Here is a 72,089-nt window from a genome sequence, read left to right on the forward strand (position 1 = left end):
CATAGAATGGGAATGGAATCATGAGCATGAGAAGTCATGGAGCGATCTAAAGAAACTGCTCACAGAGGAACCAGTTCTGAGGTTTTATGACCCAGCGAGACCCATCAAGATATCATCAGATGCATCACAGAGTGGGCTCGGTGCCGTTCTTCTGCAAAAATATGACTACTGGCAACCTATTGCATATGCATTGCGCTCACTGACAGACGCGGAGACGCGATATGCTCAAATAGAAAAGGAGCTGCTCAGCATCACATACGCCTGTGAAAGATTTCACCAGTTTGTGGCAGGACAAGCAATCAGTGTAGAGACTGACCATAAGCCCTTGATTGCATTGTTCCAAAAGCCACTAAATAGCTGTCCGCTTAGAATACAAAGAATGATGATCAGGCTGCAACGCTATACACTGAATGTTGCGTACACACCGGGTAAGCTGATGTATACAGCAGACACGTTGTCCAGAGCTGTTGACCCAAGTGAGCCCGCAAACACCACAATGGATGAAAAAGTGAACGCCTACGTGGACATGATCACAAGTGCACTGCCCATAGCAGATGCAAAAATGGAGCTCATAAAGACTGAGACAAACAAAGATGAAACAATGAGACGACTGAGGAAAAGCATCTTGGATGGATGGCCCAACATGAAGCAAGACTGCTCACCTGACATGGCAGAGTACTGGAACTGCAGGGCGGAACTATCAGTGGTCGAAGACATCATCTACAAAGGAAGTAAAATAGTTATCCCACAGAGTCTGAGAAAAGAGATGCTAAAAAGGATCCATGGAGGACATCTGGGAATCGAAAAGTGTAAGAAAAGAGCACGAGAGGTGATGTACTGGCCACGAATCAACCAAGATGTGACAAATGAGGTATCAAACTGCACAATATGCCTGAAATATCGAGCAAGCAATCCGGTAGAACCACTAAAGCCACACCCAGCGCCACACAGACCTTACCAGAAGGTAGGCGCTGACCTATTTGTATGTCAAGGGAAGGACTATCTTGTAGTCACAGACTATTACTCCCTGTATCCAGAGGTTTGTAGACTGTGCACCACCACTGCAGATGCTGTGATAACATGTATGAAAGCTATATTCTCCAGACATGGCGTGGCAAGCGAGGTCTTCACAGACAACGGACCCCAGTTTTACAATGCAAGTTTCCGACACTTTGCCAAAGAGTGGGACTTTGTCCACACAACGTCAAGTCCTCACTTTCCACAGTCCAATGGACTAGTGGAAAAATCGGTCCAGACAATGAAAAGACTGATGTACAAGGCAAAAGTCAGTGTAACTGACTTCTACCAGAGCATGCTTGTATACCACACAACGCCGCTTGAGTGTGGTATGTCACCAGCCCAACTCCTTATGTGACGTCGGCTAAGGTCAAACCTACCCATCCCGGGGAACCTCCTGAAAACAAAAGAGGGGGAGAAAGTGAGGAAGTTCAAAGAACAACAGAAAGAAAAGCAAAAGTACTACTATGACAGAGGAACACAAAACCTACCTGAACTCCACACTGGTGACCAAGTAAGGTTCAAAGACAAAACAAACATATGGACTCAGAAGGGAACTGTCCTGAGTGAAGTTCAACCAAGATCATACACCATTCAGACAGATGAGGGTGCTGTTCTGCGAAGAAATCGTCGAGATCTTCTCATGGGACCAGCCACAGCAAGTCAAAAGACTGATACTGTTGAACAACCTGATCACACAGCAGGTCAAGAGACTGATACTGTTGAACAACCTGATCACACAGCTGAGAAATCATCATCTAAGGCAACAACTCAGATTCAAGGACAATCAATCAGAAAATCCTCAAGACACGTGAAGCCTCCTGAGAGACTCATTGAGCAAATTTAAGGACTCTTGTTATAGAAGGAAGTAATGTTATCTTATTCTTTCTTCAAGTTCTAGTGTATTTACATATTTCATGTGAACACACAAAGCAAGGTTAAAAAACCTTGATAATGATAATGTTAATGTCATTAAGTGTTACAGTTAAAATGCAGATTAATACAAAGAAAACATGTTGTTAGTTAAAAGTAAAATACTTTTGTTTTAAGAAAGGGAGATGTAATGATATCAGCAAATAGTGATGGTATTTGCCTGTTTGATTATGATGCCTTACCAGCATGTTTGCATTTATTGATTACTTATGCCTGACCAGCAGAGGGCATGTGACAGAGACAAGGCGTTTGGTTTTGGTTTCACTTTAGAGTGATCACTAGCATGGTGTCTCCTGTAATGCTGTTAAAAAGAGTTGAACAGACTTTAGATTAAAAGACATTCTCTTTCATAAATGTCTCGTCATTGAACCCACACACAAATCGATACAGGGAGCTCCTAGGCTGGATGTTCCCCACCTCCCCTACCTGCCCCCTCCAGCCTGTCATGTGCCTTTTAAGGGGCGGATGGAAGTTCCAGCTCTTCAAAGTCAAATCGGAAATGCCAGAGACCCAGGCTGATTGGGCCTTTGCTGTTTCCATGGTGATTCCTCCAGTCTCCCGGTAGCCGAGCAGTGGAAGCCATCTGAGGACCTTCAGCACCGACTGTTCCTTAAGACCTTAAATTTTCTTTTTTTTTTAAGACAGTGAGTGGTGAAATGTAAAATTGAGGCTTGAAAATCTTTTGCTGCTTGGCAACACATAGAAACATAGAAACATAGAAGATAGGAGCAGGAGTCGGCCATTCGGCCCCTCGAGCCTGCTCCGCCATTCAATGAGATCATGGCTGATCATCCAAACTCAGTACCCTGTCCCTGCTTTCTCCCCATATCCCTTGATCCCTTTAGCCTTAAGAAATATACACCTCGCTTTTATATTGTGCCCGTAACATAGTGAAAACGTCACAAGGTGCTTAACAGCAGCGTAGTTGGGCAACATTTGACACATGAGGAGATATTTGGACCGGTGACCAAAGGCTTGGTCAAAGTGATAGGTTTTAAGGAGCATCTTAAAGGAGGAGAGCGAGGCGGAGTGGTTTAAGGAGGGGAATTCCAGAGCTTTGGGGCCCAGGCAGGTGAAGGCGCGGCCGCCAATGGTGGAGCGATGGAAATCGAGGGACGCGCAAGAGGCCCGAGTTGGAGGAGCGCAGTGTCTTCACTCTGACACACACCGCAATGACAAGGAATTGGGTCTGTGCTTGCTGAACACATGTGCTGTGACACGGCCTTTGATCAGATTAGGGGACAGCCTCTGCCGCTCGGCGGGGTGGCCGAGAGCTCCGACCACAGTCCAGCAGCAGACGCCGTCGCAAAAGACCGACAAACTTCACATAGCAGGGAGCCAAGACCTTCAGCTCACTCATTCTTACCAGCTTCCCTTCACAGCTAAAGAGCTAAACAGCCCCAGTGTTTTAATCAGCAGCCATGAAGCTGTGGAGGCGACCTTTCCATCTCCATTCACCCACTCCCCGTGTGAAGCCGTACTTTTGGTCACGAACCATTGACGCAGGAATTGGCTCCCTTTGTGCTGTATTGATTGCAGCTGTCATTCCTCGCGACCCGTGACCTCGGCAGACTGATGGCCTCCAGAAAGATGGAGTCTTTCACATATTAATTATATAAACGGCTGCCCACATCACTGCCTGTTTGGGTTGCAGCCACATTCCTTTCACTTAATTTCTTTTTGGATGTTGGAGCGCATTAATGACCCACTGAATCTTCCGCAGCGCCTCGATTTCAAAATTCTCATCCTTGTTTTCAAATCCCTCCATGGCCTCGCCCCTCCCTATCTCTGTAATTTCCTTCTGCCTCACCACCCCCGAAATATCTGCGCTCCTCCAATTCTGCCCTCTTGAGCACCTCTGATTATAATCGCTCAACCATTGGTACCCGTGGCCTCTGTTGCCCAGGCCCTAAGCTCTGGAATTCCCTGCCTAAACCTCTCCGCCTCGCCACCTCTCTTTCCTCCTTCAAGACGCTCCTTAAAACCTACCTCTTTGACCAAGCTTTTGGTCACCTGCCCTAACTTATCCTTATGTGGATCGGTGTCCAATTTTTTGTCTTAAAATACTCCTGTGCAGCGCCTTGGGACATTTTACTATGTAAAAGGCGTTATATGTTGTTCTAACATTTATCCGTAAACTAGATCCGAATGGAAATCTAATTTTGTAATCCTAAATAGAACAACACTTGCTGATTAACTTCAGTGATCCCAATTTTGTATTAATAATTCGAGAGCTCGATAGGAAAGTGGAGGTCAGAAATTTAAATTAGGCACACATGAATTTAAAAAATATCAAGTAGAGATTCTTTACTCACAGAGCGACCCATCTATTTCTCATCTGCACGCTGCCCCCTCGGTGACATCATCCAAAAACGCGTCCAGTTCCACACGTATGCCGACCACACCCAGCTCTACCTCACCACCACCTCTCTCGACCCCTCCACTGCACTGCCTCTGCATTGTCACTCCGCTCGTCCGGCATCCAGTACCGGGTGAGCAGAAATTTCCTCCAGTTAAATATTGGGAAGACCCAAGCCGTTGTCTTCGGTCCCCCCCCCGCCCCACAAATTCCGTTCCCCTGGCCACCGAATCCACCCCCCTCACTGGCCACTGGCTAAGGCTGGGCCAGACTGTTCACAACCCTGGCATCCTATTTGACCCTGAGCTGAGCTACCGACCCCACATCCACTCCATCGCCAAGACCGCTTACTTCCACCTCCAATATCGCCCGTCTCTTCACCTGCTGCTGAAATCCTAATCCGTGTCTTTGTTAACTCTACACACGACTAATCCAATGCACTCCAGGCCGGTCCCGCACCTTCCACCCTCTGTAAATTTAAGCTCATCCAAAACTCTGCTGCCCCGTGTCCTAACTCGCACCAAGTCCCGTTCACCCATCACCCCGCTGTGCTCGTTGACCTATACTGGCTCCCGGTCGAGCAACACCTCCATTTTAAAATTCTTATCCTTGTGTTCAAATCCCTCCATGGCCTCGCCCCTCGCTAACTCTTCAGCCCCACAACCCTCCGAGATCTCTGCGCACCTCCAATTCTGGCATCTTGCGCCTCCTCGATTTCCATCGCTCCACCACTGGCAGCCGTGCCTTCAGCTGCCCGGGCCCCAAGCTCTGGAATTCCCTCCCTAAACCTCTCCGCCTCTCTCTCCTCCTTTAAGATGCTCCTTAAAACCTACCTCTTTGACCAGCCAATCCTAATTTCTCTTTATATGGCTCGGTGTCAAACTTTGACCAATAGCGCTGCTGTGAAGCTCCGCAGGATGTTTTACTATGGAATCCCACAGCCATGGTGTGCCCATGCACTGAGAAATGGTGGTTTGCTGCAAAGTGAAGCTCCCTTTATGTTGTCCCATCAAGCATGTCCTGGTCAGGCAAAACATGGGTTAAATACTGAGTAAAGCTCCTGCTACAAGGGGGATTGACAGGGTAGATGCTGAGAGGTTGTTTCCCCTGGCTGGAGAGTCTAGAACTAGGGGTCATAGTCTCAGGATAAGGGGTCGGCCATTTAAGACTGAGATGAGGAGGAATTTCTTCACTCAGAGGGTTGTGAATCTTTGGAATTCTCTGCCCCAGAGGGCTGTGGATGCTTAGATGTTGAACATATTCAAGGCTGAGATCGATAGATTTTTGGACTCTAGGGGAATCAAGGGATATGGAGATCGGGCAGAAAGTGGAGTTGAGGTCAATTATCAGCCATGATCTTATTGAATGGTGGAGCAGGCCCGAGGGGCCGTGTGGCCTACTCCTGCTCCGAATTCTTATGTTCTTATATTCTACACGCTTTACGTTGAATAAGTAGTGATGAAGGAAAAGAACTAGCACAGATGAACTAAATTGAAATTAAATCATTCAAGGGTGAATATTGTAAGTTGGGCATTCAGATAACAATTCTGGAGATTCACTTTAACCTTGTGCAAAGCAGGAACATAGGAACAGGAGTCGGCCATTCAGCCCCGCGAGCCTGTTGCGCCATTCAATGAGATCATGGTTGATCTGTATCTTAAGAAAGAACGAAAGACTTGCATTTCTATAGCGCCTTTCACGACCACCAGACGTCTCAAAGCGCTTTACAGCCAATGAAGTACTTTTGGAGTGTAGTCACTGTTGTTAACGTGGGAAACGCGGCAGCCAATTTGTGCACAGCAAGCCCCCACAAGCAGCAATGTGATAATGACCAATCTGTTTTTTTTGTTATGTTGATTGAGGGATAAGTATTGGCCCCAGGACACCGGGGAGAACTCCCCCCTGCTCTTCTTCAAAATAGTGCCCTGGGATCTTTTACGTCCACCTGAGAGAGCAGATGGGGCCTCGGTTTAACGTCTCACCTGAAAGACTGCAGTGCTGAGGGAGTACTAACTCTATTTATCCGCCTTAGTTCCTTAACCCTTAATAGCCTTACCCAACAAAAATCTATCGATCTCAGTTTTGAAATTTTCAATTGACCCCCACCAGCATCCACAACTCTTTGGGGGAGAGAGTTCCAGATTTCCGTGTGAATCATAGAATGATACAGCGCAGAAGGAGGCCGCTCGGCCCATCGTGCCTGTGCCGGCTCTTTGAAAGAGCTCTCCAATCAGTCCCACTCCCCTCTGCTCTTTCCCCCGTAGCCCTGCAATGTTTCCTTTTTAAATAGAGATCCAATTCCCTTTTGAAAGTTAGTATTGAATCTGCTTCCATCATCCTTTCGCGCATTGCAATGAAGAAGTGTCTCCTGACATCACCCCTGAATGGCCTGGCTCTCATTTTAAGGTTACGCCCCCTTGTTCTGGACTCCCCCCACCAGAGGAAATAGTTTCTCTCTATCTCCCCTATAAAATCCTTCAATCATCTTAAACACCTCGATTAGATCGCTCCTTAATCTTCTATACTCCAGGGAATACAAGCCTAGTCTGTGCAACCTGTCCTCGTAATTTAACCCTTTTAGCCCTGGTATCAGTCTGGTGAATCTGCACTGCACCCACTCCAAGGCCAATACATCCTTCCTGAGGTGCGGAGCCCAGAACTGAACGCTATACTCCAGATGGGGTCTGGCCAGAGCTTTATACAACTGCATAAACTTCCGCAAGAGTTGAAATGGGCTTGGGCAGACGTCCATCATGGAGCAGGTTGTAGATGGCCTGTGGATGGTGCTGTCTTGATAGGACAGAGGGCTTTTATTCGTTCAAAGTTTTTGTTTGTTTTCTTTTTCTTCCCCTCCTCTTGTTTGTGTTTTGGTTCCGTGGACACCAATTACCCTCTGGTATCACCAGCTTCACCAATCTTATTGAATTCTTTGAAGCAGTGAACACAAAGAGTAGACAAGGGTACAGGAAACTTTGTGCTATCGGCACCGACGGGACCGAGCTGTTGCTGTTCCCTCAAAACTGCCGGACAAACCAGCGCTAATGTTGAAACATACGGAGATTTTGAGCTCCGTATCTGGCAACAAACCCTGTTGCTTACAGCTTCTAAACAGTCGGCCGTACCTTGCAAGCGTCTCTGTAGCTTAGCAACAGCTTCAGCGAGACCTTGCAGAGCCTGACTGGTGAAAAAAAAGCAACAAAAAGAAAAAAAACCTAACGCAACGGCTCCTGATTTTTGCCGGAGGCTCGAGCATTCTGGACAGTTAACCTCCGGATAAACCAAAGTTTCCTGTAACATGTTAGATGTAATATACTTGGATTTCCAAAAAGCCTTCGATAAGAAAAGAAAGAAAGACTTGCATTTCTATAGCGCCTTTCACGACCATCGGACGTCCCAAAGCGCTTTACGGCCAATGATGTACATTTTGGAGTGTAGTCACTGTTGTAATGTAGGGAACATGGCAGCCAATATGCGCACAGCAAGCTCCCACAGACAGCAATGTGATCATGACCAGATCCTCTGTTTTATGTGATGTTGATTGAGGGATAAATATTGGCCCCAGGACACCGGGGATAAATCCCCTGCTCTTCTTCAAAATAGTGCCCTGGGATCTTTCATATCCATCTGAGAGAGCAGACGGGGCCTTAGTTTAACGTCTCATCCGAAAGACGGCACCTCCGACAGCGCAGCACTCCACTGAGAGCGTCACAGCCTCAAATCTCTGGAGTGGGGCTATGAACCCACAATCTTCTGACTCAGAGGCGAGTGCGCTACCAACAGAGCCACAGCTGACACTAGGTACTGTATAGTAGACTCATGACTAAGGTCAGAACATGCGGAGTCAGTGGACCGGTAGTAGAATGGACAGCAAGCTGGCTACAAAACAGAAAACAGAGAGGAGGGGTTAAGGATAGTTACGCAGACTGGCAAATGGTGGGAAGTGGTGTCCCGCAAGGATTGGCGCTGGGACCACTGTTGTTCGCTATTTACATCAACGATTTGGACTCGGGAATCGGAAGTACTATTTCAAAATTTGCAGGCGACACCAAATTGGGAGGTGCAGTTAATACTGAAGAAGACTGTGACAAAATACAGGAAGACATTAATAAAATTGCAGAATGGGTGTGTAATTGGTAAGTGTGTTTCAATATAGATCAGTGTGAGATGGTACATTTTAGTGGCAAGAATATTGAGGCCGCACACCGCTTGAATAATATGGGCTGAATTTTTAGGGGAGCGTTTGGAGGCGGGACTCCCACTTGTCGGGTTTCAGTCCCGCCTCCATTGACTGCTGGCCAACCCGCGCTATTTTCCCTTGATTGACCTTGTGAAGCCCGCCCAGCGGGGCTTAGCAGGCCAATTAAGGTGTCAGGGTTGGGGAGCCACGGGGCCGTAGAAATAAGGGGCCGTGCTCTCCGGGCAAGGTAGGTTCTGGACCCAAGTGCAGAAACCAAACAAGAGACAAATATACCATACTTTGTTTGAACTTTACTAGATTAACACATAACTAAGTTAACACAAAGGACACAGCAATATACATAAGAACTAGAGACAATAGAACTCGAGACAGAAACACAACAAGCATACATAAGAACTAGAGACAAGTTACGAGACAGCTAGTCAAGATAGGAACTCCGGACAGCTTCCATGAGGAAGCCCACTTGTCTATACTGAGCTTGCGACAAGCTACCACAAGGGGCCAACGGCTTGCCGAGGCACAACTCCAGACAAGCTACCCCAAGGGTAATCGGCTTATCAATGCAAAGCTCAAGACAAGATCCCAACGGCTCCCACATAGCAACACGCTTGTCCAAACAGCACCTTACCAAGACAAGCAACTTAACAGAACAACAGACTTAAGAACATCTTAAATCCAGAGACAAGAACACAGACTTAGATACATAGCTCGAGAGAACTATGGCAGCCAGCTAGTGAAGGCAAGCTGCCACCTAGTCAAGACAGAGGACATTGTCAAGACTAACTCCCTGGTCCACCCTAGTGAGGACTGAGCACTGAGTGAAACAACCATAGAACTTATATACCAAGAAAACCAGGTGAAACCCATGAACAGCTAACAGGCCATTAAGAATTAACACAGGAAACTAGGAACAATTAACAAAGGACACAAACAAGGTGAAGGTGCCATCTAGAGGTTACCGACAAAACTGACTGGCACCCTCACATAAGGAGAAGCTGGTTACCGAGAACGTCAGCGTATGACGTTTCTACTGTCAAAATTTTTTGACAGATTAATTGTCATCGTTTGACAGATCTGTGAAGCTGTCAAACACTGACCTTCTCTGTAGTTTGATGAGTTCTTCAATTCAAGACCTCATCAAACCTCTTTCTTTTGCAGAAATTAGATGGCTGCTGCATTGGAGAATGCAACGGCCATCTGTCATCTGTGCCGCGGAGGTGCGAGACTCTCCGCATCCCCAACAAGTGAAGCCTGCAGGAAGAAACAAAGGTAAGTACACTTTTTCTAACACATTCTACTTTCCTCAGATACTCGCCTCTCCACACTTGCACCCATCACTCACCTCCACAGCGCACTTTTGGACCCCGCAGAGCCCCGCAGACACACTGCTCGCCTCGGTGACCTGGCGGGGTTCGGAGACTTCGGGAAAACCGCGCTTGTGTGGGTAAAATGGGGATAAGCCTCTTATCGGTTAAGTGGCTGTAATCCCCTTCCCACCTCCAGGAGACGGGACCCGGCGCGGGTCGGCTACCCGCCTCCTGGCAAGATGGCGCGGAGGCGGGATGGGCACCCGCTCCCAGTTTCTGCCATTTTCCCGGCAGCCCCGCCTCCAAACCCGCCTCCCCAAGGCTGGCAAAATCCAGCCCTAAGTGTCTAAATGGGGTAGAGGAGCAAAGGAATCTAGGGGTACACAAATCACTAAAAGTAGCAACGCAGGTTAATAAGGCCATAAAAAAGCGAACAAAACACTGGGGTTCATTTCCAGTGGGATATAACTGAAAAGCAGTGAAGTTATGTTAAACTTGTATCGAACCTTGGTTAGACCACACTTGGAGAACAATTCTGGTCTCCATATTACAAAAAGGATATTAAGGCACTGGAGAAGGTGCAAAAAAGAGTTGCTAGAATTATACCAGAACTGAGAGGTTATAACGATCAGGAAAGGTTGAACAGGCTCGGGCTCAGGCGCGTCTCTCTAGAAAAGGGAAGGCTGAGGGGTGACCTGATAGAGGTCTTTAAGATTATGAAAGGGTTGGAAAGGGTAGTGGGAGGGGGAAGGGGTGGACGAGGGGGCTGTGAGTTTCGTTATGATGGCGTTAAGTAAATTGTGGGAAAAAAGTGTAATTTTTTATTAAAGATGTGTTTAATTTTGTGTTCAAAATTATGAGGGGGTTTAATGGAATAAACTGTTCCCACTGGCAGGAGGATCGGTAACCAGCTTTAAGGTAATTGGCAAAAGAACCAGAAGAACATAAGAAATAGGAGCAGGAGTCGGCCATTCGGCCCCTCGAGCCTGCTCCGCCATTCAATGAGATCATGGCTGATCTTCTACCTCATTTCCACTTTCCCGCACTATCCCCATATTCCTTGATTCCCTTAATATTCAAAAATCTATCGATCTCTGTCTTGAATATACTCAACGACTGAGCCTCCACAGCCCTCTGGGGTAGAGAATTCCAAAGATTCACCACCCTCTGAGTGAAGAAATTTCTCCTCATCTCAGTCCTAAATGGTCGACCCCTTAGTAGAGTCATTGGCCTAGAAATTCGGTTGAGGTGCCAAAGTGGCGCCAAGTTCGCCTGCGTGCTGATTTTTGCGCAGCGTTCGGAGTAATACCGATCGCCAGAAATTCATTTTCAGCGCCCCTAGAGGGAGATGGGGCGAGGCTCGAGGCGCTCCGCGTCCCTCTTAGGGCGCTGAAACTGAATATCGCAGCGCAACGCGGCACGCTGCGGTACTGCAGGCCTTCCTCCCATTGTTAAGGGGGAGGGGCCTGCAACAGCATGATCCCCGATCGCGATTGCCGGCAAAAGAGCCCGGCACCGAGGAGAAGTGCCGGGCTCTCGGGAAACAGCCAGCAATGCCGCGGGGGCGCGGTCAGGAGGCCGGGGACGGAGGTGCTGGCAGGCGGCTGCCGAAAAAAGCAGCCGCCCCGCACCTCCACCTTAACTTGCGCCACTGCTGGCACAGCAAGGCCCCATGAACTGGGCGCGGGTAGCAAACGGCGCTACAGCGGTGTTCGCTACCAAATATCACGATCGGGGCGCTAATGGGGCGCTGCGCACACCGATGACACCATCGGTGGCAGCGCAGCGCAAAAAACTAACGCCAGCATTAGCGCCCCTGCTGAATATCGCGGGAGGCGCGGCCAGTAGCGCTGCAGCCACTGACTGCCCTCTTTAGGCGCTAACAGGTGGCGCTACATACCCAATTTCTCCCCCATAGAGTTATACAGCACAGAAAGAGGCCCTTCGGCCCATCGTGTCCACGCCAGCCATCAAGCCCTGTCTATTCTAATCCCATTTTCCAGCACTTGATCCGAAGCCTTGTATGCTATGGCATTTCAAGTGCTCATCTAAATGCTTCTTGAATGTTGTGAAGGTTCCTGCCTCGACCACCCTTTCAGGCAGTGAGTTCCAGATTCCAACCACCCTCTGGGTGAAAAAGTTTCTCCTCAAATCCCCTCTAAACCTCCTGCCACCTTACCTTGAAACTATGCCCCCTGGTTATTAATCCCTCTACTAAGGGGAAAAGTTCCTTTCTATCTACCCTATCTATGCCCCTCATAATTTTGTACACCTCAATCAGGTCCCCCCTCAGCCTTCTCTGCTCCAAGGAAAACAACCCCAGCCTGTCTAGTCTCTCTTCATAGCTGAAGCGCTCCAGCCCAGGTAACATCCTGGTGAATCTCCTCTGCACCCTCTCCAATGCAATCACATCCTTCCTATAGTGTGGCGACCAGAACTGCACACAGTATTCCAGCTGTGCGCAGTTATTCTGAGACTGTGACCCCTGGTTCTAGACTCTACCCTGTTAAGCCCTGTAAGAATTTTGTATGTTTCAATGAGATCACCTCTCATTCTTCTAAACTCTAGAGAATATAGGCCTAGTCTACTCAATCTGCCCTCTTAGGACAATCCCCCCATCCCAAGAATCAGTCTGGTGAACCTTCGCTGCACTCCCTCTATGGCAAGTATATCCTTCCTTAGGTAAGGAGACTAAAACTGTACACAATACTCCAGGTGTGGTCTCACCAGGGTTCTATATAATTGCAGTAAGACTTCTTTACTCTTATACTCAAATCGTCTTGTAATGAAGGCCAAAGAAGGGAGATGAGAGGAAATTGTTTTACCCAGCACGCTGTGATCTGAAATGCGCTGCCTGAAAGGGCGGTGGAAGCAGATTCAACAGTAACTTCCAAAAGGGAATTGGATAAATACTTGAAAAGGAAAAAATTGGAGCATTACGGGGAAAGAGCAGGGGGGAGTGGGACTAATTGGAGAGCTCGCTCAAAGAGGCACGATGGGCCGAATGGCCTCCTACTGTGCTGTGTGATTCTTTGATTCTATGATGTGGTGTCTCAGTGCAATCAGTTTTGATTGAGCTATGGACTGCTGGATTATAAAACTCTCATTAAAGTCAAGGGCTCTCCCACAGTTGAAAGTTTTTGCCGCTTACTAATGCTATCTGTGTTGATGAGGTTGTATATCACTGGTACAGTATTGTGTGGCAGCCGCAAGTCATTTATATAACTTAAACTATACAAGACGCAGGGGGAGAAATTTGGTGGGCTGCGCCACCAGTTAGCGACTAAAGAGGGCACTCAGTGGCTTTAGCGCCACGGACCGCGCCTCCCGCGATATTTAGCTGGGGCGCTAATGGCGGCATTAGCCTGTTGCGCTGCGCCACCACCGATGACGTCATTGGTGTGCGCAGCGCCCCGCTACCGCCCCGATCGCGATATTTGGCAGTGACCGCCTCTGTAGCGCCGCTCGCTAATCGCGCCCGGTTCACGGGGCCTACCTGTGGCTGCAGCGGCGCAAATTAAGGCGGAGGTGCGGGGCGGCCGTTTTTTTCGGCGGCCGCCTGCCAGCACCTCCGTCCCCGGCCTCCTGTTCTCCCCCCGTGGCATTGCCGGCTGTTTTCCGAGAGCCCGGCACTTCTCCTCGGTGCCGGGCTCTTTTGCCGGCACTCGCGATCGCTCATCGCGCTGGTGCAGGCCCCTCCCCCTTAAGAATGGGTGGAAGGCCTGCAGTGCCGCAGCGCGCCGTGCCGCAGCGTGTGGCGCTGTGGCACGTTGCGCTGCGATATTCAGTTTCAGCGCCCTAAGAGGGACGCGGAGCGCCTCGAGCCTCGCCCCGTCTCCCTCTTGGGGCGCTCAAGCTGAATTTCCAACGATCGCTGCTGCTCTGATCGCTGCGCTAAATCTGGCGCCCAGGCGAGCTTGGCGCCCTGTTTGCGGCTCCACCCAATTTCTCCCCCGCGGTCTTTATAATGGGATGCAATTGAAAAGCAGGCAGGCTATGTTAAACTTGTACAGAACCTTGGCTAGACCACACTTGGAGCACTGCGCACAGTCCTGGTCTCCACATTATCAACAGGATATAGAGACACTGGAGAGGGTGCAAAACAAGATTCACAAGGATGATACCAGAACTGAGAGGTTATTCCTTATCAGGAAAGATTGAACAGGCTGGGGCTCTTTTCTTGCTAGGAGAGAGAAGGCTGAGGGGGTGACCTGATAGAAGACTTTATAATTATGAAGGGGTTCGAGAGGGTCGACGTAGAGAGGATGTTTCCATTTGTGGGGGAGGCCAGAACTAGGGGCTATAAATATAAAACAGAAAATGCTGAAAATCCGCAGCAGGTCAGGCAGCATCTGTGGAGAGAGAAACAGAGTTAACGTTTCAGGTCGATGGCCCTTCGTCAGCACTGGAAAAAGTTAGAGATGTAACAGATTGTAAGCAAGTGTGGGGGCAGGGAAAGGGGGGAGGGGAGGAAAGAACAAAAGGGAAGGTCTGTGATAGGGTGGAAGGCAGGAGAGATTGAAAGACAGAAGGGATGATGGTGCAAGGCCAAAGGAGATGGTAATGGGACAAGTTAAGAAACAAAAGATGGGTGTAGAGGAGGTGTAAATGGGAATGGCAGAATCATCAACAGCTGCCATCTGGAAAAATAACAGCAGTGGTTCTGATCTGAAATTGTTGAACTCGATGTTGAGTCCAGGAGGCTGTAAAGTGCCTAATCGAAAGATGAGGTGCTGTTCCTCGAGCTTACGTTGAGCTTCGTTGGAACAGTGTAAGAGCCCGAGGACAGAGAGATCAAAGTGGGAGTGGGGCGGAGAATTAAAGTGACAGGCGACCGGAAGCTCGGGATCACCCTTACGGATTGAACGGAAGTGTTCCGCAAAGCGGTCGCCCAATCTGCCTTTGGTCTCCCCAGTGTAGAGGAGACCGCATCGTGAGCAGCGAATACAGTATACTAGATTGCAAGAAGTACAAGTAAATCGCTGTTTCACCTGGAAGGAGTGTTTGGGGCCCTGGACAGTGGGAAGGGAGGAGGTGAAAGTGCAGCTGTTGCATCTCCTGCGCTTGCACGGGAAGGTGCTGGGCAAAGGGGAGCGGGTGTTGGGAGTGATGGAAGAAATATAAGATAGTCACTAATAAATCCAATAGGGAATTCAGAAACATAGAAACATAGGAGCAGGAGTAGGCCATTCCGGCCTGCTCTGCCATTCAACGAGATCATGGCTGATCATCCAAACCCAAGCACCCGGTCCCTACACCGACAGCCATCCCACACAAGCCCTATCCCCGTAACCCCACGTATTTAATCCTCCCTAACACTAAGGGCCAATTTTTATCATGGCCAATCAACCTAACCCGCACATCTTTGGACTGTGGGAGGAAACCGGAGCACCCGGAGGAAACCCACGCAAACATGGGGAGAATGTGCAAACTCCACACAGACAGTCACCCGAGGCCTGAACCCGGGTCCCTGGTGCTGTGAGGCAACAGTGCTAACCACTATGCCACCGTGCTTGCCCTTCTTTACCCAGAGAGTGGTGAGAATGTGAAACTCGCTACTACAGGGAGTGGTTGAGGCGAATGTAGCATAGCTGCATTTAAGGGGAAGCTAGATAAGTACATGAGGGAGAAAGGAATAGAAGGATGATGCTGATAAGGTGAGATGAAGTACGGTGGGAAGAGGCTCACGTGGACCATAAATGCTGGCATGGACCAGTTGGGCTTAATGGCCCATTTCCGTGCTGTAGATGCAATTTAATTCCATGTAAAAACAGTCCCACTGGAGGCATAGGAGAGGGAAGATCCTTATACAACCATCCTTCAGGCGGTTTCCTGAGACAGCGCTAAAGAGACGGTCGAGCGCACTTTTCCACCAGACATAATGTATGTCAGCATCTACATCCAAAGCAAATGAAGGCCATCACCTGTGACTAAACGGAATATTTTACTGCGAGCTTGAATGTTCCTGGAGGCAGGTGCCATCCTTTTGAAAATGGAAAGACTCTGTCTGTAGTACATCGAGCCTCGCACGGAAGACAATGATAATTAGTGCTTACAGACTCTCGCCCTGCAGATGCATGTACCTGTGTAATAAGTGCATCAGTCAATGTGACAGTGCTGCGCTTCAGAACATTTGGGGCTTGATGCCTCTTCGGTCTCAGAGGGGCTCAGGCCACTTCAGCGGTACAGAGTTGAGGAGCAGGCTCCCCTGGTGGTTCAGGCTGGTAAGTGCACCTGCTGGTCCGCTACTGAGCCGCCCAGGTCAGCGCGATTCCAGGCCTGTGTTGATCGCACCAAGACCTGTTCTCCCATCAGCCCCCTGTGCTCGCTGGGGCCTACATTGGCTCTCGGTCCGGCAACGCCTCAAGTTCTCATCCTTTCTGCTCAAATCCCTCCACGGCTTCACCCCGCCCCCCCCCCCCCTATCTCTGCAATCTCCTCCAGCCTTACAACCCTCCCCGAGATCTTTGCGCTCCTCCAATTCTGGCCTCCTGAGCATCCCCAAGTTCCTTCGCCCCAACACCCCCCAACCACTGGCGGCCGTGCCTTCAGCCGCCTGGGCCCTCAGCCCTGGAATTCCCTTCCTAAACCTTTCCGCCTCTTCACCTCTCTCCTCCTCCATTAAGAAGCTCCTTAAAACCTCTTTGACCAAGCTTTTGGTCACCTGTCCCAATATCTCCTCATTATGGCTCGGTGCATATGCTTTGTTTGATAATCGCCCCGGTGAAGCGCCTTGGGACCTTTTACTACGTTAAAGGCGCTATATAAATGCAGGTTGTTGTGGCGGGCCGGGCAGTAATCCTCAATCTTTATTAGCTGGCAGGAGAAGAGAAAACAAATTGGCCAGGGTGCTCACCCTGACCTCTGTGGAAAGTAGATGTGCCTGAATTTTCGGTCGAGGTCAGCAGTGGTGTCAGCTGTGATGTCCCTCCCCATGCAGAAGAAAGAAAGAAGGACCTTGCATTTATATAGCACCTTTCATAGCCTCAGCACATCCCAATCAAATACATTGAAAAACAGTGTAGTCACTGTTGTAATGTAGGAAACGCGGCGGCCAATCTGCGCACAGCAAGCTCCCACAAACAGCAATGTGATAATGACCAGATAATCTGTTTATATTGATGGTGGTTGAGGGACACCAGGGAGAACGCCCCTGCTCTTCTTCGAAATGATGGCCATGGGATCTATTATGTCCACCTCGTCGTCATCGTACGTGTCTTCATACTGTTCCCTTTGGGGAGCTGTATGAAGTGGTGGAAGGATTTCTGGCCGCGATTAACGCTCCTTTCGTGACCGTAACCATCTTCGTACCAGCCATTAGGGTGGTTAGTCCTATGGCGGGAGGGTTTTACGGGCTCCCACAACCCATACGAGGGGGGGGCCACCCACACCCACGGACGCAAGTATCCCGCTGGATGTCAACCCAGAAACGCCTAATCTGAAAGACGGCACCTCCGACAGTGCAGCGCTCCCTCAGTACTGCACTGGAAGTGTTGTCCTAGATGCAAGCTCACGTCTCTGGAGTGAGGCTTGAACCCACGACCTTCTGACTCAGAGGAGAAAGCACTACCCTCTGACCCACGGCTGACACCAGGCCGAGGGCGTGGGTAATGCTTCCTGTCCGAGCTCAAGGGTGAGGTACAGTGGAGGGTGCCCCCATGGAACCTTAGCTCACCACCAGTCAGTGCTTTCAGGAGAGGAGCTCTCCAGGCAAAATAGCAGAAGGCAAGCAACCAACGGAGATTACATGTTGAATCAGGGTTTCTATAATGACTTGATTAAAAGATAAGTCAATTGGCAAGTCTTTGCCCTGTGGCCCTTTGAACCAACATGCACTGACTCAATCTAAACAAGCAGCAGAGACACTGAATAACAAGTGTCTTTTACATGCCAGTGATTAGGTGCAGAGAACAGACTGCTGTCTGTGGGCGGACTCGACATTGGATCTATGCGATACAGTGAGCTGAGCATTGAATAATGAATATTGAGCAGCAATGTACTCTTGGATCAGGAACTCTATACAGAGGGAGTGAATGGGAAGGAGTTTGGTCCATTGGGATTCTGTACAATGGGAGTGAATGGGAAGGGGTTTGGTCCATTGGGATTCTGTACAATGGGAGTGAATGGGAAGGGGTTTGGTCCATTGGGATTCTGTACAATGGGAGTGAATGGGAAGGGGTTTGGTCCATTGGGATTCTGTACAGTGGGAGTGAATGGGAAGGGGTTTGGTCCATTGGGATTCTGTACAGTGGGAGTGAATGGGAAGGAGTTTGGTCCATTGGGATTCTGTACAATGGGAGTGAATGGGAAGGGGTTTGGTCCATTGGGATTCTGTACAATGGGAGTGAATGGGAAGGGGTTTGGTCCACTGGGATTCTGTACAGTGGGAGTGAATGGGAAGGGGTTTGGTCCATTGGGATTCTGTACAGTGGGAGTGAATGGGAAGGGGTTTGGTCCATTGGAATTCTGTACACTGGGAGTAAATGGGAAGGGGTTTGGTCCATTGGGATTCTGTACAGTGGAAGTGAATGGGAAGGGGTTTGGTCCATTGGGATGCTATACAATGGGAGTGAATGGGAAGGGGTTTGGTCTATTGGGATTCTGTACAGTGGGAGTGATTGGGAAGGGGTTTGGTCCATTGGGATTCTGTACAATGGGAGTGAATGGGAAGGGGTTTGATCCATTGGGATTCTGTACAGTGGGAGTGATTGGGAAGGGGTTTGGTCCATTGGGATTCTGTACAGTGGGAGTGAATGGGAAGGGGTTTGGTCCATTGGGATTCTGTACAGTGGGAGTGAATGGGAAGGGGTTTGGTCCATTGGGATTCTGTACAGTGGGAGTGAATGGGAAGGGGTTTGGTCCATTGGGATTCTGTACAGTGGGAGTGAATGGGAAGGGGTTTGGTCCATTGGAATTCTGTACACTGGGAGTAAATGGGAAGGGGTTTGGTCCATTGGGATTCTGTACAGTGGAAGTGAATGGGAAGGGGTTTGGTCCATTGGGATTCTGTACAATGGGAGTGAATGGGAAGGGGTTTGGTCCATTGGGATTCTGTACAATGGGAGTGAATGGGAAGGGGTTTGGTCTATTGGGATTCTGTACAATGGGAGTGAATGGGAAGGGGTTTGGTCCATTGGGATTCTATACAGTGGGAGTGAATGGGAAGGGGTTTGGTCCATTGGGATTCTGTACAGTGGGAGTGAATGGGAAGGGGTTTGGTCCATTGGGATTCTGTACAATGGGAGTGATTGGGAAGGGGTTTGGACCATTGGGATTCTGTACAGTGGGAGTGAATGGGAAGGGGTTTGGTCCATTGGGAATCTGTACAATGGGAGTGAATGGGAAGGGGTTTGGTCCATTGGGATTCTGTACAGTGGGAGTGAATGGGAAGGGGTTTGGTCCATTGGGATTCTGTACAATGGGAGTGAATGGGAAGGGGTTTGGTCCATTGGGATTCTATAGAATGGGAGTGAATGGGAAGGGGTTTGGACCATTGGGATTCTGTACAATGGGAGTGATTGGGAAGGGGTTTGGTCCATTGGGATTCTGTACAGTGGGAGTGAATGGGAAGGGGTTTGGTCCATTGGGATTCTGTACAGTGGGAGTGAATGGGAAGGGGTTTGGTCCATTAGGATTCTGTACAGTGGGAGTGAATGGGAAGGGGTTTGGTCCATTGGAATTCTGTACACTGGGAGTAAATGGGAAGGGGTTTGGTCCATTGGGATTCTGTACAGTGGAAGTGAATGGGAAGGGGTTTGGTCTATTGGGATTCTGTACAATGGGAGTGAATGGGAAGGGGTTTGGTCTATTGGGATTCTGTACAATGGGAGTGAATGGGAAGGGGTTTGGTCCATTGGGATTCTATACAATGGGAGTGAATGGGAAGGGGTTTGGTCCATTGGGATTCTGTACAATGGGAGTGAATGGGAAGGGGTTTGGTCCATTGGGATTCTGTACAGTGGGAGTGAATGGGAAGTGGTTTGGTCCATTGGGATACTGTACAATGGGAGTGAATGGGAAGGGGTTTGGTCCATTGGGATTCTGTACAATGGGAGTGAATGGGAAGGGGTTTGGTCCATTGGGATTCTGTACAGTGGGAGTGAATGGGAAGGGGTTTGGTCCATTGGGATTCTGTACAATGGGAGTGAATGGGAAGGGGTTTGGTCCATTGGGATTCTGTACAATGGGAGTGAATGGGAAGGGGTTTGGTCTATTGGGATTCTATAGAATGGGAGTGAATGGGAAGGGGTTTGGTCCATTGGGATTCTGTACAATGGGAGTGATTGGGAAGTGGTTTGGTCCATTGGGATACTGTACAATGGGAGTGAATGGGAAGGGGTTTGGTCCATTGGGATTCTGTACAATGGGAGTGAATGGGAAGGGGTTTGGTCCATTGGGATTCTGTACAGTGGGAGTGAATGGGAAGGGGTTTGGTCCATTGGGATTCTGTACAATGGGAGTGAATGGGAAGGGGTTTGGTCCACTGGGATTCTGTACAGTGGGAGTGAATGGGAAGGGGTTTGGTCCATTGGGATTCTGTACAGTGGGAGTGAATGGGAAGGGGTTTGGTCCATTGGAATTCTGTACACTGGGAGTAAATGGGAAGGGGTTTGGTCCATTGGGATTCTGTACAGTGGAAGTGAATGGGAAGGGGTTTGGTCCATTGGGATGCTATACAATGGGAGTGAATGGGAAGGGGTTTGGTCTATTGGGATTCTGTACAGTGGGAGTGATTGGGAAGGGGTTTGGTCCATTGGGATTCTGTACAATGGGAGTGAATGGGAAGGGGTTTGATCCATTGGGATTCTGTACAGTGGGAGTGATTGGGAAGGGGTTTGGTCCATTGGGATTCTGTACAGTGGGAGTGAATGGGAAGGGGTTTGGTCCATTGGGATTCTGTACAGTGGGAGTGAATGGGAAGGGGTTTGGTCCATTGGGATTCTGTACAGTGGGAGTGAATGGGAAGGGGTTTGGTCCATTGGGATTCTGTACAGTGGGAGTGAATGGGAAGGGGTTTGGTCCATTGGAATTCTGTACACTGGGAGTAAATGGGAAGGGGTTTGGTCCATTGGGATTCTGTACAGTGGAAGTGAATGGGAAGGGGTTTGGTCCATTGGGATTCTGTACAATGGGAGTGAATGGGAAGGGGTTTGGTCCATTGGGATTCTGTACAATGGGAGTGAATGGGAAGGGGTTTGGTCTATTGGGATTCTGTACAATGGGAGTGAATGGGAAGGGGTTTGGTCCATTGGGATTCTATACAGTGGGAGTGAATGGGAAGGGGTTTGGTCCATTGGGATTCTGTACAGTGGGAGTGAATGGGAAGGGGTTTGGTCCATTGGGATTCTGTACAATGGGAGTGATTGGGAAGGGGTTTGGACCATTGGGATTCTGTACAGTGGGAGTGAATGGGAAGGGGTTTGGTCCATTGGGATTCTGTACAATGGGAGTGAATGGGAAGGGGTTTGGTCCATTGGGATTCTGTACAGTGGGAGTGAATGGGAAGGGGTTTGGTCCATTGGGATTCTGTACAATGGGAGTGAATGGGAAGGGGTTTGGTCCATTGGGATTCTATAGAATGGGAGTGAATGGGAAGGGGTTTGGACCATTGGGATTCTGTACAATGGGAGTGATTGGGAAGGGGTTTGGTCCATTGGGATTCTGTACAGTGGGAGTGAATGGGAAGGGGTTTGGTCCATTGGGATTCTGTACAGTGGGAGTGAATGGGAAGGGGTTTGGTCCATTAGGATTCTGTACAGTGGGAGTGAATGGGAAGGGGTTTGGTCCATTGGAATTCTGTACACTGGGAGTAAATGGGAAGGGGTTTGGTCCATTGGGATTCTGTACAGTGGAAGTGAATGGGAAGGGGTTTGGTCTATTGGGATTCTGTACAATGGGAGTGAATGGGAAGGGGTTTGGTCTATTGGGATTCTGTACAATGGGAGTGAATGGGAAGGGGTTTGGTCCATTGGGATTCTATACAATGGGAGTGAATGGGAAGGGGTTTGGTCCATTGGGATTCTGTACAATGGGAGTGAATGGGAAGGGGTTTGGTCCATTGGGATTCTATACAGTGGGAGTGAATGGGAAGGGGTTTAGTCCATTGGGATTCTGTACAGTGGGAGTGAATGGGAAGGGGTTTGGGCCATTGGGATTCTGTACAAAGGGAGTGAATCGGAAGGGGTTTAATCCATTGGGATTCTGTACAATGGGAGTGAATGTGAAGGGGTTTGGTCCATTGGGATTCTGTACAGTGGGAGTGAATTGGAAGGGGTTTGGGCCATTGGGATTCTGTACAAAGCGATTGAATCGGAAGGGGTTTAGTCCATTGGGATTCTGTACAATGGGAGTGAATGTGAAGGGGTTTGGTCCATTGGTATTCTGTACAATGGGAGTGAATGGGAAGGGGTTTGGTCCATTGGGATTCTGTACAATGGGAGTGAATGGGAAGGGGTTTGGTCCATTGGGATTCTGTACAGTGGGAGTGAATGGGAAGGGGTTTGGTCCATTGGGATGCTATACAATGGGCATGAATGGGAAGGGGTTTGGTCCATTGGGATTCTGTACAATGGGAGTGAATGGGAAGGGGTTTGGTCCATTGGGATTCTGTACAGTGGGAGTGAATGGGAAGGGGTTTGGTCCATTGGGATGCTATACAATGGGCATAAATGGGAAGGGGTTTGGTCCATTGGGATTCTGTACAATGGGAGTGAAACGGAAGGGGTTTGGTCCATTGGGATTCTGTACAGTGGGAGTGAATGGGAAGGGGTCTGGTCCATTGGGATTCTGTACAATGGGAGTGAATGGGAAGGGGTTTGGTCCATTGGGATTCTGTACAATGGGAGTGAATGGGAAGGGGTTTGGTCCATTGGGATTCTGTACAGTGGGAGTGAATGGGAAGGGGTTTGGTCCATTCGGATTTTTTGCTTCTGGTATGTGACTATTATGTGATAATGACATGAAGAGTTAAATGCTGCCTTATATGAAATGTATTTCTTCTCACCTTCACGAGGGAGGCTAGCAGAGTCTTGCAGAGAGAGCACAGATGATTGAAGGTGCATGTAACCTTGGCCCTTCAAACATTTTCCATTAACGTCTCTGGGGAGTTTGGTTTCCACGCTCTTGTCACCAGTTCAGGATATCAAACGGAGCTCATGATTTGCTGAAGCCGGGGATTGTGTCACCTGGCTGAATTCTCTGCCAGGGAATGGTCCACGTGATGCAGGTGAGGGGAGATTCTTAATGAAGAGTTATGGGCAGACGCCCCCCGCCCCACCATCAATGGCACAGCTTCCAGCCACCAATTTCTCTCCCAAAAACTCCTCGGCCTTGCTTCTTCTCTCAACACCTACCTTTTCACTCTCACCTTGGTCACCTCCCCTAACTGTGTGTTAAGCACTGCCTACACTTTGGCTCCCGCCTTCTTGTGAAGCACCGTTCAGATGCTCTGCTTTGCCCAAGGTGTTATACATGAATTTAACTTGCTCATATATCAATGTGATGAAACGTGGATGGCCATTTAGCCCAACAAGCCCACTCCTTTGCCCGCCATGGACATCTGTTTTAACACGGACTCTATTCAGTTTCAGAGGAGATGTTCTGCTTGGACCCCCCAAAGGCAATTTGAGCAAATCTAGCCTAACGTTAGACTGCACATTCTAGACCACTACCCCTCCTTGGCAAGACGCGTTCATGGTACCAGCACCTCAGGGACCACACATGGGGCCTCTATGTGAGTGTCAGCCATGGCTCAGTGGGCAGCACACACACCTCTGAGTCCGAAGGTTGTGCGTATAAGTCCCATCCCAGACACTTGAGCACATAATCCAGACTGAGTGCCAGTACTGATGGAGCGCTGCGCTGTTGAAGGTGCTGTCTATTGGATGAGATGTTAAACCAAGGCCCACCTGCTCTCTCAGGTGGACATAAAAGATCGCACGGCACTATTTGGATGAAAAGCAGGGGTGTTATCCCCCAGTGTCCCCCAGTGTCCTGCACCCCTCAACCAACATCACTAAAACAGATTATCTGGTCATTATCGCCTTGCTTTTTGTGGGAGCTCGCTGTGCTCAAATTGGCTGCCGTGAATTAGATGGTGAACTAGTGGGTGAATTAGAGAGAGTGAATAAGAGGGTGAATAAGAGGGTGAATTACAGAGGGTGAATTAGAGAAGGTGAATTAGAGAAGGTGAATTAGAGAAGGTGACTTAGGGAAGGTGAATTAGGGAAGGTGAATTAGGGAAGGTGAATTGAAGAGTGAATAAGAGAGGGTGAATTAGAGGGTGAATTAGAGAAGCTGAATTAGAGAAGGTGAATTAGAGAAGGTGAATTAGAGAAGGTGAATTAGGGAAGGTGAATTAGGGAAGGTGAATTGAAGAGTGAATTAGAGAGGGTGAATAAGAGGGTGAATTAGAGAAGGTGAATTAGAGAAGGTGAATTAGAGAAGGTGAATTAGAGAAGGTGAATTAGGGAAGGTGAATTAGAGAAGGTGAATTAGGGAAGGTGAATTAGGGAAGGTGAATTAGGGAAGGTGAATTGAAGAGTGAATAAGAGAGGGTGAATTAGAGGGTGAATTAGAGAAGCTGAATTAGAGAAGGTGAATTAGAGAAGGTGAATTAGAGAAGGTGAATTAGGGAAGGTGAATTAGGGAAGGTGAATTGAAGAGTGAATTAGAGAGGGTGAATAAGAGGGTGAATTAGAGAAGGTGAATTAGAGAAGGTGAATTAGAGAAGGCGAATTAGAGAAGGTGAATTAGGGAAGGTGAATTAGGGAAGGTGAATTGAAGAGTGAATTAGAGAGGGTGAATTAGAGGGTGAATTAGAGAAGCTGAATTAGCGAAGGTGAATTAGAGAGAGTAAATAAGAGGGTGAATTAGAGAAGGTGAATTAGCAAAGGTGAATTAGAGAAGATGAATTAGAGAGAGTGAATAAGAGCGTGAATTAGCGAAGGTGAATTAGCGAAGGTGAATTAGCGAAGGTGAATTAGAGAGAGTGAATAAGAGGGTGAATTAGAGAAGGTGAATTAGCAAAGGTGAATTAGAGAAGATGAATTAGAGAGAGTGAATAAGAGGGTGAATTAGAGAAGGTGAATTAGAGAGATTGAATAAGAGGGCGAATTAGAGAAGGTGAATTGGAGAGGGTGAATTAGAGAAGGTGAATTAGCAAAGGTGAATTAGAGAAGATGAATTAGAGAGAGTGAATAAGAGGGTGAATTAGAGAAGGTGAATTAGAGAGAGTGAATAAGAGGGCGAATTACAGAAGGTGAATTGGAGAGGGTGAATTAGAGAAGGCGAATTAGCAAAGGTGAATTAGAGAAGATGAATTAGAGAGAGTGAATAAGAGGGTGAATTAGAGAAGGTGAATTAGCGAAGGTGAATTAGCGAAGGTGAATTAGAGAGAGTGAATAAGAGGGTGAATTAGAGAAGGTGAATTGGAGAAGGTGAATTAGAGAAGGTGAATTAGAGAAGGTGAATTAGAGAAGATGAATTAGAGAGAGTGAATAAGAGGGTGAATTAGAGAAGGTGAATTAGAGAGAGTGAATAAGAGGGTGAATTAGAGTAGGTGAATTAGAGAAGGTGACTTAGAGAGAGTGAATAAGAGGGTGAATTAGAGAAGATGAATTAGAGAGAGTGAATTAGAGAGAGTGAATAAGAGGGCGAATTAGAGACAGTGAATTAGAGAAGGTGAATTAGAGAGAGTGAATAAGAGGGCGAATTAGAGACGGTGAATTAGAGAGGGTGAATTAGAGAGAGTGAATAAGAGGGTGAATTAGAGAAGATAAATTAGAGAGAGTGAATAAGAGGGCGAATTTGAGATGGTGAATTAGAGAGAGTGAATTAGAGAGAGTGCGTAAGAGGGTAAATTAGAGATGGTGAATTAGAGAGAGTGAATTAGAGAGAGTGAATAAGGGGGCGAATTAGAGAGAGTGAATAAGAGGGTGAATTAGAGAGAGTGAATTAGAGAGAGTGAATAAGAGGGTGAATTAGCGAAGGTGAATTAGAGAAGGTGAATTAGAGAAGGTGAATTAGAGAAGGTGAATTAGCAAAGGTGAATGAGAGAAGGTGAATATAAGAGGGCGAATTAGAGAAGGTGAATTAGAGAGATTGAATAAGAGGGTGAATTAGAGAAGATGAATTAGAGAGAGTGAATAAGAGGGCGAATTAGAGAAGGAGAATTAGCAAAGGAGAATTAGAGAAGGTGAATGAGAGAAAGTGAATTAGAGAAGGTGAATTAGAGAAGGTGAATTAGAAAAGGTGAATTCGCGAAGGTGAATTAGAGAAGGTGAATTAGAGAAGGTGAATTAGAGAAGGTGAATTAGCGAAGGTGAATTAGCGAAGGTGAATTAGAGAGAGTGAATAAGAGGGCGAATTAGAGATGGTGAATTAGAGAGAGTGAATTAGAGAGAGTGAATAAGAGGGCGAATTAGAGAGAGTGAATAAGAGGGCGAATTAGAGAGAGTGAATTAGAGAAGGTGAATTAGCGAAGGTGAATTAGAGAGAGTGAATTAGAGAAGGTGAATTAGCGAAGGTGAATTAGAGAGGGTGAATTAGAGAAGGTGAATTAGAGAGAGTGAATAAGAGGGTGAATTAGAGAAGGTGAATTAGAGAAGGTGAATTAGAGAGAGTGAATTAGAGAAGGTGAATTAGTGAAGGTGAATTAGAGAGAGTGAATAAGAGGGTGAATTACAGAGGGCGGTTTAGAGAAGGTGAATTAGAGAGAGTGAATTAGAGAAGGTGAATTAGCGAAGGTGAATTAGAGAGAGTGAATAAGAGGGGGAATTAGAGAAGGTGAATTAGAGAGAGTGAATAAGAGGGTGAATTACAGAGGGTGAATTAGAGAAGGTGAATTAGAGAAGGTGAATTAGAGAAGGTGAATTAGCGAAGGTGAATTAGCGAAGGTGAATTAGAGAAGGTGAATTAGAGAAGGTGAATTAGAGAGAGTGAATAAGAGGGTGAATTAGAGAAGGTGAATTAGAGAAGGTGAATTAGAGAAGGTGAATTAGAGAAGGTGAATTAGCGAAGGTGAATTAGAGAAGGTGAATTAGGGAAGGTGAATTAGAGAAGGTGAATTAGAGAAGGTGAATTAGAGAGAGTGAATAAGAGGGTGAATTAGAGAAGGTGAATTAGAGAAGGTGAATTAGAGAAGGTGAATTAGAGAAGGTGAATTAGCGAAGGTGAATTCGGGAAGGTGAATTAGCGAAGGTGAATTAGCGAAGGTGAATTAGCGAAGGTGAATTAGGGAAGGTGAATTAGCGAAGGTGAATTAGGGAAGGTGAATTAGAGAAGGTGAATTAGAGAAGGTGAATTAGCGAAGGTGAATTAGGGAAGGTGAATTAGAGAAGATGAATTAGAGATTGAATTGGAGAGTGAATTAGAGAGGGTGAATTAGCGAAGGTGAATTAGAGAAGGTGAATTAGGGAAGGTGAATTAGAGAAGGTGAATTAGAGAAGGTGAATTAGAGAGAGTGAATAAGAGGGTGAATTAGAGAAGGTGAATTAGCGAAGGTGAATTCGGGAAGGTGAATTAGCGAAGGTGAATTAGGGAAGGTGAATTAGCGAAGGTGAATTGGAGAAGGTGAATTAGCGAAGGTGAATTAGCGAAGGTGAATTAGGGAAGGTGAATTAGCGAAGGTGAATTAGGGAAGGTGAATTAGAGAAGGTGAATTAGAGAAGGTGAATTAGCGAAGGTGAATTAGGGAAGGTGAATTAGAGAAGATGAATTAGAGATTGAATTGGAGAGTGAATTAGAGAGGGTGAATTAGAATTGATGAATTAGTGTCAAATCAAGTATGAAAGAGAAATACTGGACTAGAAATTCTCCTCACGCGGTGTCGCAAAACGGACAGTATCGGATCGGCCGCCCATTTTACGCAGTGCCTGACATTCAGTTCCATTGGCTCATGAACGTCGATCTCCTGTCATCCATGTGCTGAAGCCCCTTACGCTCCCAAACCTGACCAGCTATTAAGTTCTGATGAAAGGTCATCGACCTGAAACCTTAACTCTGTTTCTCTCCCCGCAGAGGCTGCCCGACCTGCTGAGTGCGCCCGGCACTTGCTGTTTTGATTTCACGTGTTGAAGTCAGCTCCCTTGCGAAAGGGGCTAATGAAAGATGCTTCAGCTGACAGTCCATTCCGCATTTCCACTGACTGAAGGCTTGAAGTCGGTGAGTAATGCAGTGTTAAATTGCCTCAATTAGATGAACAATTACCGAATTAGGCGCTAATGAGTGGCATTAATCTACTGCCTTAATGTGGAGGGAAGCATTTAAAAAAAAAAATTAGCCTGCTTTGAGTAGTCAGGGAGCAAAATGGAGGGCACTGCTTTGTAAAAATCCTGGGCATGAATTGCAGGTGCACATAACCAGGGGCCGTAGATTTAAGGTGATTGTCAAAAGAACCAAAGGCGACAAGAGGAAACTTTTGTTACGTCGGGAATTGTTATGATCTGTATTCACCGCCTGGAAGCAGATTCGATAGTAACTTTCAAAAAGGGAATTGGATAAATAATTGAAGAGGATAAAAATTGCAGGGCTGTAGGGGAAAGAGCAGGGGCGGGGGGGGGAGTGGGACTAATTGGAGAGCTTTTTCAAAGAGCCGGCACAGGGCACGATGAGCCGAATGGCCTCCTGCTGTGCTTTCCTTTATTGCCCATCCCGAGATGCCTCTTGAGAAGGTGGTGGTGAGCCACCATCTTGAACCGCAGCAGTCCGTGCAGGGAAGGCGCTCCCGCGAAGACAGAAATTTGCACGCTGAAAGTTGGAAGATTGTGCGGCCTCCCTCAGATGGATTAAGAAGGGCTGAATGGCCTCCCTTGCTGCAGTTATCTCGTGATATCATGAAGGAGGGCGGAAAGAAAGAGGTTCTTGCCATAGAGGGAGTGCAACGAAGATTCACGAGATTGATTCCTGGGATGGCGGGACTGTCGTATGAGAAGAGATTGAGTAAACTAGGCCTGTATACTCTTGAATTCGGAAGAATGAGAGGGGATCTCATTGAAGCATACAAAATTATTACAGGGCTTGATAGGGTGGATGCTGGGAGAATGTTTCCCTTGGCTGGGGAGTCTAGAACCAAGGGCCACAGCCTCAGGATAAAGGGTAGGCCATTCAGGACTGAGATGAGAAGAAGTTTCTTCACACAGAGGGTGGTGAATCTTTGGAATTCTCTACCCCAGAGGGCTGTGGAGGCTCAGTCATTGGGTATATTCAAAACAGAAGTCGATAGATTTCTGACTGGTAAGGGCATCAAGGGATATGGCGATAGGGCCGGTGAATGGAGTTGAGGCAGAAGATCAGCCATGATCTCATTGAATGGCGGAGCAGGCTCGAGGGGCCGAGTGGCCTACTCCTGCTCCTATTTCTTATGTTCTTAAGTTCCATTTCTATCGCGCCTTTCGCAACCTCAGGACATCCCAAAGCTCTTTACAGACAATTAAGTACATTTTTGAAGTATGTTCACTGTTGTAATGTAGGAAACGCGGCAACCAATTTGCGCACAGCAAGCTCCCACAAACAGCAATGTGATAATGGCCAGATGATCCGTTACTTGTGAAGTTGGTTGAGGGATAAATATTGGCGGCCAGGACAGCGGGCAGAACTCCCCCCTGCTCTTCTTCAAGCTAGTGCCCTGGGATCTTTAACATCCACCTGAGAGAGCAGGTGGGGCCTCGGTTTAACGTCTCATCCAAAAGGTGGCACCACCGACAGTGCGGCACTCCCTCAGCACTGCACTGGACTTTGCGCTAAAAGTCTCTGGAGTGGGACTCGAACCCACAAACCTTCTGACTCTGAAGGAAGAGAGGGTGCTACCCATTGAGCTATGGCTGAAGACGAGGGGAAGGAAAGGAAAGGCCAGTGTAGAGGGAATCGGTAACTAAAAATCAGCGAGGAAGAAAGAACTTGCATTTCTATAGCGCTTTTCACAACCTCAGGACGTCCCAAAACACTTCGCAGCCAATGAAGTACCTTTCTGAAGTGCATTCGCTGTTGTAATGTAGGAAACGCGGCAACTGATCTGCACACAGCAAGATCCCACAAACAGCAAAACGATTATGACTAGTGACTAGTGGGCTACCGCAAGGATCAGTGCTTCGGCCCCAGCTCTTCACAATATATATCACTAATTTGGATGAGGAAACCAAATGTAATATTTCTAAGTTTGCTGATGACACGAAACTAGGTTGTGAGTTGTGACGAGGGTGCAAAGAGGCTTCAAGGCGATATAGACAAGTTGAGTGAGTGGGCAAATACATGGCAAATGCAGTATAACGTGGATAAATGTGAAGTTATCCACTTCAGTAGGAAAAGCAGAAAGGTAGAGTATTGTTTAAATGGTGATAGATTGGGAAATGTTGATGTACAGAGGGACCTGGGTGTCCTTGTACACCAATCACTGAAAGCAAACATGCAGGTGCAGCAAGCAGTTAGGAAGGCAAATGGTATGTTGGCCTTCATTGCAAGAGGATTTGAGTACAGGAGCAAGGATGTCTCACTACAGTTATACAGGGCCTTGGTGAGACCACACCTGGAGTACTGTGTGCAGTTTTGGTCTCCTTACCTCAGATAGGATATAATTGCCATAGAGGGAGTGCAGCGAAGGTTCACCAGACTGATTCCTGGGATGGCAGGACTGTCATATGAGGAGATATTGGGTCGACTAGACCTGTATTCACTAGAGTTTAGAAGAATGAGAGGGGATCTCGTGGAAACGTATAAAATTCTGACCGGGCTCGACAGACTGGATGCAGGGAGGATGTTTCCCCTGGCTGGGGGTTCGAGAACGAGGGGGTCACTGTCTCAGGATACGGGGTAGGACATTTAGCACTGAGATGAGGAGAAATTTCTTCACTCAGAGAGTGGTGAACCTGTGGAATTCTCTACCACAGAAGGCTGTGGAGGCCAAGTCATTGAATATATTTAAGAAGGAGATAGATAGATTTCTAGACACAAAAGGCATCAAGGGGTATGGGGAGAGAGCGGGAATATGGTATTGAGATAGAGGATCAGCCATGATCATGTTGAATGGCGGAGCAGGCTCGAAGGGCTGAATGGCCTACTCCTGCTCCTATTGTTCTATGTTTCTATAACCGGACCATCTATTTTTTGCGATGTTGCCAAGGCTGACTATAGTACAGATTGCTGAGAGCAGGATTTCAAAATAAACTTGACTTAAAACTTAGATTAAACACATAAAGAACTGTAAACATAAGGTAAGACCACATGCAGCATGAACAGTCTCGTTAGCAGGTATTAAACAGAACAATGGTATGCTTTGCAGTGACAGAGTTTTAGGTACACTTGAGACCTGAGTACATAGGAACAGGTGCAGGCCATTCAGCCCCTCGAGCCTGTTCTGCCATTCAAGGAGATCACTTCTGCACAACAAGCATGTCTACAAATCTTTGAAACGTTCCCTCCGGTATTTCACCAGCAATCAAGGGTTATTGAAACGTTGTCTGGAATGAGGGACTGCAGTTACAGACTGGAAAAGCTGGGGTTGTTCTCCTTCGAGCAAAGGAGGCTAAGAGGAGATTTGATAGAGATGTTTAAAATCATGAAAGGTTCAGATAGAGTAAATAAAGAGAAACTGCTTCTGTAATAGAGCCACCTGGTGCACTACTGATGGATCTAATAATAAAGCCATGTGCAGTACAGTTCTTACCGGAAGCCATGTTGTGCTGTTGTGTATATATGCTGTGTCCCAAGATATCACAGAATTGGTGATGAGGATGCAATTGGGGATTCCCTAGCTGAAATTTTTGTTGGAGGATAATCCTGCCAACCGGCGGAGGGACTGTTTGAGGTTCTTCATTTTGCAAAAAAACTTAAAAATCCGAGGTAAATTTCGAGCACAGGTGGCTGAGCTGTCGACGTTGCCAGAGTCCAGATGGCTGCACCTATGGGAATAATAGGGCGCTTGGGTGAGTTCCATCGTGACCGAAAGAACTTCGGAGCATATGTGGAGCGGTTGGAAAAGTTTTTCACCACGAATAGTATCGTCGAAGTCCCCGATGATGTAAACCATAACCGGGCAGTTTTAGAAATGAAACATAGGATTACATAGGATATACGGCACAGAAACAGGCCATTCGGCCCAACCAGTCCATGCCGGCGCTTATGCTCCACTCGAGCCTCCTCCCGTCTTTCCTCATCTAAATCTATCAGCGTAACCCTCTATTCCCTTCTCCCTCATGTGCTTGTCCGGCCTCCCCTTAAATGCATCTATACTATTCGCTTCAACCACTCCCTGTGGTAGCGAGTTCCACATTCTCACCACTCTCTGGGTGAAGAAGTTTCTTCTCAATTCCCTATTGGATTTCTTGGTGACTATCTTATATTGATGGCCTCTAGTTATGCTCTTCCCCCACAAGTGGAAACACTCTCTCTGTATCCGCTCGATCAAAACCTCTCATAATTTTAAAGACCTCTATTAGGTCACCCCTCAGCCTTCTTTTTTCAAGAGAAAAGAGACCCAGCCTGTTCATCCTTTCCCGATATGTATACCCTCGCATTTCTGGTATCATCCTTGTAAATCTTCTCTGCACCCTCTCCAGTGCCTCTATATCCTTTTTACAATATGGCGACCAGAACTGTACGCAGTACTCCAAGTGTGGCCTAACCAAGGTTCGATACAGGTTTAGCACAACTTCCCTACTTTTCAATTCTATCCCTCTAGAAATAAACCCGAGTGCTTGGTTTGCTTTTTTATGGCCTTGTTAACCTGTGTCGCAACTTTGTGATTTGTGTATTTGTACTCCGAGATCCCTTTGTTCCTCTACCCCACCCAGACTCGCACCCTCCAAGTGATAAGTGACCTCCCTATTCTTCCTACCAAAATGTAATACCTCACATTTATCTGTGTTCAACTTCATTTGCCTATTATAGGCCCATTCTGTAAGTTTATTAATGTCCTCCTGTAATTTGTTGCAGTCCTCCTCAGTATTGACTATCCCCCCAATTTGATATCATCCACAAATTTAGAAATTGTGTTTTTGATTCCAAAGTCTAAATCATTAGTGTAAATTGTGAGCAGTGGTCCCAGCACTGATCCTTGTGGAACACCACTACCCACCTTCTGCCACTGTGAATAGCTACCCTTTACTCCTACTCTCTGCTTTCTGTCCCGAAGCCAGCTAGCAATCCATTCTGCTACTTGTCCCCGACTCCGCATTCTCTGACCTTAGTCATTAGTCTATTATGAGGTACCTTATCGAAGGCCTTTTGAAAATCTAGATACAGGAAACTTCGCGATATCCGGCACTGACTGGACCGGCGTGATGCCGATCTATGAAAACTTCCGGACAGACCAGCGCTAATGTTGAAGGATATGGAGGTTTTCATCTCCATATCTGACAACAAACACTGTTGCTTAGCAACAGCTTGTAAACAGTCGGCCCGTACCTTGGAAGTGTCTCTGAAGCTTAGCAACAGCTTCAGAGAGGCTTGCCAGAGCCTGACTGTTTAAAAAAATGCTAGGAGAAGAAAAAAAACCTAACAAAACGGCTGCTGATTTCTGCCGTTAGATTGAGGTTTCCGGCCATACAACCTCCGGATAAACCAAAGTTTCCTGTAAATGACATCTACTGCATTACCACTGTCTACTCACTCTGTTACCTCTTCAAAAAATTCACTGAGGTTGGTCAAGCAAGATTTTCCCTTTTCAAATCCATGCTGACTATTCATTATTATACGTTTTGGTCTCTAGACGTTCTTCTATTTTCTCCTTTAGTGGGGATTCCATTATTTTTCCTACCACCGATGTTAAGCTGACTGGTCTATAATTCCTTAGCTATCCACCAGTCCTCTGGCACTACACCTTTTTCTAACGAATTATTAAATATGTGTAGTAATGCCTCTGCTATCTCTTCCCTAGACTCTTTTAAAATGCGTGGATGCAATCCATCCGTACCAGGGGTTTTATCCTCTTTGAGTTTGATTAGTTTATTTAATATATCCCCTTTTTTATTTTAAATGCACTTATCATTACTAATCTCATCATCCAATGGCATGCCCACCTGTTCTATCTCCCTGGTAAATGCCGAAGCAAAATAATGATTTAATATTTCTGCCATCTCCCTATGATATTATGTGATATTATTCTGTCTATCCCTTAATGGCCCTATTCCCAACCCAACCTTCCTTTTTTTATTGATGTGCCTGTAAAATATTTTACTATTTTGTTTTATGTTCCTTGATAATTTAATTTCATAGTTCCTCTTTACCTTCCTAATTTTTTTTGGACTTCTTTCCTAATCTCTTCGCATTCTCCCTTATCATGCACTCCTCTGGAAACCGGGCTATTTTTTTGACTGAAGCAGGCCCCGGGGTGTATGAAACCCTGAGAAATTTGCTCGTTCCCGCTAAGCCGAAGGGCACGCCACTGAAGGAGATCCTAACCACGTTAGAACAGCACTACAGTCCTGAGCCCCTGGAAATTGCTGAAAGTTATCGTTTCGGAACACATGATCAATTAAATGACGAGGGGATCAGTGAGTACATTGTAGCTTTAAAAAACCTATCCATTCACTGTCTTTTCGGAAACTTTCAGGACTGAGCTTTGCGTGACTGCTTTGTTTGTGGGTTGAAAAATGAACGTATCAGAAGTAAATTGTTGACAATCCCTCACTTGACTTTTGACTCCACTTGTCAGACAGCTATGTCGATGGATATGGTCAGCCGATACTCCCGAGAGTTCCGTGCCATTTCCAGTCGTCAGACAACCGAGGTGAATCGGCTGCAGGCTAAAAGTAAAAGGCAGTTGGACCCCAAGGCCTCAGCAACTGGCCAAGATAACAGAGCATTGAAGTCATGCTATCGGTGCCTGGGACAACACATCGCTCAAAGCTGTCCGTATGTGAAGGCAGAGTGTTTCTACTGCAAGAAAACTGGGCATCTTGTGAAGGGGTGCCGACAGAAGAGTAAACCGACTGACAATGCTCGAAGTAGAAATTGCCAGACACTACATACCGATGAAGAGAAACAGCAGGATGAGGGGTTTCTGGAGATTCACATCATCAGGAGCACGAAGGTATCTAAGAGCGATTCGCGAGGCATCGTCATCCAAGTAGATGACGCAGGAACCAGGGTACCAATGGAAATCAACACTGGTGCATCCATGAGCGTAGTACCGGAATCACTATATCGCAACAAGCTGAGTGATTATCGACTAGAGAAATCGAAGGTAGGGCTGCGAGGCTACTCAGGAGAGCAAATCCCTGTAGTAGGAAGTGTCACCGTACCAGTGAAATACAAGGATCAGTGTCAGAGCTTGAAGGGGTTGACGTATGGCGAGAGATTGAGCAGGTTTGGGCCTATACTCATTGGAGTTTAGAAGAATGAGAGGCGATCTTATTGAAACTTATAAGATTCTGAGGGGGATTGACAGGGTAGATGCTGAGAGGATGTTTCCCCTAGTGGGGGAATCTAGAACTAGGGGGCATAGTTTCAGGATTAGGGGCCGCCCATTTAAGACGGAGATGAGGAGGAATTTCTTCTCTCAGAGGGTCGTGAATCTTTGGAATTCTCTACCCCAGAGAGCGGTGGAGGCGGAGTCAGTGAATATATTCAAGGCAGAGATTGACAGACATTTGAACTACAGGGGAGTCGAGGGGTACGGGGAGAGAGCGGGAAAGTGGAGCTGAGGCCAAGATTGGATCCGCCATGATCTTATTGAATGGCGGAGCAGGCTCGAGGGGCCGATTGGCCGACTCCTGCTCCTGTTTCTCATGTTCTTATGTAGAGTTTGCCTCTCATAGCAACGCATCGATTTTAAAATTCACATCCTTGTTTCCAAATCCCTCCATGGCCTCGCCCCCCTCCTTATCTCTGTAACCTCCTCCAGCCCCACAACCCCCCGAAATCTCTGCGCTCCTCCAATTTTGGCCTTTTGTGCATCCCCAATTTCATTTACCTTACGATTGGCGGCCATGCCTTCAGCTGCCTGGGCCCCAAACTCTGGAATTCCCTCCCTAAACCACTCCGCCTCTCTCTCTTCATTTAAGACGGTCCTTAAAACCTCCCTCTTCGCCCAAGCTTTTGGTCACCTGTCCTAATATCTCCTCACTTGGCTTGGTGTCAAATTTCTGTCCAATAAACACTCCTGTGACGCACCTTGGGACGTTTTACAGGAAACTTTCGATTTACCGGCACCTAAATAACCGGAAATCTCGGTTAACCGGCAAAATTCAGGAGTAGGTTCAGGTAACTTTTATTACTTGCCTTCCTCCATGTGTTGCTGTGCAAGGGTGTGGCTGCAGCTGTTGCTAAGCTACAGAGACGCTTGCAACTTGTGACCATTGTTTTGAAGCAACAGGGTTTGTTGCTTTATACGGAGCTCTCAGCTCCGTATCTTTTACTATAGCGTTCGGTTATCCGGAATTTTTGATGAACCGGCACCACGTCGGTCCCGTCGGTGCCGGATAAAAAAAAGTTTCCTGTACTATGTTAAAGGTGCTGTGTAAAAGCAAGTGGCTGCATATCTGAAGCTGAGAAGAATGAGAAGGGTGGACAGTGGTATCACCATTGAGGAGCGCAGAGGTGGTAAGGAAATCACATTAAAGACAAGGGAATGCTCGGGAATTGCAAGGATTATTGAACATATTTGCTTGTCAATCCTAAAACTCCTCTCTGATCTTCTTAGGCAGTCCCTCCGACCCGAGGATGACTTGCTTCCACACTAAAAATGAGTTCTCAGGTGACTGCTGAGTCCGATGCGGGACCTACAGTCTCTGTCACAGGTGGGGCAGACGGTGGTTGAAGGGGCGGGTGGGTGGGGTGCTTGGGTTGATGTGCGCTCCTTGCGCTTGGCTTCCGTTTGCTCCCGGCGAAGAGGCTCGAGGTGTTCACCGCCTTCCTGAATGCTTCTCCTCCACTTTGTGCGATCTTGGGCCAGGGATTCCCAGGTGTCGGTGGGGATGTTACACTTTTTCAAGGAGGCTTTGAGGGTGTCCTTGAAGCGTTTCCTCTGCCCACCTGGGGCTCTCTTGCCGTGTCGGAGTTCCAAGCAGAGCGCTTGTTTTGGGAGTCTCGTATCGGGCATGCGGACGATGCGACCCGTCCATCGGAGCTGATCGAGCGTGGTCAGAGCTTCGATGCTGGGGATGTTGGCCTGAGCGAGAACACTGACGTTGGTGCGCCTATCCTACCAATGGATTTGCAGGATCTTGCGGAGGCAGCGTTGGTGGCACCTCTCCAGTGCTTTGGGGCACATGGTATAAACATCCTCTCTGATAGCAAGCTTGTGATTGTCAGGCTGGGGCTCTTTTCTCTAGAAAAGCGAAGGTTGAGGGGGTGACCTGATCGAGGTCTTTCAAATTATGAAGGGATTCGATAGGGTCGACGTAGAGAAGATGTTTCCACTTGTGGGCGAGACCAGAACTAGGGGCCATCAATATAAGATGGTTACTAATAAATCCAATGGGGAATTCAGGAGGAACTTCTTTACCCAGAGAGTGGTGAGAATGTGGAACTCGCCACCACAGGGAGTGGTTGAGGCAAATAGCGTAGATGCATTTTTTTTTATTCGTTCATGGGATGTGGGCGTCACTGGCAAGGCCAGCATTTATTGCCCATCCCTAGTTGCCCTTGAGAAGGTGGTGGTGAGCCGCCTTCTTGAACCGCTGCAGTCCGTGTGGTGAAGGTGCTCCCACAGTGCTGTTGGGGAGGGAGTTTCAGGATTTTGACCCAGTGACGATAAAGGATTGGCGATATACTTTAAAGTCAGGATGGTGTGTGACTTGGAGGGGAACTTGGAGGTGGTGGTGTTCCCATGCGTCTGCTGCCCTTGTCCTTCTAGATGGTAGAGGTTGTGGGTTTGGGAGGTGCTGCCGAAGAAGCCTTGGCGAGTTGCTGCAGTGCATCTTGTAGATGGTGCACACTGCAGCCACGGTGCGCCGGTGGTGGAGGGAGTGAATGTTTAAGGTGGTGGATGGGGTGCCAATCAAGCGGGCTGATTTGCCCTGGATGGTGTTGAGCTTCTTGAGTGTTGTTGGAGCTGCACTCATCCAGGCAAGTGGAGAGTATTCTATCACACTCCTTACTTGTGCCTTGTAGATGGTGGAAAGACTTTGGGGAGTCAGGAGGTGAGACACTCGCCGCAGAATACCCAGCCTCTGACCTGCTCTTGTTGCCACAGTATTTATGTGGCTGGTCCAGTTTAAGGGGAAGCTAGATAAACACAGGAGGGAGAAAGGAATAGAAGGAGATGCTTATGGGGTGGGATGAAAAGGGGTGGGAGGAGGCTCGTGTGGAGCATAAACACTGGCATGGACCAGTTGGGCTGAATGGCCTGTTTCTGTGCAGTTAAATTCTATGTAATTCTGTGTACTCATTCATCTGTAAATCACATTACATTTGCGACATATTAAAGTATCTCAGGCAGATTTGTGATCAAGCATTCATCTTCGGCGGAGAGGAGGCACCGAGCCGAGCTTTAAATGTTCTCTAATTGCCCAGGTTTCTCACCCAGGACGGTTGATGCTGAGTTTAATTAGGTTCGTTCCGCCCCCCTCAATGATTGCTCTAATCAGAGTATTTCTGCTTGGCCTGCCGTGTTTAATGTCCGATTAATTCACAACGCCAAAGCCCGCCTGAGCAGCAACCAGCGAGCAGCCACTCTTTGTGATGGAGCCTCGACAGAGAGAGGCTGGGGGCTATTCAACCACGTATGCCATCAGAACCGAGACCGCCGATCCCGCTGTCCACGCACTTTCCCGCGGGGGGTGGGTCGGCGGGGGCGGGGTGCTGTGTCAGCGATCGGCAAGGGTTCGATAGGGGTAGTGACGTGCCTCAATAACTTCAAGACTCGAAGTTAGCAGAATAAAACAAAGGCTTTTATTAGCAAAGAAAGGATGCTGGTGGCTGCACCTAGCTTCACCTGGCGTGCTGCTGTTCTACTGCAGGACAAGCCTGGACTTGTCTTAAGTAGGGCCAGGTATGGGCGGAGCCGACACACAAAGGGGGCGGTGCCCTATACACAATACAAGGTACAAACACCGGAGCAGGCAATACAATATATACAGTTAACTACAGAGTCTGATGAATGACATATTTCATCACAGGTAGATGTAGAGAAGATGTTTCCACTTGTGTGGAGGAGACCAGAACTAGGGGCCATCGATATCAGATCCAATGGGGAATTCAGGAGAAACCCCTTTACCCAGAGAGTGGTGAGACTGTGGAACTCGCCACCACAGGGAGTGGTTGAGGCGAACAGCAGAGATGCAGTTAAGGGGAGGCTAGATAAACACATGAGGGAGAAAGGAATAGAAGGAGATGCTGATAGGGTGAGATGAAGAGCGGTGGGAGGAGGCTGGTGTGGAGCATAAACACCGGCACGGACCAGTTGGGCCGGATGGCCCCTGGCTGAGATAGAATCAGAATCATACAATGATACAGCACAGAAACATAAGAACATAAGAACCAGGAGCAGGAGTCGGCCAATCAGCCCCTCGAGTCTGCTCCGCCATTCAATAAGATCATGGCTGATCCAATCTTGGCCTCAACTCCACTTTCCCGCTCTCTCCCCATACCCCTCGACTCCCCATAGTTCACATGTCTGTCAATCTCCACCTTGAATATATTCACTGACTCCGCCTCCACAGCTCTCCGGGGTAGAGAATTCCAAAGATTCACGACCCTCTGAGAGAAGAAATTCCTCCTCATCTCCGTCTTAAATGGGCGATTCTGAAACTATGCCCCCTAGTTCAAGGCTCCCCCACGAGGGGAAACATCCTCTCTGCATCCACCCTGTCCAACCCCCTCTTGTATGTTTCAATAAGATCCCCTCTCATTCTTCTAAACTCCAATGAGTGTAGGCCCAACCTGCTCAACCTTTCCTCATAAGACAACCCCTTCATCCCAGGAATCAACCGAGTGAACCTTCTCTGAAATGCCTCCAATGCAAGTATATCCTTCCTTAAATAAGGAAACCAAAACTCCAGGTGTGGTCTCACCAACGCCCTGTACAGTTGTAGCAAGACCTCCCTACTTTTATACTCCATACCCCTTGCAATAAAGGCCAACATTTCATGTGCCTTCCTAATTACTTGCTGTACCTGCACGCTAACTTATTGTGTTTCATGTACTAGGACCCCCAGATCCCTCTGTACCTCAGCGTTCTGTCGTCTCTCTCCTTTTAAATAATAATTTGCTTTTTTATTCTTCCTACCAAAGTGGATAACCTCACATTTTCCCACATTATACTCCATCTGCCAAATTTTTGCACACTCTCTTAGCCTATCTTGTGTCCTCCTCGCAACTTGCTTTCCCACTCCTCTTTGTATCATCAGCAAATTTGGCTACAGTCCCTTCATCCAAGTCGTTAATATAGATTGTAAATAGTTGAGGCCCCAGCACTGAGCCCTGTGGCACTCCACTAGTTACAGTTTGCCAACCAGAAAATGACGCATTAATCCCGTGAGCTCTTATCTTATGCAGTAACCTTTTATGTGGCACCTTATCGAATGCCTTCTGGAAATCCAAATACGCTACATCTACTGGTTCCCCTTTATCCACCCTGCTCGTTACATCCTTGAAGAACTCCAGTAAATTTGTCAAACACAATTTCCCTTTCATTAAAGAAGGAGGCCATTCGGCCCATCGTGCCTGTGCCAGCTCTTTGAAAGAGCTCTCCAATTAGTCCCACTCCCCCCCGGCTCTTTCCCCAAAGCCTTGAAAACCTTCCCTTTTCAATCATTTATCCAATTCCTTTTTGAAAGTTACTATTGAATCTGCTTCCACCGCCCTTTCAGGCAGCGCATTCCAGATCACAACAACTCGCTGCGTAAAAAAAACTGCTCATCTCCTCCTCCGGTTATAGAAACATAGAAACATAGAAGATAGGAGCTGGAGTAGGCCATTCGGCCCCTCGAGCCTGCTCCGCCATTCAATGCGATCATGGCTGGTCATCCAAACCCAGTACCCGGTCCCTGCTTTCTCCCCATACCCCTTGATCCCTTTAGCCTTAAGAAATATATCCAACTCCTTCTTGAATATATTTAATGAACTGGCCTCCATCGGCCTCTGTGGCAGAGAATTCCACAGCTTCACCACTCTCTGGGTGAAGAAATTCCTCCTAATTTCAGTCCTAAATGGCTTACCCCTTATCCTTAGACTATGACCCCTGGTTCTGGACACCCCAGCCATCGGGAACATCCTTCCTGCATCTAGTCTGTCCAGGCCTGACAGAATTTTATAGGTTTCGATGAGATCCCCTCTCATTCTTCTAAACTCCAGTGAGTGCAAGCCCAATCGACCCAATCTCTCCTCGTACGTCATTCCTGCCATCCCAGGTATCAGCCTGGTGAATCTTCGCTGAACTCCTTCCATGGCAAGAACGTCCTTCTTTTGTCAACTACCTTAAATCTGTGTCCTCTGGTCACAGAAATCTCCTGCCACCTCTATTAAATCTCCCGTTAGCCTTCTCTGCTCTAGGAAGAACATTCCCAGTTTCTCCAGCTAACGGAAGACCCTCAACCCCAGTATAATTCAAGTAAATCTCCTCGCTCCAATGCCTTGACATCTTTCCTGAAGTGTGATGCACAGAATTGGATGCAATGCTCCACCCTGGACCCCTTACTCTGGCGCTCTTACCCTCTCTAGATCTTTTCATTGGGTAGTGCAGGAGTGACATCAGCTGTCTCAATTTCCCGGCTCCCCTCTAGTGCCGTCCAATTAATCCGGCCCTTTCCCAATAGCCCTGTGAATGTTTCCTTTTGATGTAGAGCTCCAATTCCCCTTTTGAAAGGTACGATTGAATCTGCTCCCGTCGCCCTTTCAGGCGGCGCGTTCACACGAACGTAACAGTACATGGACTGCCCGAGCAGAACCACTGGTGGAAAGAAAGACTTGCATTTCTATAGCGCCTTTCACAACCACGAGCCATCGCAAGGCGCTTTACAGCCAACTAAATACTTTTGAAGTGGAGTCACTGTTGCAAGGTGGGAAACGCGGCAGCCAATTTGCGCACAGCAAGCTCCCACAAACAGCAATGTGATAATGACCCGATAATCTGTTTTTGTTATGTTCGTTGAGGGATAAATATTGGCCCCAGGACACCGGGGATAACTCCCCCTGCTCTTCTTCCAATAGTGCCCGTGGGATCTTTTACATCCACCTGAGAGAACAGACGGGGCCTCGGTTTAACATCTCATCCGAAAGACGGCACCTCCGACAGTGCCGCACTCCCTCAGCACTGCCACTGGAGTGTCAGCCTAGCTTTATGTGCTCAAGTCTCTGGAGTGGGACGTGAACCCACAACTTTCTGACTCAGAGGCGAGAGTGTGACCCACTAAGCCACAGCTGACATGGAAGCAGACTTCACCACAGCTTTTAAAAGGAAGGTGGATAAATATTTCACAAAGGTAAATTTAAAAAGGGGGATGGGAAAAGGGCCGGGGAATGGGACTATACGGAGGGATTTTTTCAGAAGGTGGACACTGGGCCGACTGGCCTCCTTCTATACCGTAAAATTTGATGAATCAATGGGGGGTTAATTTTAACCGAACTCTCCTGGATAGGGTGCATCTTCGATGGAGATAAAATCGGGCGGGGTGTCAAACAATGTACCCCCTCGAACGTGCGGGACCGTGCACCAATCGCAAGATCTCGCGCAGGCAGCTCACCAGCGCTGCCATTGGAAGAGATGCGAGGCCGACGCTCCCGGTGTGGTACTGAGGGAGTGCTGCACTGTCGGAGGTGCCGTCTTTCAGAAGAGTCGTTAAACCGAGGCCCCCGTCTGCCCTCTCAGGTGGACGTAAAAGATCCCGTGGGCCACTATTTTGAAGGGCAAATATTTATCCCTCAACCAACATCACTAAAAAAGACAGATGGTCTGGTCACAATCAGGTTGCTGTTTGTGGGAGCTTGCTATGCGCAAATTGGCTGCCCCGTTTCCTACATTACAACAGTGACTACACTTCAAAAAGTGCTTCATTGGCTGTAAAGCACTTTGGGACGTCCGGTGGTTGTGAAACATAGAAACATAGAAACACAGAAGATAGGAACAGGAGTAGGCCATTCGGCCCCTCGAGCCTGCTCCGCCATTCAATGAGATCATGGCTGATTATCCAAATTCAGTACCCTGTCCCTGCCTTCTCTCCATATCCCAGGCAGAATAGTAGGCACAGGCAGGTAGTGCAGGGGTCCCCTGTGGAAATCCCCCTCTCAAACAGATATACCACTTTGAATACTGTTGAAGGAGATGGCTTATCAGGGGAAGGCAACAGCAGCCAACTTCCTGGCACCAGGGGTGGTTTTGCTGCACAGGACAGGAGGAAAAAGAGGGGTACAGCTATAGTAATAGGGGATTCTATTGTAAGGGGAATAGATAGGCGTTTCTGCGGCCGCAAACGAGACTCCAGGATGGTGTGTTGCCTCCCTGGTGCAAGGGTGAAGGAGGTCTCAGAGCGGCTGCAGAACATTTTGGAAGGGGAGGGTGAACAGCCAGTTGTCGTGGTGCATATAGGTACCAACGATATAGGTAAAAAACGGGATGAGGTCCTAAATGCTGAATACAGGGAGTTAGGTGGTAAATTAAAAAATAGGACCTCAAAGGTAGTAATCTCAGGATTGCTACCAGTGCCACTTGCTAGTCAGAGTAGAAATAGAAGGATATTTCAGATGAATACGTGGCTAGAGGAATGGTGCAAGGGGGAGGGATTCAAATCCCTGGGACATTGGAACCGGTTCTGGGGGAGGTGGGGCCAGTACAAACTGAATGGTTTGCACCTGGACAGGGCCGGGACCGATGTCCTAGGGAGAGTGTTTGCTAGTGCTCTGGGGGAGGGTTTAAACTAAAATGGCAGGGGGTTGGGAACCTGAGCAGGGAGACAGAGGAAAGGGAAACAAGGATAAAAGCAAAAGATAGGAAGGAGAAAAACAAAAGTGGCAGTCAGAGAAATCAACGGTTTAAATCAAACATGGCAGCCGCAAATAATAATTTTAAAAGGTCTAATAGCGTTAAAAAGCAAGCCTGAAGGCTTTGTGTCTTAATGCGAGGAGCATTTGTAATAAGGTGAATGAATTAGCTGCGCAAATAGAGGTACACAAATATGATTTGATTGGGATTACGGAAACATGGCTCCAGGGTGACCAAGGCTGGGAAGTCAACATTCAGGGGTATTCAATATTCAGGGAGATAGGCAAAAAGGAAAAGGAGGTGGGGTAGCATTGCTGGTTAAAGAGGGGATTAACACAATTGTAAGGAAGGATATTAGCTCTGATGATGTGGAATCTGTATGGGTAGAACTGAGAAATACCAAGGGGCAGAAAACGTTAGTGGGAGTGGTATATAGACCGCCAAACAGTAATGCGGAGGTTGGGGATGGCATTAAAAGGGAAATTAGAGAAGCGTGCAATCAGGGCACAGCAGTTATCATGGGTGACTTTAATCTACATATGGATTGGGCTAACCAAATTAGTAACAATGCTGTGAAGGAGGAATTCCTGGAGTGTATACGGGATGGTTTCCTGGACCAATATGTCGAGGAACCAACTAGAGATCAGGCCACCTTAGACTGGGTATTATGTAATGAGAAAGGATTAATTAGCAATCTTTTTGTACGAGGCCCCTTGGGTTGGAGCGATCATAATATGATAGAATTCTTCATTAAGATGGAGAGTGAAGTAATTGACTCAGAGACTAGGGTCCTGAATTTAAATAAAGGAAACTACGATGGTATGAGGTGTGAGTTGGGTAGGATTGATTGGGGAATATCACTCAAAGGGTTGACGGTGGATAGGCAATGGCAAACATTCAAAGACCGCATGGATGAACTACAGAATTTGTTCATCCCAGTTTGGCATGAAATAAAACAAAAAAGGTGACTCAACCATGGCTAACAAGGGAAATTAGGGATAGCATAAGATCCAAGGAGAGGACATATAAATTGGCCAAAAAAAGCAGCAAACCTGAGGATTGGGAACAGCTAAGGTTCCAACAAAGGAGGACAAAGGGATTAATTAAGAAACGGAAAATAGAATATGAGAGTAAGCTTTCAGGGAACATAAATACTGACTGTAAAAGCTTTTATAGATATGTGAAGAGGAAAAGATTGGTGAAGTCAAGCGTAGGTCCCTTGCATCAGAATCAGGGGAATTTATAATGTGGAACAAAGAAATGGCAGACCAATTAAATACATATTTTGGTTCTGTCTTCACAAAGGAGGACACAAATAACATCCCAGAGATGTCGGGGAACATAGGGTCTGATGAAAGGGAGGAACTGAAAGAAATCAGTATTTGTAGGGAAATGGTGTTAGGGAAATTGACGGGATTGAAGGCCGATAAATCCCCAGGGCCTGATAATCTACATCCGAGCGTACTTAAGGAAGTGGCCCTAGAAATAGTAGATGCATTGCTGGTCATCTTCCAACATTCGATAGAATCTGGAATAGTACCCATGGATTGGAGGGTAGCTAATGTTACCCCACTATTCAAAAAAGGTGGTAGAGAGAAAACGGGGTATTACAGACCGGTAAGCCTGACATCGGTAGTGGGGAAAATGCTAGAGTCCATTATAAAAGTTGTAATAGCAGAGCACTTGGAAAACAGTGACAGGATCGGACAAAGTCAACATGGATTTACAAAAGGTAAATCGTGCTTGACTAATCTACTGGAATTTTTTGAGGATGTAACTGGTAAAATAGATAAGGGAGAACCAGTGGAGGTGGTGTATTTGGACTTTCAAAAGGCTTTTGATAAGGTCCCGCATAAGAGATTAGCGTGTAAAGTTAACGCACATGGAATTGGGGGCAAGGTATTGACTCGGTAGAGGACTGGTTGGCAGACAGAAAGCAAAGATTTGGAATAAACGGGTCTTTTTCCAAGTGGCAGGCAGTGACTAGTGGGGTACCGCAGGGATTGGTCTTTGGACCCCAGCTATTCACAATATATGTAAATGATCTAGACAAAGGAACTAGATGTAATATCTCCAAGTTTGCAGACGACACAAATCTGGGTGGGCATGTGTGCTGTGAGGAGGATGCCGAGAAACTCCAGTATGATTTGGACAGGTTGGGTGATTGGGCAGAAGCATGGCAGATGCAATATAATGTGGATAAATGTGAGGTTATCCACGTTGGCGTCAAAATCAGGAAGGCAGATTATTATCTGAATGGCAATAGATTGGGAGAAGGGGAAGTGCAACGAGACCTGGGTGCCCTTGTGCACCAGTCGCTGAAGGTAAGCATGCAGGTGCAGCAGGCGGTTAAGAAGGCAAATGGTATGTTGGCCTTCGTAGTGAGAGGGTTTGAATACAGGAACAAGGATGTCTTGCTGCAGTTGTACAGGGCCTTGGTGAGACCACATCTTGAGTATTGTGTGCAGTTTTAGTCGCCTTATCTGAGGAAGGATGTTCTTGCCATGGAGGGAGTGCAGCGAAGATTCACCAGGCTGATACCTGGGATGGCAGGAACGACGTATGAGGAGAGATTGGGTCGATTGGGCTTATACTCGCTGGAGTTTAGAAGAATGAGAGGGGATCCCATTGAAACTTATAAAATTCTAACAGAATAGATGCAGGAAGGATGTTCCCGATGGCCGGGAAAGGGATCAAGGGGTATGGGGAGAAAGCAGGGACAGGGTACTGAATTTGGATGATCAGCCATGATCTCATTGAATGGCGGAGCAGGCTCGAGGGGCCGAATGGCCTACTCCTGCTCCTATCTTCCATGTTTCTCTGATGTCTTTAGCCTTAAGATATATATCTAACTCCTTCTTGAATATATTTAATGAATTGGCCTCTACTGCCTTCTGTGGTAGAGAATTCCACAGGTTTACCACTCTCTGGTTGAAGAAATTTCTCCTCATCTCTGTCCTAAATGGCTTACCCCTTATCCTTAGACTGTGACCCCTGGTTCTGTACTCCCCGGCCATCGGGAACATCCTAGTCCTGTTAGAATTTTATAGGTTTCAATGAGATCCCCTCTGCAAACTTGGAGATATTACATCTAGTTCCCTCGTCTAGATCATTAATATATATTGTGAATAGCTGGGGTCCTAGGACCGATCCCTGTGGTACCCCACTAGTCACTGCCTGCCACTCGGAAAAAGACCAGTTTATTCCAACTCTTTGCTTTCTGTCTGCCAACCAGTTCTCTATCCAAGTCAATACCTTACCCCCAATCCCATGTGCCTTAACTTTACACGCTAATCTCTTATGCGGGACCTTATCGAAAGCCTTCTGAAAGTCCAAATACACCACATCCACGGGTTCTCCCTTATCTAGTTTACCAGTTACATCCTCAAAAAATTCCAGTAGATTAGTCAAGCACGATTTACCTTTTGTAAATCCATGTTGACTTTGATCAATACTGTCACTGTTTTCCCAGTGCTCTGCTATTACATCTTTTATAGTGGACGCTAGCATTTTCCCCACTACCGATGTTCGGCTTACCAGTCTATAATTCCCCGTTTTCTCTCTACCACCTTTTTTGAATAGTGGGGTAACATTAGCTACCCTCCAATCCATGAGTACTGTTCCAGAGTCTATCGAATTTTGGAAGATGACCAGCAATGCATCTACTATTTCTAGGGCCATTCCTTAAGTACCCTAGGATGTAGAATATCAGGCCCTGGGGATTTATCGGCCTTCAATCCCGGCAATTTCCCTCACACCATTTCCCTACAAATACTGATTTCTTTCAGTTCCTCCCTCTCATTAGACCCTATGTTCCCCAACATCTCTGGGAGGTTATTTGTGTCCTCCTTTGTGAAGCCAGAACCAAAGTATGTATTTAATTGGTCAGCCATTTCTTTGTTCCCCATTATAAATTCCCCTGATTCTGAATGCAAGGGACCTACGCTTGACTTCACCAAACTTTTTCTCTTCACATATCTATAAAAGCTTTTACAGTCAGTTTTTATGTTCCCTGCAAGCTTACTCTCATACTCTATTTCCCCCCTCTTAATTAATCCCTTTGTCCTCCTTTGTGTAAGATTTGCAAAATTTCTGCATCTCCCTGAAGGTTATTATTAATAAAAGGGACCCTGCATGGACATTTTAAAGTAAAAAGGGTACCCAAGATGGCGTCCGTGCTTCGTGGCAGAAAGCCTGTGGGATTCCAAAATGGATTCTGCAGCGCAGACAGCTTGGGAGAAATCGAAACTAAGGCTGCAGGCTTTCTGTGAAGAGAAACTTTGTATTTTGGAACCAGGCAGAACTTTGAATTATGTATTTGACCGAATTGGAGACAGATCTAAATTCAGTGAGTCCTATAGTTAAGGCCATCAAACAGTCTGCATATATAATCGGAAACAGATTAAACACAGCCAACGAGGCTGGACAAGCCCATCAAGGAACTTTCAGGACAATGCAAGTCAATTATCGGGCCGGTAGATGCGATTACCGGCCATCTAAAACCCGTCAGTATAGATTGCTACCATTGTTTAAATTAGCCCGCCAAGTTTAAGACAAAGAACTAACCTGATTTGGCGCGAAGATAAGGATTTTCGAAAGGAGTATAATTGAAGACCCCAGGTAGCAATCGGTGGTTGGGTGTTTTGGGCTGCTGCCTCTCGCTTCTCTGCAGGCTCTACTGCCCCCTTGCCCTCGTGGCTGTTGCCTTTCCCCCGTCCCACGCTTATCCCCTGGCCTCTGCCCGTGTCCTTGTGCCGCTTCACCTGGACATCGCCCCGACACTGCATCGGGCGAACACAGACAATTCAGGCCAGGTGAGGCGGGACGCGAAGAGGGGAGGAGGGAAGACCAACTGAGGGCAGGCTTTGAATCATCGGGCCTTCAGCCTCAGCTAACCTGCGACTATCTTCAGACAAACTCAAATTGGCGGCTGTCGACGAAGAATCATCCCTGCAAGGTAAGGTACCCATACAGAGACTTTAACTTTGGGGTACTCGAACCTGGACAACTCCCTTGCAGCACCCGGAGACCACGTGGAGATGGCAGGCTCCAGAGAGCACCAAGAGCGAACCCCGAACCCCACCGCTGTTTTGAATTGAGCAAAACCCATTTTTGATTGGTGAGCATAGATTCTGACCCCTCATAGCTTAATCTAGTTAGGTATAGGGGGTGGGATAAGGATAAGGGGATTGTTAAGATAGTTGTTTTCCCTCGATGTGCCGTGTGTTCCCCATTCCCTGCATAAGTGTAGTTATTTGTATTTGCTCGTAATGTTATACTGGTAACTTCTTTTAAGACTGTATCAATTTTCCCTGTTCAATAAAGTCTTGGTTTTGCTTACATCAAAACCACTTGTCTACTTGAGTTTTCTGTATCACCGCCTGTACCTAAGTCCGGTGTCTAGAACCCAGGGGCGTGGGAGCGATTCGAACCGCTCACAAACAGTCAGGGGCATAACTGACTGGGCGCACGCACCACACCCGCCATCCCCTACATTTGCTGAATCCTAAACAGCTCCCAATCCTCAGGTTTACTGCTTTTACTGGCCAATTTATATGTCCTCTCCTTGGATCTTATGCTATCCCTAATTTCCCTTGTTAGCCACGGTTGAGTCACCTTTTTTGTTTTATTTTTATGCCAAACTGGGATGAACAAATTCTGTAGTTCATCCATGCGATCTTTGAATGTTTGCCATTGCCTATCCACTGTCAACCCTTTGAGTGACATTCCCCAATCAATCCTACCCAACTCGCGCCTCATACCATCGTAGTTTCCTTTATTTAAATTCAGGACCCTAGTCTCTGAGTCAACTACTTCACTCTCCATCTTAATGAAGAATTCTATCATATTATGATCGCTCCCACCCAAGGGGCCTCACACAACAAGGTTGCTAAGGCGCTATAGAAATGCAAGTCTTTCTTTTTAGCTCAGCACCATGAGGATTCAGGGAGGGGGAAGCGTGTCTAGGGCTGTGTACTTGGAACACTGAAGAATCAAAGATTCTCTCTTTGAGTCCTCCCTGTTTTGGGTATCGGATCGACCCTAGCAGTTCTGTACAAACACGACAGTGTGTGACTAACAACATGACTAAAACACACGCACACAACAACAACAGCTTGTATTTGTATAGCGCCTTTAACATAGTAAAACATTCCAAGGCGCTGCACAGGAGTGTTATAAGACAACAAATTGACACCGAGCCACATAAGAAGAAATTAGGGCAGGTGACCAAAAGCTGGGTCATAAAGAGGTAGGTTTTAAGGAGCATCTTAAAGGAGGAAAGTGAGGTGGAGAGGTTTAGGCAGGGAATTCCAGAGCTTAGGGCCCAGGCAACAGAAGGCACGGCCACCAGTGGTGGAGCGATTATAATCAGGGATGCTCAAGAGGGCGGAATTAGAGGAGCGCAGATATCTCGGGGGGTTGTGGGGCTGGAGGAGATTACAGAGATTGGGAGGGGCGAGGCCATGGAGGGATTTGAAAACAAGGATAAGAATTTTTAAATCGAGGCATTGCTTGAACAGGAGCCAATGTAGGCCAGCGAGCACTGGGGTGATGGGCGAACGGGACTTGGTGCGAGTTAGGACACGGGCAGCCGAGTTTTGGATGACCTCAAGTTTACATAGGGTGAAACGTGGGAGGCCGGCCAGGAGTGTGTTGTAATAGTCAAATCTAGAGGTAACAAAGGCATGGATGAGGGTTTCAGCAGCGGATGAGCTGAGGCGGGGCGGAGACGGGCGATGTTACAGAGGTGGAAGTGGGCGGTCTTTGTTATGCTGCGGATATGTGGTCGGAAGCTCATTTCAGGGTCAAATATGACACCAAGGTTGCAAGCAGTGTGGTTCAGCCTCAGACAGATGTTCGGGAGAGGGATGGAGTCGGTGGCTAGGGAACGGAGTTGGTGGGGGGGGACCGAAAACAATGGCTTTGGTCTTCCCAATATTTAATTGGAGAAAATTTCTGCTCACACTTGCCTATATATGAAAAAAATGTACCAGAGCAGATTTTAATAATTATAGTCTACGTTCGCAGTTTCTATAAGCCCCTACTTAGCTGCACAAGAGTGCTACTAATACCCGCTTAATCTTCCAATATCTGCTTAATGTTCCAAAAGCTCTTCTGATTCTGAACTGGTTCTGTGCTGGATCTTGGCTGCTGTGGCCTGGATTCAGTGCACAGTCCCGACTTCAAAGCACTGGGGCCAATATAGAGCGGCAACTGGGCATATGGAGTCACTTAAAATGTGTGTAAAAGTCTTGAATGTGTACAGCGCCTTCCACGACCTCATGATGTCCCAAAGCACTTTACAGCCAGTTTTTGCAGTGTAGTCACTGTTGCGATCATTGAATCATAGAATAGTACAGCACCGGAGGAGGCCATTCAGCCCATCGAGTCTGCGCCGGCTCTTTTCGAAGATCAATCCAGTTAGTCCCACTCCCCCGCTCGTTCCCCATATCCCTGCAATTTTTTCTCCTGCAAATATTTATCCAATTCCCTTTTGAAGGCTACTATTGAATCTGCCTCCACCGCCCTATCCGGCAGTGCATTCCAAATCTTAACCATTTGCTGCATAAATAGTTTTTCCTCATGTCGCCTCTGGTTCTTTGACCAATCACCTTAAACCTGTGCCCTCTGGTTATCAACCCTTCAGCCATTGGAAACAGTTTCTCCTTATTTACTCTATCTAAACCCTTCATGGTTTTTAACACCTCTATCAAATCTCCTCTTAACCTTCTCTGCTCCAAGGAGAGCAACCCCAGCTTCTCCAGTCACAGAATCACAGAAACCCCACAGTGCAGATAGAGGCCATTTCGGCCCATCAAGCCTGCACCGACACATATCCCACCCTATCCCAGTAACCCCACGTATTTAATCCCCCTAACACTAAGGGTCAATTTATCATAGCCAATCAACCTAACCCGCACATCTTTGGACTGTGGGAGGAAACCGGAGCACCCGGAGTAAACCCACGCAAACACGGGGAGAATGTGCAAACTCCACACAGACAGTCGCCCGAGGCCAGATTCGAACCCGGGTCCCTGGCGCTGTGAGGCAACAGTGCTAACCACTATGCCACCGTGCCTCTCCACATAACTTCTTCCCTCATCCCTGGACCATTATAGTAAATCTCTTCTGCACCCTCTCCAAAGCCTTCACATCTTTCCTAAAGTGCGGTGCCCAGAATTGGACACAATACTCCAGTTGAGGCCGAACCAGTGTTTTATACATGTTTAGCATCACCTCCTGGCTCTTGTACTCTGTGCCTCTATTTATAAAGCCCAGGATCCCGTATGATTTATTAACTGCTTTGTTAACCTGTCCTGCCCCCTTCAAGGATCTGTGCACAAGCTGCCCCCAGGTCTCTCTGTTCTTCTACCTCCTTTTAAATGGTACCATTTAGTGTGTACAGTCTCTCCTCATTCTTTCTACGAAAATGTATCACCTCACACTTCTCTGCGTTTAATTTCATCTGCCACGTGTCCGCCCGTTCCACCTGTCTGTCTATGTCCTCTTGAGGTCTATTACCATCTTCCTCACTGTTTGCGACACTTCCAAGTTTTGTGTCATCTGCAAATTTTGAAATTGTGCCCTGTACCCCCAAGTCCAGGTCACCTGCTGTATAGCAAAAGCAGCAGTGCTCCTAGTACTGAACCCTGGGGAACCCCACTCTGTACCTCCCTCCAGTCCGAAAAACAGCCATCCACCACAACTCTCTGTTTTCTGTCCCTTAGCCAATGTTGTATCCGTGCTGCTACTGCCCCTTTTATCCCATGGGCTTCAATTTTGCTAATAAGCCCAGCATGTGGCACTTTATCAAACCCCTTTTGAAAGTCCATATAAAGAAAGACTTGCATTGCTATAGCGCCTTTCATGACTACCGGACATCTCAAAGTGCTTTACAGCCAATGAAGTACTTTTTGAAGTGTAGTCACTGTTGTAATGTAGGAAACGCAGCAGCCAATTTGCGCACAGCAAGCTCCCACAATCAGCAAAGTGATAATAACCAGATCATCTGGTTTTTGTTATGTTGATTGAGGGATAAATATTGGTCCCAGGACATTGCAGATAACCTCCACTGCTCTTCTTTGAAATAGTGCCACGGGATCTTTCAAAATCCACCGGGGAGCAGACAGGGCTTCGGTTTAACACCTCAGCCAAAAGACGGCACCCCTGACAGTGCAGCACTCCCGTAGCACTGCATTGGAGTGTCAACCTAGATTTATGTGCTCAAGTCTCCGGAGTGGGACGTGAACCCACAGCCTTTCTGACTCAGAGATGAAGGTGCTGCCCACTGAGCCACAGCTGACACTCGCATAAACAGCCCCCACTGCCCTTCCCTCGTCCGTCCTCTTTGTTATCTCAGTGGGTTGCTCACCCTCTTCTGAAAGGCAGAAGGTTGTTGGGTTCACAATCCCACTCCAGAGACTTGAGCACAAAAATCTCGGTTGCCACTCCCAGTGCAGTGCTGAGGGAGTGCTGCACTGTCGGAGATGCCATCTTTCAGATCAGACGTTAAACTGAGGCCCCATCTGCTCTCTCAGGTAGACGTAAAGATCCCACGGCATCATTGGAAAGAAGAGCAGGGTCATTCTCCCTGGTGACCTGGTCAATATTGGTCTCTCGATCAACATCACTAAACAAATGGATTATCACAGAATCACAGAAACCCCACAGTGCAGATAGAGGCCATTTTGGCCCATCGAGCCTGCACCGACACATATCCCACCCGATCCCCGTAACCCCACGTATTTAATCCCCCTAACACTAAGGGTCAATTTATCATGGCCAATCAACCTAACCCGCACATCTTTGGACTGTGGGAGGAAACCAGAGCACCCAGAGGAAACCCACGCAAACACGGGGAGAATGTGCAAACTCCACACAGACAGTCGCCCAAGGCCGGATTCGAACCCGGGTCCCTGGCGCTGTGAGGCAACAGTGCTAACCACTATGCCACCGTGCTGGTCGTTATCACATTGTTGCTTATGGGAGCTTGCTGTGCACAAGTTGGCTGCCATATTTCCTATATTAGAACAGTGCCTACACTTCAATGGAAATCTTTTTCTTTTTAAATAAACTCAAATATCAAGGACTCCTTCGGGAGGTTGCAAGCGGGTCCTCTTGACCGCTTACACGGGCCTCAGCAAGACGAGGTTAAAAGTCCCCAGGAGCACCAGTGTCTTGTAGTTTTATACGTTTCATTATGTAGGACAAACGTAAGTACCATATGTCGTCACGTTCCGTGTGTGCACTGTGCTACCATCATTTAGTGTTACCGTTATCTATCACCATTTGTTGTGCATGGCTTTGATGGCTCACCTCTTCCAATCATTGAAACATATAAAATTCTGACAGGGCTAGACAGACTGGATGCAGGGAGGATGTTTCCCCTGGCTGGGAGGTTCTAGAACGAGGGGTCACAGCCTCAGGATACGGGGTAGGACATTTAGGACTGAGATGAGGAGAAATTTCTTCACTCAGAGGGTGGTGAACCTGTGGAATTCTCTACCACAGAAGGCTGTGGAGGCCAAGTCACTGATTATATTTAAGAAGGAGATAGATAGATTTCTAGACACAAGGCATCAAGGGGTATGGGGAGAGAGCGGGAATATGGTATTGAGATAGAGGATCAGCCATGATCATATTGAATGGCGGAGCAGGCTCGAGGGGCCGAATGGCCTACTCCTGCTCCTATTTTTCTATGTTTCCAATCTTTATTGCAAAAGGAACGAGTCCATTCAAGAATTCTGCTTCCTTTATCACACTCCCTCTGTAGTGTATGTACCTTTAAGAGAGAACTACTTTTACAGCTCCTGTATACTGTAGTACCGGCAGTGACCACATCTGTATATAAGCCTTGAGCATGCCTCTGTACTCCCAGTCTTGAGACTACCCTACTCCAATAAACACCTGTTGATTGTTAAGTTACAGCATCCGTGTAGTTATTGAAAACATCACACTCTCAGAATCACGGATCTAACAGTGGCGACGAGTGTCGATTCGAATCTACCTGCAACTCTGCATTTCCCTTCGAGGATTCGCTCCGGGAGGGCGGTGGAAGAAAGTCGAGGCCAGAAGCACGGGCGTCGACCACGAGCAACCGCCCAGTCGTCCAGCAGAGAGTGAACATCGCAGGGGAGGGTGTGGAGAGCCGGGCTTGGTTCCCCAGCCACGACGATCAGCAACAGACTGACGACAGGTACAGCGCAGACCCTTCCCGGACAGCGGCGGCTGGAGCCGACCGACGGCAGAGAAAAAGCCAAGCAGCGTCGACAATAGAGGGTGAAGCGCACAGGGCGCAGCCGGGGGTTGAAAACCAAGCGGCGTCGAGGAAAAACAAAACGGAGAGAGAGAGGGTAAAGCAGCAGCCGGGTTCAGGACCGAGCGGCGGAAACGGGAAAGGCGCACAGAGAAAAAATTAAAAAAAGCACAGAGCCCGGCCAGGGCTCAAGCGCTGAACAGTGTCCGCGGGGAGAAGAAAGGAGAGGCGGGAGACGCCATTGAGCCGCGGAGAAGAAGGAAGAGCACGGGAGACGCCATTTTTAGAAGCAATAGCAGAGAAGAAGGGCGAGCGCGGGAAGAAAGGAAAGCGCAGGAGACACCATTTTGTGCTGGCGGAGAAGAAGGGAGAGCACGGGAGACGCCATTTTTGACAGTTAAATCACACCCAGGGATGCCGAAGAGTGGCAGTATCTCTACGTTCGACAATGAAGTCAAATATTGGCCGACATATGTGGAACGTATTGAGGTGTACTGCAGGGTGAATGCAGTGCCAGATGCTAGGAAAGCACTGGTTTTGTTAAATTCCATGGGTGCAAAAACTTATGGGTTACTGTGAAACCTAATAACCCCAGAGAAGCCCGTGGATTATAATTTTGAAAGCATAGTAGAAATCCTACAGGACCACTTAAACCCCACACCGCTGCTGATAGCAGAAAGATTTAAGTTCCATAAAAGGAACCAACATAAAGATGAAAGCAATGCTGAGTACTTAACAGAACTGCGCAAGCTATCGAAACACTGCCAGTTTGGAGTGGGACTAGCAGATACGTTAAGGGACAAGTTTGTATGTGGGCTTCAAAGTGAAGGAACCCAGAAATGGCTTCTATCAGAAAAGGATCTTACGCTGGACAAGGCTTTCAGTATGGCAGTATCACATGAAGCAGCCGCAAGGGGCGCTGCAGAGATACAACAGAAACCGCAAGAATATGGCACCAATGAAATGTCCTATGGAACAGGGAAGTGTTATCGCTGCGGCAGAACAACACACGACCAGAAGGATTGTTGGTTCAAGGACCAAGTGTGCAGACAGTGTGGAAAAGCAGGACACATAGCAAGAGTCTGCAGGTCTGGGAAGAAAACCAACAGCAAGAAATCTCCACAGGAGAAGTACAAAAAGGTACATAAGGTGATGGACAGTAGTTCAGATGAACAGAAAAGTGATACAGACTCCGGAAGCAAGGAGCTGGGTTGTCTGAAACTACATAAGGTAACCAAAATGGAGGATCACCAGACTATCTGGGTTACACACAAGATAGACGGAGTCCAAGTGAAAATGGAATTGGATATAGGATCAGTCCTAACAGTCATAAACCAAAGGGACTACAAGCGGCTATTTTCACATATACCCTTGAAAGCGACAGAGATTGTCTTGAAGACGTACACGGGGCAAAAAGTCTACCCCAAAGGAAAAATAAGGGTGAAAGTGATATATAAAGGCACGAAACAGCATGGAAACGCTGATGGGCTATCACGCCTGCCACTGCCTACTGTGGAGGAAGCACCAGCAGTGGACCTCGGCCATAATGTTCTTTAGCCGAAGGTTGAGATCTCGTCTGGATTTGCTCAGACCAAATGTGCGAAGAAATGTTGAGGATAAACAATTCCAGCACATCAATGAGAAGCCGACAAGGAGCTTCAACGTAGGACAACCAGTCTTGGCCCATGACTACCGAACAGAGAAATGGCAACCCGGAACGATTTGCACAAGGCAGGGGCCATTAATGTACACAGTGGATGTCGGGGAGAACATTGTGAGATGCCACGTCGATCAGATCTTAGCGTCACAGGAACGAGTCAACCCCATGTCTCGCGTACCTGGGGCATCTACCGGTAGCATCTACCTCAGAACCAGTAGCAGTGGAAACCGATGAACTAACTGACGAAAAGGGGCCAGAACCGCCTCCGCACCAAGAACAAGAACCTCAGGAAAGGCGCTATCCCGAAAGGATCAGGAAGCCGCCCCAAAGACTGAATCTATAATTGGACTATTGTCGTTTAATGTACATGTTAAAGTGTTAATTGTTATTTGAATATTATGGGTACTGCTAATCTAAAAGGGGAGGAATTGTAGTGTATGTACCTTTAAGAGAGAACTACTTTTACAGCTCCTGTATACTGTAGTACCGGCAGTGACCACACCTCTATATAAGCCTTGAGCATGCCTCTGTACCCCCAGTCTTGAGACTACCCTACTCCAGTAAACACCTGTTGATTGTTAAGTTACAGCATCCGTGTAGTTTTTGAAAACATCATACTCTCAGAATCACGGATCTAACACCCTCCTGTGCTGGATGCCTGTCTTTCGGAGGTGTGACTTAAACAAATAACAGTACTCTCGCTTAATATTACACCATAGAAAGTTCCAGCACAGAAGGAGGCCATTCGGCCCATCGTGCCTGTGCCGGCTCTTCGAAAGAACAGTGGTGCTCAGTCCCGCACCCTCGCTTTTTATCCGTAACCCTGTCAGTCCCGCATCCCCAACACCAACAACAACAACCTGCATTTATATAGCGCCTTTAACGCCGTAAAACATCCCAAGGTGCTTCACAGGAGCGATTATCAAACAAAATTTGACACCGAGCCACATGAGGAGACCAGAGGCTTGGTCATAGAGGTCGGATTTACAGAGCGTGTTAAAGGATAGGGGCGAGAGGTTTGAAGGTAGAGCATTCCAGATCCCGACAGCTCTCTGAGTGAAAAAAGCTAGAGGGGGGGAGATGAGTTTTTTTACGCAGCGAGTTGTTGTGATCGGGAATGCACTGTCTGGAAGGGCGGTGGAAGCAGGTTTAACAGTAACTTTCGAAAGGGAATTGGATAAACACTTGAAAAGGAAATTCAGGGCTATGAGGAAAGAGCAGGGGGAGTGGGGATAATTGGTGAGCCCTTTCAAAGAGCCGACACAGGCACGATGGGCCGAACGGCCTCCTTCTGCGTTGTTTGATTCAATGATTCAGTTTGATATCACTCCTGTGAAGTGCCTTGGGACGTCTTACTACATTAAAGGTGCTATATAAATACAAATTGACACCGAGCCACGTAAAGACATGTTAGGGCAGGTTTTAAGGAGTAAGAACATAAGAAGTAGGAGCAGGAGTAGGCCATACGGCCCCTCGGGCCTGCTCCACCATTCAATAAGATCATGGCTGATCCGAACCTAGACTCACGTCCACTTCCCTGCCCGCTCCCCGTAACCCCTTATTCCCTTGTCAGCCAGGAAACTGTCTATCTCCGTTTTAAATTTATTTAATGTTGCAGCTTCCACAGCTCTCTGAGGTAGCAAATTCCATAGATTTACTACCCTCTGAGTGAAGAAGATTCTCCTAATCTCAGTCCTGAAACGGCAGCCCCTTATTCTAAGATTATGCCCCCAGTTCTAGTCTCACCCATCAGTGGAAACATCCTCCCCGCATCCACCCGATCAAGCCCCCTCACAATCTTATATGTTTCGATAAGATCGCCTCTCATTCTTCTGAAATCCAATGAGTAGAGGCCCAACCTACTCAACCTTTCCTCATAAGTCAACCCCCTCATCTCTGGAATCAACCGAGTGAACCTTCTCTGAACCGCCTCGAGAGCAAGTGTCTTAAAGGAGGAGAGAGGCGGAGAGGCTTAGGGACGGACTTCCAGAGCGTGGGGCCCAGGCAGCTGAAGGCACGGCCGCCAATGGTGGAGCGAAGGAAATCGGGGGGACGCGCAAGAGGCCAGAATTGGAGGAGCGCAGAGATCTCGGAGGGGTTGTAGGGGCTGCACAGAGATAGGGAGTGGGGGGGGGGCAAGGGCCATGGAGGGATTTTGAACAGGAGGAGGGAGAGTTTCGAAATCGAGGCGTTGCCGGACTGGGAGCCAATGTCGGCCAGCGAGCACAGGGGGTGTGGCGTGTGAACGGGATTCGGTGCGAGTTTAGGACACGGGGCCGGCAGAGGTTCGGATGAGCTCGAGTTTACCGAGGGTGGAAGATTGGAGGCCGGCCTGTGTATTGATTTCTTTGTGGGTTCAATGACGAGACATTTATGAAAGAGAATGTCTTTTAATCGAAAGTCTGTTCAACTCTTTATACAGCTTTACAGGAGACACGATGCTAGTGATGCATCTAGAACGAAACTGAAACTAAACTAAACTGCCTTGCTTGTCTCAGTCACATGACCTCTGCTGGTCAGGCACAAGCAATCAATACATGCAAACATGCTGGTAGGCATCATAATCAAACAGGCAAATACCATCTCTATTTGCTGATATCATTACAGCCTGGAGAGCATCGGAATTGATGTGAACAATCGACGTTAAAGTAGGCAAAAGAAGTGACATCAAATTGAAAGTAGACACAAACACTGCATTAATATGGTGCGGGGAAGCAAATGTAATGAAAAGGTACTGCTACACATCTGTTTAAGCATAACAAATTGTTAGAAAAAAATCCATTCAGCCTCCCGAAATGGGTTTTGAAATATGAAGTGTTCTGGTAGGCATTAGAGAGAGAAGATTGATGATACCTTATTTACATAGAGATATTGGTGTCTAGGGAATAGTCAGAAGGCCTGGACCGGCATTTCAAATAAGACCATCCTTTTGCAGAAACAAACTCAGAAATTTAGAAGCAAATTTCTCAACGTGCAACCGTAAAAATTACAGCCCTGCTGATCACTCCCTGCAGCACTGGCTTGGCAACAGTACATAGCATAGAACAGAATCTCACAGCACAGTGGGAGGCCATTCGGCCCATCGTGCCTGTGCCGGCTCTTTGAAAGAGCGATCCAATTAGTCCCACTCCCCCCTGCTCTTTCCCCGTAGCCCTGCAATGAACAAAAAAAGAAAGTTAAATTGGCAGGCAGAAAGAACTTTTTTTTTATTCGTTCATGGGATTGGGCATCGCTGGCTAGGCCAGCATTTATTGCCCATCCCTAGTTGCCCTTGAGAAGGTGGTGGTGAGCCGCCTTCTTGAACCGCTGCAGTCCGTGTGGTGAAGGTGCTCCCACAGTGCTGTTAGGGAGGGAGTTCCAGGATTTTGACCCAGCGACGATGAAGGATCGGCCGATATATTTCCAAGTCAGGATGGTGTGTGACTTGGAGGGGAACTTGGAGGTGGTGGTGTTCCCATGCGCTGTAATGATATCAGCAAATAGAGATGGTATTTGCCTGTTCGATTATGATGCCTTAGCAGCATGATTGCAGGTATTGATTGCTTGTGCCTGACCAGCAGAGGTCATGTGACCGAGACAAGCAAGGCAGGGGAGTTTGGTTTCGGTTTCGTTCTAGATGCATCACTAGCATAATAATGTCTCCTGAATGCTGTATAAAGAGTTGAACAGACTTTAGATTAAAAGACATTCTCTTTCATAAATGTCTCCTCATTGAACCCACAAAGAAATCAATACATGCGCCTGCTGCCCTTGTCCTTCTAGGTGGAAGAGGTCGCGGGTTCGGGAGGTGCTGCCGAAGAAGCCTTGGCGAGTTGCTGCAGTGCATCTTGTAGATGGTGCACACTGCAGCCACGGTGCGCCGGTGGTGGAGGGAGTGAATGTTTAAGGTGGTGGATGGGGTACTGATCAAGCGGGCTGTTTTGTCCTGGATGGTGTCGAGCTTCTTGAGTGTTGTTGGAGCTGCACTCATCCAGGCAAGTGGAGAGTATTCCATCACACTCCGGACTTGTGCCTTGTAGGTGGTAGAAAGGCTGCATTTCTACGGCGCCTTTCACAACCTCAGGACGTCCCAAAGCGCTTTACAGCCAATGAAGTACTTTTTGAAGTGTAGTCACTGTTGTAATGTAGAAAAACATAGCCACCAATTTGCGCACAGCAAGCTCCCACAAACAGCAATGTGATAATGACCAGATCACCTGTTTTTTAGTGATGTTGGTTGAGGGATAAATATTGGCCCCAGGACACCGGGGAGAACTCCCCCCTGCTCTTCTTCAAAATAGTGGCCGTGGGATCTTTTACATCCACCTGAGAGGGCAGACGGGGCCCTCGGTTTAATGTCTGATCCGAAAGACGGCACCTCCGGCAGTGCCGCACTCCCTCAGTGCTGCACCGGGAGTGTCGGCCTGGATTTTAGCGCTCAAGTCGCTGGAGTTTTATTTTATTCATTGATGGGAGGCTGGCTAGGCCTACATTTAGTGCCCATCCCTAATTGCCCTTGAGAAGATGGTGGTGAGCCGCCTTCTTGAGCTGCTGCAGTCCACATGGTGTAGGTACACCCACAATGCTGTTAGGAAGGGAGTTCCAGGATTTTGGCCCAGTGACAGTGAAGGAACGGCGATACAGGTCCAAGTCAGGATGGTGTGTGGCTTGGAGGGGAACTTGTAGGTGGTGATGTTCCCATGCGTCTGCTGCCCTTGTCCTTCTAAGTGGTAGAGGTCGCAGGTTTGGAAGGTGCTGTTGAAGGAGCTTTGGCGAGTTGCTGCAGTGCATCTTGTAGATGGTACACACTGCAGCCACAGTGCGCCGCTGGTGGAGGGAGTGAATGTTTAAGGTGGTGGATGGGGCGCCAATCAAGCGGGCTGCTTTATCCTGAATGGTGTCGAGCTTCTTGTGTGTTGTTGGAGCTGCACTCATCCAGGCAAGTGGAGAGTATTCCATCACACTCCTGACTTGTGCCTTGTAGATGGTGGAAAGGCTTTGGGGAGTCAGGAGGCGAGACACTCGCCACAGAATTCCCAGCCTCTGGCCTGCTCTTGTAGCCACAGTATTTATATGGCTGGTCCAGTTCAGTTTCTGATCAATGGTAACCCCCCAGGATGTTGATAGTGGGGGATTCAGTGATGGTAATGCCATTGAATGTCAAGGGGAGATGGTTAGAGTCTCGCTTATTGGAGATGGTCATTGCCTGGCACTTGTGTGGTGCGAATGTTACTCGCCACTTGTCAGCCCAAGTCTGAATGTTGTCCAGGTCTTGCTGCATATGGACACGGACGGCGTCAGTATCTGACGAGTCTCGAATGGTGCTGAACAGTGTGCAATCATCAGCGAACATCCCCACTTCTGACCTTATGATGGGGGCTCAAACCCACGACCTTCTGACTCAGGGGCGTCCTGAGGTTGTGAAAGGCGCCGTATAACTGCAAATCCTTCCCTTCTTGTATTGCTGTTCATAGAATGGAAGAAAGGGCAGCAGATCTTTGAAGTGAACACGTGTCAAAGTGCCCTCCTATTATCTCCAGCATGTTGTTGATAAGTCAAAAATCCTCAATAATCGCGGCCAAATCACCAGCGTAATGAGAATTGATCTGTATTTCTCTGTTGTTGCCTCGGCATCTCTGAGATTTAATCCCAAGATTAATCTTGAACAGCGATTGGCAGCAAAGCTCCCTGCTCTCTGTGACTTGGTCGACCATCTTCTGAATAACATGATGCATCACTTTTAAAAACAGCCCACGGAGTGTGTAAAAGGTTTGAACTTTTAGATTAGGCATACACGATTTTACAGAGCAATACATAGAATTTTACAGTGCGGGTCCACGCTAGTGTTTATGCTCCACACCCTCCCACCCTCCTTCATCTAACCCCATCAGCGTAACCTTCTACAAAAAGAAAATACTGCAGATGCTGGAAATCGGAAATAACAACAGACAATGCTGGAGATACTCAGCAGGTCAGGCAGCACCTGGAAGAGAGAAACCGAGATAACGGTTCAGGTCGATGAGCTTTCGTCAGTACTGGAATAAAGCAGGATATGGAACAGATTTTTAAGCAAGTGCAGGAGCTGGGAAAGGGGGGAGGGAGTGAAAGAACAAAAGTGAAAGTCTGTGATAGGATAGAAGGCAGGAGAGGTTAAGAGACATTGAGAGATATTCATGGCGAAAGGAGATGGTAATGAGACAGGTTAAGGACCTAAGGATGGTTCGAGATGGAGTGTGAATTGCGCTGGCGGAATGAAAGACAGCTGCCATGGGGGAGAGAAGAAAAAAAGACCAGACAAAAAGTGTGGTGAAAAATAAACGTATGATAGGGCCGAGGTTATGAGCTGAAATTGCGTAACCTTCTATTCCTTTCTCCCTCATGTGTTTAACTTGACCTACACTGGCGCCCGCTGCAGTAACGGCTCGATTTTAAAATTCTCAGACCTTTGTTCAAATCCCTCCATGGCCCTCGCCCCACCTCCCTACCTCTGTAACTTCTTCCAGCCCTACAACCAATGGTGAATCTTGTTTAAACGGCACCTAAATATCCAGAATTCTCTATTATTCTCACAGTATGGTATGGCAGCTGTAGCTACTATGACCGGAAAGCCCTGCAGCGGGTAGTCAAAACTGCCCAACGCATTACCGGCACCCGGCTACCGACCATAGAGCACATATACCAGAAACGCTGTTTACGGAGGTCACGAACCATCATCAAAGACCCGACCCACCCCAGCCACAGTCTGTTCGCCCTCCTGCCATCTGGGAGACGCTACAGATGCATTCGCACCCGAACGACCAGATTTAGGAACAGCTTCTTTCCCAGGGCTGTCATCCTACTGAACTCCACAAATAAACTCTAAAGCCTGCACATCTGCCAATGCACTTTATTATGGTTCTGTTTATGTTGATGTATTACAAGCCAAATGTAGGTTGAATGTTTAAATGTCTTAATCTAAATGTACACTCTCGGGAGCCGCAAGCCTACATTTCGTTGTACTGCACTTGTGCACTAACAATGACAATAAAGTTGATTATGATTATGATTATGATTAACCGGCAAAATTCATACTCCGAAAACAACACCTCAATAACCGGGAATATTGCCGAGCCCGAGTGTCCCGCGGTGGCCGAGTTAGTCAGTGGGGGGTCGTTCTCCAAACTGCCACTACTCGGCTTCTTGGCGCTGTCGGAAGTCCGAACACCTCAATAACAGGAGTCTGACTCTCCCGCGCTGTATACAGTCGTTCACTGTATAAGATTTGTTTTACTGTTAAGTAATTAAAGAGTTATGGATTACCCTCAACTGGCAGTACTGTACTTAATCAAGCATCTTCCACCATCCATTTAACACAACATTCGGTAGGTGAGTACCCAATTACTGTATACTGCACATTTCTTGATTTTTTAAATTTTTGTTTGTTAAAAATAGCCTTGGTAGATAACCCTCTCCGTCAACCGGAATTTTTAATCAACCGGCAACACACCGGTCCCGTCGGTGCCGGATACCAAAGAGTTTCCTGTAGGTTGAGTTGAGTATATTTCAAGAGAGAGATCGATAGATTTTTGAATATTAAGGGATTCAAGGGATATGGGGAATAGTGCAGGAAAGTGATGAGGTAGAAGATCAGCCATGATCTCATTGAATGGCGGAGCAGGCTCGAGGGGCCGAATGGCCGACTCCTGCTCCTATTTCTTATGCTCTTATGTTCCCTTTAAGCTACATGGCTGCATGTACAAAACACTAGTTCGGCCACAGCTGGAACACTGTGTGCAGTTCTGGTCGCCACACTATAGGAAGGATGTGATTGCATTGGAGAGGGTGCAGAGGAGATTCACCCGGATGTTACCTGGGCTGGAGCGCTGCAGCTATGAAGAGAGACTGAACAGGCTGGGGTTGTTTGTTTTCCTTAGAGCAGAGAAGGCTGAGGGGGGACCTGATTGAGGTGTACAAAATTATGAGGGTCATAGATAGGGTAGATAGAAAGGAACTTTTCCCCTTGGTGGAGGGGTCAATAACCAGGGGGCATAGTTTCAAGGTAAGGGGCAGGAGGTTTAGAGGGGATTTGAGGAAAAACTTTTTCACCCAGAGGGTGGTTGGAATCTGGAACTCACTGCCTGAAAGGGTGGTAGAGGCAGGAACCCTCACAACATTCAAGAAGCATTTAGATGAGCACTTGAAACGCCATAGCATACAAGGCTACGGACCAAGTGCTGGAAAATGGGATTAGAATAGACAGGGCTTGATGGCCGGTGCGGACACGATGGGCCGAAGGGCCTCTTTCTGTGCTGTATAACTCTATGGCCTAGAAATTCAGTTGGGCGCGCCAGCCGTTAGCGCCTTAGGAGGAGTAGATCTCGAGCGCTAGGCGCTTATCACCCGGGCGCAGCGCGATCTGCGCCTCTCCCCAACTTCAGGACACATTTAGCGCCGGCGCAAAGTCTTAGCGCGCGCCCTGCTGCGCGCGCAGATCATGACGTCATTTCATAGTGCAACGCCCTTTGTGCGCCCCAAACCGGAACTTCACTCGCGCCGGCCCATTGTGCGCCGGGCGGCCCGAGCGACTGTGAAGTGGAACGGTACACAGGCCAGCCGGGCCGCGGGGAGCACAAATTAAAGGGCACTTACCCAGCAGTATAAAGGCCAGCCATTTTGCAGCATTCACTCTTGAGCAACGGTTTTTTGGACAGAGACCAAGGAGGAGAGTTTACTGGTTTGGACCAACACTTGGACAGGTATTTTTGGCTCAGGCCAGAGCTTACCAATTATCTTTGCCTTCATTCAGAGCTCAGTGTTTGCCAGCATATAATGGGGGCTGCATTGGGTGGCAACGCTGAATTTGAGCCTTATGCCAGAAGAGCTTACAGACACCGTGAGAGAGTGGCAGCCCTGGCTAGACGCAGAGGGGCAACAGGCGTCGCCAACTGAGGCCTTACCCACGCAGGGTATACCACCAGCAGACCTCCTATCTGACCATGTCTGCCGCGATGTGTGTTAGGAGGCTGCGATTCCGAAGGGAGGTGGTTGCAGACATCTGCCGGCTGCTTCAGAGAGATCTGCAGCCACAGCTGATGTGCAGGACGCCTCTGTCGGTGGCAGTGAAGGTGACGGTGGCTCTCAACTTCTATGCCTCCGGCTCCTTCCAATCCGCTACTGGGGACATCGCTAACATCTCCCAGTTCGCCGTGCATTGCTGCATCCGCCAGGTGACCGAAGCCCTTTTCAGAAGGAGACAACAATTCATCTCCTTCCCCATGACCCTGGACAAGCAGCAGCAGTGTGCAGTGGGGTTTGCAAGAATAGCGGGCTTCCCCATGGTGCAGGGCGCCATTGACTGCACGCATGTGGCTTTGCGGGCACCTCTTGAGCATGCCGAGGAGTACCGCAACCGGAAGGGCTACCATTCCCTCAATGTACAGCTGGTGTGTGACCACAGGCAGCGCATCGTGCTGTCAATGCCTGCTTTCCAGGCAGCAGCCACGATGCCTTTATCCTGCGACAGACAACTGTGGCTGACATGTTCCAGGCACAGCCTCCCCCAAGAGGATGGCTTATCGGGGACAAAGGCTATCCTTTGTGTACCTGGCTCATGACCCCGCTCCGCGCGCCCACGACCCCTGCTGAAGAGGCATACAACGAGAGCCATCAAGCGACGAGGAACCTCATAGAACAAACAATCGGCGTGCTCAAGCAACGGTTCCGCTGTCTCGATCGCTCCGGGGGAGCCCTCCAGTATTCGCAGGATCGAGTCTCCCAATTCATCGTCGTTTGCTGCATGCTGCACAACCTGGCTATCCGCAGGACTCAGGCACTGCCACCTCACGTTGGACCACCACCTCAGGAGGAGGAGCAGGAGGAGCATGAGGACAATGAGGACGAGGAGTACCAGCCCAGGAGGGACGCACAAGGTCCAAGGGCCGCCCGTCGGCGGCTTATTGAACGTTACTTCTAGGCCCCCTGTCAGGGAATGGCTTGTGCCAATGATAGAACATGATTGCAGCCGCTCCGCAAGCCCTCAGCCGGTTAAGGCAACAAACACTTCAAAGAACAAACATGGACAATGTGAATAAATAAAATGCTTTATTGTACAAACTCTGGGCCCTTCCCACATGAAAACCAAAAACAGACGAAACCCCCAAAAAACACTCAAACACATTACTCGCTCCCACAACCTGGGGAGGATTAACAAAATAGGGCAACTAAAATGGCCGTCATTCTCGGCCTTCGTCAAAAACAAACATCACATCATCGGCCTTCAAAAAACAAACATCCAATTCTCGGCCTCAAGAAACAAACACAAATGGCCACACATTCGACTATTTGGCCCGCTAGGGCGATGCCTTGGCCATCTTTGGGTGGCCCCTGCCCACCCTGCTGCTCCGCCTCAAAGTAAGGCCATTGGCTGCTGCAAGGCTGGGGGCAGGCTCCTGAGGGGCACATGTCGTGACGGCAGATGCCCTTGGGGGTCGGCCTAGTCGAGGTCTGGCCGTCGAGCGGCCGGCTGTTGATTGCTGCAGCTGTGGCTGGCCAGCATCAGTCGCTGCAGCAGCTCCTGGCAGCTCCACTGGGGGAGTGGCAGTGGCGGCTGGAGGAATGGCAGCAAGCTGACGGATGGCAGGCACTCGCTGGTCACCTGAGACACTGGCACTCACCCGGGCCAGCACTGCAGCATGCGCACCAATCTGCCGAGGGACAGACCGCTGTGCTGCTGCAGTGCGCCGGGTGCCCTGGCGATGCCTGGCTGACACAGCGAGTGTGGCAGCAGTGAGTGCCCGTGTTGACCTGTTCACTGACCGCAGCAGAGCAGCCAGTGACTGGACGGCACCACTGATCACCTGGCCAGTCGCTGACAGATCTGCCCGGTATTCTGCCCGACTGGTGGCCTCTAAGGGCCCGAACTCGGCCACACTCCGAGAGATGGAATCGATGGACTCAGGCAACCGTGCCACTGCCGCCATGAGCTCTGTGTGCCGGCGCTCCGAGTCCGCGGACAAGTCTTCGAGGCGTTCCATCTCCTCAGCGAAGAGCATCTCCTGACTGGAGGCCGGACTCTCCCTCTGGGGAGAAGGCCGCTGAGCTGGCCAACCCTTCCTGCGTTGCTGGAGGCCGCTGGGCCCAGCAATTGGACTCCCCTCCGACGCATCCCCCCTCTGGGGAGAAGGCCGCCGAGCTTCCACCCCCCTCCCGCCTTTCTGCAGCACGCAGGTCCCAGGAGCTCCCCTCCCCTTCGACACTTCCGCCACGCTGCCCTCCAGGGAAGACGTGTCCCCTACATTGGTCTGGGTGGCCGCGGCTGAGGGTTCCCCTGATGGGCCGCCTTCCTCTTGCTCCTCCTCCTGCTCCTCCTCGGAGGGTCTGTCACTGGCAAGTTGAGGGACCTCCTCTTGACCATCTGAAAGCAGGAAGGCACAAGAGTAGCTTTAGAGTGAGGAGAGGGCGTCAGTGCGGGATGCATGAGTGGTGGCATTCAGCGCATTGGTCGGACAGTGGCAAAGGATGTAGATCTGATGCGCAAGTGGGATGAGAGAGGTGCAAAAGGTGATGTCCTTACCATTGCTGCCCAGAACAGGGTCGGCATCTCCACATGCAACGGGCCCAATCACCCGGCCACCCATGAGGCGCTCCACGCGATGTTGCAGGTCGGTGAGTGGCTGGATATGGGGTCGTCCTCCCCCGGTCGCAGTCCGGCTCTTGCGATTATTCGCCAGCTTGGCCTGCAAGAGAAAGGACGGCCTCTAAGTACAGTGTGTCGCCGTGATCTTGTGTGCAATGCCTCCCATGGTGGAATAGCCTGGCCAGTGTGTCGCCATGATCTTGTGTTCACTGCCTCCCATGGTGGAATAGCCTGGCCAGTGTGTCGCCATGATCTGGTGTGCACTGCCTCCCATGGTGGAATAGCCTGGCCAGTGTGTCGCCATGATCTTGTGTGCACTGCCTCCCATGGTGGAATAGCTTGGCCAGTGTGTTAAGTGCAGAATGTGCAATTGATGCTCATGCCTGTGCCATAGCTGCTGGATGAAGGCTGGCCATTAGAGCTTTCAGGTCCCTTTGCCCATAATGTGAGGTTCACATGCAAGGATGAGGAGGTCATTGGAAAGGGTACTCACCCTGACAATGCGTGTGAGGTCATTTAACTTTTTGCGGCATTGGGCACCGGTCCTGGGGACGTCGCTGTTGGCTGACAGCTTGCTGGCGACATGCCTCCAGGCTCTCCTGTAGACGCGGACCGTCGCCTTCTTGCCATTGTCCGGGTACAAAACATGGCGCCTCTTCTCCACAGCAGCAAGCAGCACACTCAGATCACGCTCTGAGAAGCGCTGCGCACGTTCACGGGCCTTCTCTATGTCTTCAGGCGCTATTTGGGTCCAGCAGCAGTGTTCAGGCCTAGCTGGAGGGCTCCACTATCCAGGGCGTGGCAGCAGACACAGTCGACCCTTCCCCCTTAAGAGCTGGCCGGCGCCAGGGTGTCTGCTGTCGGTCACGAGATGGCCGCACCTGCGCTGCGCTCGGCCTCGGCGCTATCGATCACCACCTCCGGCTTAGCGCCCAAAGAGAGGCGTCCAGCAGCAGTTTTAGCGCTCGCCCGAACTTGTAGGGCGAAGCTAATGAATATCGGAGAAGTGGCCTAGATTTGGCGGCGGCCGCAAACTTTAGCGGACGCCCCACTTTAGCGCCCCAAAAGTGGCGTCAATGAATTTCTAGGCCTATGACTCTATCTAGTCTATGACTCTCAGCACCTCCCATGCAGCCAGTCCGCGGGCGTTCCAATGTGAGTAAACCGTGCCTGCACGGTATCTTGAATGGGCCCACATCGACCGTTAAAGGGGCACCCAAAAAAAAAACATTAAAAGGAACCTTGCCGACAGCCCTCCGAGATCTCGGCACTCTTCCAATTCTGGCCTCTTGCACATTCCTATTATCATCGCCCCACCATTGGCGGCAGTGCCTTCAGCTGCCCGGGCCCCGAACTCTGGAATTCCCCTCCTTAAATCTCCCCGCCTCTCTCCCCTCCTTTAAGACGCTCCTTAAAAACTACCTCTTTGACCAAGCTTTTGGTCGCCTGTCCTAAGTGCCAGCTGTGGCTCCGTGGGTAGCGCACTCGCCCTCTGAGTCAGAATTGTTATGTATTGTGTGTTCTATTGTGTGTTCTCCTCCCACCTGTGGTGGCGCTGTCACAGGAGATAAATGGTTGGGTATTCTCTCGGTTAAGTTTAGCTCTCTTTGTTCGGAACTTGCCAGAACTTCCTTTCCTTCCAATAAAGCACTTCATGTTTGAATCTCTGAGTTCTGAGTCCTAAATTGTGTCTAGGTAGAAAGGTACCAACACAACAAGTGGCGACGAGGAGCGGATGAATCTGCGTACGTTACGGGTGCAGTGAGTAAACAGAAAATTTAATTTGAAACGTGAGATGGCTAGTGATTTTGATGAAAATGTGGAGCAATGGAGCGCATATACGGAACGTTTTGACTATTTTGTATTGGCGAATGCGGTGGCAAATGAAAAGGTCGTGCCTACCTTTTTGAGTGTAATCGGGCCGAAGACTTTCAATTTACTTCGCAGCCTCGTGCAGCCAGATAAGCCAGGAACTAAAACATATAAGCAACTAGTGGAAATTCTTGGAGCACATTTTTCACCAAAACCTCTGGTTATTGCTGAGAGATTTAGATTTCACAAACGGAATCAAGAGGAGGGGGAATCAGTGACGATGTTTATTGCTGCTTTAAAAAGGTTGTCGGAACACTGCCAGTTCAAGGAGGTGCTGAATGACACCATTAGAGACAGACTTGTGTGTGGTCTGCAAAATGCAGCCACACTGAAGCGCCTTCTTACTGAGGACAACCTTACTCTTGAAAAGGCCATTGAAGTTAGTGTCTCCATGGAGATGGCGGAAAAGGAGGCTCACCAGTTGAGTTCAACAGGGAGAGTTCACAAGGTGTCGTCTGAGCCTAAAGGTGCGCGGAACGGCACATGTTACCGTTGTGGGAAAACGGGCCAACACGCTAATGACTGTTGTTGTACGGAGCTGGAATGCCGAAATTGTGGCAAAAGGGTTACAGTGAACGCGCCTGTAGAGGTAAAAAAAGAACTGACAGAGCTGGGAAGCATGGAAGCAAAATGTCTGTATTTGGACAAGAGAGGAAAAAGAGTGTTCATTCAGTGCAGTATGATGGAACAAGCAAAACAGAGGGGAGCGAAACCTCTGAGGAGGAAGAGGTGCACATACTGACGGTTGCAGGTGGTTCAAATGGCTACTGGGTGTCACCACTGGTGGAGGGACAATCAGTGCGGATGGAGGTGGACACAGGCACGGCTGTGTCCCTTGTTTCAGACACTGTCAACAACAAAATGCTAAAGCATCTTACCCTTCAGCCAACAAACATTGTGCTAAAGACGTATACCGGCAAACCTGTGGCCATGAGAGGTGTCATTGAGGTGACAGTTAAATTGAACGGACAGACTGCAAAACTGCCACTATATGTGGTAAAGGGAAATTACCCATCGCTACTGGGACGTGCGTGGCTAGAGAAAATCACACTGGACTGGCCTGCAGTCCGCATGATGTCAAAAGGGGAGTCAGGTCTGACTGCAGTGTTAAACAAACATGCAGAACTCTTCAATGGGGAACTTGGGAGCATGAAAAAGATCAGCGTGAGACTGGACATTAAACCTGACAGCAAGCCGAAGTTTCACAAAGCCCGACCTGTACCCTATGCAATTAGGCCAAAAGTTGAGGCTAACTTGGAGGCCTTAGTCGAGAATGGAGTCCTGGAGCCTGTGAGTGTGAGCAAATGGGCCACACCCATTGTTCCTGTCCTGAAAAAGGATAAATCTGTTCGAATCTGCGGGGATTTTAAAGTGACTATTAACCCGGTGCTGTCTGCGGGACAGTACCCTCTTCCCCTCATTGATGATCTTTTTACGGGCCTGGCCGGAGGGCAAAAGTTCAGCAAAATAGATTATGCCAGGCTTATCTACAAATGCATGTCGATGACAAATCAAAGGAGCTGCTGACAATTGTGACACACAAGGGGCTATACAGGTACTGCCGCCTTCCGTTTGGAATTACGTCGGCCCCTGCTCTATTCCAAAGGGTAATGGATCAGATTTTGAGTGGACTGCCAGGAGTCCAGTGCTACCTGGACGACATCCTTGTCACTGGGACAAATGAGGAGGATCATCTTCTGAACTTGGATGCGACACTACAACGACTGAAAGAGTACGGACTCAGGCCTAGAAATTCAGTGCCCTTAGTGCCGATTTTGCGGCGCTAGAGGGCCTAGCGCTGCAATTGGCGCCGGCGCCGAAATTGCCTGGGGCCCTTCCGCCGCGGTAGACCGGTAGCGCTGCGCCGGCACCGATGACGTCATCGGTGTGCGCGGCGTCCCGGTTGCCATGCCGACGGGCCCCAGCGCCGAAATTCAGTTGCGGCCGCCTCACCCGTGGCAGCCGCAACTAAGACTCTGGCAACAGAGTCTTACATGACTTTGCGCCGGCGCATTAAAGGCCCCGCAGCGGCCGGCCGCT

The sequence above is a fragment of the Somniosus microcephalus genome, unplaced genomic scaffold (genome assembly GCF_052327205.1).
Source record: "Somniosus microcephalus isolate GS21.2 unplaced genomic scaffold, FLI_Smic_1.0 unresolved_chr4, whole genome shotgun sequence".
Classification (NCBI taxonomy): Eukaryota; Metazoa; Chordata; class Chondrichthyes; order Squaliformes; family Somniosidae; genus Somniosus; species Somniosus microcephalus.